The sequence below is a fragment of the Oratosquilla oratoria genome, chromosome 5, assembly GCF_046742065.1.
Source record: "Oratosquilla oratoria isolate Oo_2021 chromosome 5, ASM4674206v1, whole genome shotgun sequence".
Classification (NCBI taxonomy): domain Eukaryota; kingdom Metazoa; phylum Arthropoda; class Malacostraca; order Stomatopoda; family Squillidae; genus Oratosquilla; species Oratosquilla oratoria.
Genome location: NC_134781.1, coordinates 69919708 through 69991796, shown reverse-complemented (window position 1 = coordinate 69991796; position 72089 = coordinate 69919708). Strand labels below are relative to the sequence as shown.

At 37.4% G+C, this 72089-nt stretch overlaps 1 protein-coding gene across 3 annotated transcripts; it reads left to right on the top strand.

Moving 5' to 3' along the window:
* The first annotated feature begins 13687 nt into the window (after positions 1-13687).
* On the top strand, positions 13688-48790 carry LOC143025534 (putative phospholipid-transporting ATPase IIB). Of its 3 annotated transcripts, XM_076185365.1 has the most exons (22): positions 13940-14035; positions 14318-14452; positions 14689-14754; positions 19243-19404; positions 19700-19844; positions 20032-20145; positions 20303-20470; positions 26854-27081; positions 27229-27414; positions 27538-27659; positions 28001-28223; positions 28853-29089; positions 31159-31320; positions 32948-33124; positions 33361-33531; positions 33856-34029; positions 39259-39360; positions 39701-39823; positions 40358-40578; positions 40793-40959; positions 41338-41538; positions 45344-48790. In XM_076185365.1, the coding sequence occupies exons 3-22, from the start codon at positions 14699-14701 to the stop codon at positions 45514-45516; spliced, it is 3312 nt and encodes a 1103-aa protein (XP_076041480.1). In that variant the 5' UTR covers positions 13940-14035; positions 14318-14452; positions 14689-14698; the 3' UTR covers positions 45517-48790. The 3 variants fall into 3 exon arrangements, with proteins under 3 accessions (XP_076041479.1, XP_076041480.1, XP_076041481.1); XM_076185364.1 differs by lacking the exons at positions 14318-14452; positions 14689-14754 and having other exon boundaries at positions 13688-14035; XM_076185366.1 differs by lacking the exons at positions 13940-14035; positions 14689-14754 and having other exon boundaries at positions 14211-14452.
* The last annotated feature ends 23299 nt before the right edge of the window (positions 48791-72089 follow it).

Genomic DNA, 72089 nt, shown 5'->3' with positions numbered 1-72089 from the left:
GTTGGAGCAGCTATGCAGCCAGCAGCTTTCGAGATGGAATCTGATATGATGGAGGAAAACTAATTTCCTCCGGCATGCCAAATGACATTCTATATAAATTGTTGAGAAAACAAAATAGTTTGCCATTGTGATTTTACGGTAGTTGGAGGAAAATTAGCCCAGTGTGATACCAGTGATGTTTCGTGTCTCTCGGCACAAGACAACTTTATATTCTTATGACAAAGTTTAAAGGTTCGGACTTTTCGAAATAAAACAATTCACAATCCTATAGACTGTTTTGCAGCAGACTGTAAACACGACATAACAGAGGCACATACATAAAATTAGGACCATCCAACACGGCCGCGCAAAGGCATGTTAAGAAAATACACGCTGTCATTCTTTTGTTTTGTAGTCCTTTTTCGATGTTCAAATACCCCAAAACGTTATGAAATATGATAATTGGTCAATTTTTATCTTTTCCACAATCAAATATGTTTCTGTTCTTAACGGCTGAAATGTTGTATTCTTGTAACATCACAAGTTCATGCAAACGGAAATATTAAATGAAACTGAGACAGTATAGTAGAAAGAAAACGGAAACCGTTAGACGGCTAAATATGAATGCCAAAACAAATCATTAATTTTGAATAAAGATCTAGAATTTGCTTTCCAATATGTTTCCTTATTAAAAAAAAATAAACGTCCCAACTACGAAATCGACAATGTCCCAGTTTACATTTTAAGCATATATATATATAGATTATATATATATATATATATATATATACATACATATATATATAATATATATATATACATATATATATACATATATACATACATATATACATATATATATATATATATACATATATATACATATATACATATATATATATATATTATATATAATTCTGTTATAACAGTCCGTCGCACCTTTATAGAGTAAAATCAGTCTCAGGATTGCCAAGGTTGCCGTAAGATGTTACTAGAAAACACACACACACACACACACACATACACACACACACGACTCGATGACTCAATAGTAGTCCCCGGCCGCCACTACGGAGATCCGGGTTCGAATCCCGCCCAGGACTGAAATAATTTCAGTATCGCTGCACTGAGAATTGTTACTCCAACTCTCGTGGGTGGGGAGTTGTGTGTGTGTGTGTGTGTGTGTGTGTGTGTGTGTGTGTGTGTGTGTGTGTGTGTGTGTGTGTGTGTGTGTGTGTGTGTGTGTAAGGTCACAGCATTACCCATAGATCGGTCATATATGAGCTCTGAGCTCTTTTCCACGAGGGAAATAGCTATCGATCACGAGTCCAACACGTGATCCAAGACCATGGTGAATCACACCCGCACACACAATTTCGTGGCGCAGTGGTTAGTTCTCGACTGTCACTACAGCAGTCCGGGTTCAAACCCGCCCAGGGCTTTTTCAGTATCGCTGCGTTGTGGGTTTTTACTCCATCTCTCGTGGTCGGGAAGTTGGGTATGTGTGCGCGTGTAAGGTCACAGCATTACCCATAGACCGGTCATATACTGTATGAGCTCTGAGCTCTCTTCCGGGAGGAAAATAGCTGTCGATCACAAGTCCAACACGTGATCAAAGACCATGGTGAATCACACACACACACACACTCGTGGGCGGGGAGTTGGGTGTGTGTGTGCGTGTAAGATCAGCATTACCCATAGATCCATACGAGATTTGAGATCTCTTCCGGGAGGGAAATAGCTGTCGATCATGAGTTCCGCACGTGATCCAAAGACCAAGGTGAATACACAAATACAGAGTGAACATATACACATTGGTGACTGGACTCGTTGACCGAACTAGATTAAAAAACCGCACTGAGTACGACTTTAAAGACAGTTAAATGAAGAAAAGCATATTTACAGAAATCATCAAAAAATAATGAAATTGCACACAACGTAAATAGAATGAAATAAATCATCTAAAATCTGAAGGAACGGTATTACATGGAACACGCCAAATGTATCGAGCACTCAAATGCAGTTTGATTTTCATTTTTCCTGCACTACCTGCTCAGTGACGCGCGGGGTCATCACATTGGGCTATTTTCCCTCCTAATCGAGGCTTACCTTATCGAGAAACAGTGAGGAAATAAGAAGTAAACTTCCTGTCGTGATATCTACTTCTAGGACTTGTTAGCCAGTTATTGGGTCAATATTACGTGTCTGTCGTAACGAGTTTTAAAAGAGGCTATTGAGGAAGCGGTCACTACACTCTAGGTCCTTCTCCAGTGTGTTCGTTGAGACAACTCACACTAGTGGTGGGCAGCTACCGGTAAAGTTACCGGTTTTATCGGTAACAACCTTAACGGTAGCTTACCGGCAAAAATTCTGCTACCGTTAAGGCTCCGTTAACACTCGGGGAGCGGTAGGCACGTCTCGGCTTGGTGGTACTGAGTGACGGTACTGACGGTAGTGGTGGACAGCTACCGGTAGTTACGGGTTTTATCGGTAAAACCTTGACGGTAGCATACCGGCAAAAATTCTGCTACCGTTAAGGCTCGTCAACCGATAAGCTATATCATAACACTCAGATAGCTGTAAGCACGTCTCGGCTTGATGGTACTTCGTGACGGTACGGACGGGCCCAGTGTTCCGCTAATTTTACCGGTTAAACTTTTACCATTAAGCAAGTGTGTACCGCTAAGGTCTCGGTAATTTTTTTTACAATTAAAACAGTTTTTCGGCATTTTTATTAATTTCTCAAGAGAATTAATGTTATTTCTGTGATCAGCATACGAAATTATATTAATTGTGAAAGTTTCATCGAAAAATTCCGCGTGTCGCCAAACGAAGACTCGTATATGTATATATGTATATATATATGTATATATATATATATATATATATATATATATATACATATATATATATACATTGCTGATAACCACAGGGAAAAAACGGAAAAGAAAACTAGAATTCCCAAGCGCTTTCGTGATATTTCACATCTCCAGGGGATTATAACAAAGAAAATTGTCACATAGGTTTATAAGAGGTAATACAATAAACTGGGAAAGGAACGGACATAACACATGGAGAAAATGTCACAAACATTGAACACTTACAATTAAATCATTTTTGTAATGATTTAATTTGATTACAAATTTTGTCAATGATAAAATTATCTAATTTAAACAAACCATAGCTAATATTAATATTAGATCCTTCAGAATTTTTTATCATGCAACTTTCAATGATATTTCTTTTTGCAAATGAATCACAATTTATGATGGAAGAGGCATTGGTCCAATCGATACGATGATCAAAATCTCTCATATGGATAAACAGCGCACTAGACTCTTGTGCTGTTTTTACACTGTACTTGTGTTGCTTGACCCTAGTTGCGAGTTCTTTGCCTGTTTGTCCAAGATAATACCCTTCACAATCTCTGCAAGAGATCCTGTATATGCAACCAACTGAGTCATTAAGTGAATTTTTGATTATCTTCTTAAAAGTATTTGGATTATTAAACACAACTTTAATATTCCATGAATAAAGAAAAACGGGAACTTGAGCAAGATTGTAACTAAAAGGTAAAAACAAAAGATTATTATAGTCGAATGGGGGGGATGTTTGAACCAAGGTCTAGTATATTCTTAGATCTTGGTTTGAACACTATAAAAAGTTTTTTTCGCTAAAGCGAGAGCGCGGTCTAAAAATCTTTTGGGGTATTTTAATCCAAGACCAACATTAACAATGTACTCAAATTCCCCATCAATAAAGTCAGAATATTTTACTTTATCCTGGTGAGACGAGTAATAGTGAATATAAGACAAAACATTTGTCGGATTCCTATAAACACTGAACTTAAAAATATTACCATTCCTATGAACAAGGCAATCCAAAAAGGGCAACTTACCATTATTTTCTAGTTCAACAGTGAAATTAATAGGCGACTACTACCTCACGAGTATTTTACCGGTAAAATACCGGTAATTCCGGTAACGGCATTGTTCTTTACCGGTAATTCCGGTACTAATATTAGCGGTATTTGCCCAGCACTAACTCACACAAACTACCTCCAACCTCCATTTGAATAACTAGAATATGATTTCGCTTACAGAGCTCTAGACTCCTCTAAGGACATCCCAACAATATGTCTAACATTCATATAGGTTTACAATTTCTTAGGGTTATCATTGAGCTTTGTTATATATATGACGGAAAGATTTTTATATTTGTAGATTTGAAAAATAAAATATTGTAACCGAAGTCGTTTTTAACTCAAACGAACTCTGAACTGTCGGTGCAGTAATGTAATTTTTGTCACACTTTTGTTCTTAATTATCCTCTATGTGATTAATCTATACGTTTGCCTTTATTATTATTATTATTATTTACATTGCTGCCCATGGCAGTAATCCAACAAGTTCGTTTCATTACCCGTTGCTGCACCAACACCAAAGATATCCCTATGATATTGTACATGTCATAAAGCATGATATATAAATGGATATATTCGCAAACATCACTTTACCATCATACCTGTTCCTCGACTCTTTTGTAGTACATGTTGGGCACCGCATTGCTTTACATTGTATACTTTCCATACGCTGTTATTTGTGCAAGATGGTACAGTTAGGAAGTAATATATACCATAAACTCTATCTGTTTCCAAGAATCATAAAATCGTTTTCCAAGAATAATAAAATCGTGTCAATTAATTGAATAGTTTCACTAAGACCACGTTTTTTCCTCAAACACATTTAATATGGATAGCGTGGGCACGCACACACACACACATACATTATTTCAGTCTGAACAAAGATTTTATCTCGAGAATAGTAGGCCCACGCAATGTCCTGGGTCTTTTCATGTCAAGACCTGCTGACAAGGTGAGATACCGGCAGACAAACATATACATTGAACGATCTGTGTATGACAGACTAGTCGCTCGCCAGCAACCTACCAGTGACAAATTCCCACCTCCTCCCCTCACCGGCACACTCCAACCCCCTACCAATTCTCTCCCACCTCCATAGCCTAACTCCTAACTACCCTCCAAATCCTACAGAGCTCGCTCCAGAACAGAAAACAAAGCAACATATCAACGCAGAACATGAAAAACACTCAAACAAGCATATATGAGCACACACACACGTCAAAGGAAAATTAGTCCTCAGAGACCCATCCAATCAGAACTACTTCCCACGAAAACGCACAGCATGATGGATAGGGCTGTGCAGGTGGGTGTATACCTACACACCTACCCATTATGTCTAATGTGACTCCCACAGTCCGGTTATTAGAAGACCAATTGATCCTTCCTACGCGGTGTTAAAAAAATCCACTGCAAAAACACATCTCGTTGGTAGCTCAACACACTTCATGCCTCTCACTTCCTTCTTCACTTCAAACTTCCTCCTCCCCCCTCTCTCTCTCTGCCCAATGAGCATATCCTCCTTTCTTAACCCCAATTACAGGACTTTGTGTCTCAAATAATTATTCACAACAAACAATATTAACAGGGGCAACTGGTAGTAACAAGAAAAAGTGCAAGTTAAAATTTTGAAGAAAAAAAATCCTGGGCCGAGGGCAGTCCCCCCCCCCCCCCCGAGAGTATGGCTCTGGTTAAATTATTGCCTAAATTAATTCCCATGTTTTAGAACAAGTGGTTAAACACAGCAACTAACGAAGAAAGGCGTGGATCCATCAGCCACAAGCAAACCACAAATTTCTACCAACTCTTACCTTTCTCCAATTATTTATTTACTAATTGGTACTATTTATTTTCTTAATCTTGGCATTTCTCTCAAGTTTTTTTTTAAACACTAACACAATGAAAACACAAGCGTGTAACATAATTCAACGTTACTGTAGCAACAATTCATGAGGGCCCAGACATCACTGCACCTTTCACACAGCTGTCAACAGAACTACTGTGGGTGGACTTGTTTACTTTCCTAAATTTGATTTGGATAGAGCGTGTTTGATCTTCAGGTCAATCTGTCACCAACAAATTATCCCGAATCTATCAAATAGTTTATTCGTTAATTTCAGTTATTAAAGTACTAATAAAATAAATGAAACCTAAAATTGAGTGTGACAATTCACAATAACAATGACAATTTAGAACGCCGATTATACCATTCAAACGTATCGATAATAGCATATCCGGAGCAACACATACTTATACAGATTGTTAAAACTCCAACCAGGGTTTCTCATGTTTTGAAAATGTTAAACTCCTTTTCATCTTTTCTGAATAAAACATGTCTTTTCGCTACGGTTAGGTTGTCGCCTCGGATGAATAAATTGATTAGTGGCAGGCAGAACAATATATAAATCGATAATCACAGTGAAAAAAAATTGATGTTGACAAATTAAGCACTTTCGCTGCATAGGGATTTCCCCATATGAAAAAATCACCTGACTGCAGCCACAATAGATGTGTTTCATGAACACTCGGAAATTCCGGCTTATCAAAGCTATATAAATTGTTAGTTCGTCCACATTTGGAATATGCTGTTTCCGTATGGTCACCGAATCTCATTAAAGACATTGACAGAATGGAAAAAATACAACGGCGAGCCACAAAACTGATTCCAAATATCAAAAATAAATCATACGAAAATCGACTTAAGCACATGAATCTGTTTTCCCTAAAAAAAGCGTAGACTCAGAGGTGACTTGATACAGGTCTTTAAGATTTTAAAGGGAATTGACAACATCAAAAGTGACCAAATTTTCACATTGAATGAGAATCAGACAAGAAACAATGGTCTCAAACTGTCCGGAAATAGATTCAATTTGGAAGTAGGTAGAAACAACTTTGCCAACCGTGTAGTTAATGAATGGAATAAACTTTCTGCACAGGTAGTGCAATGTAGTTCAGTTCGAAGCTTTAAGAATCATTTAGATAAATATCTAAGTAAGATGCTGTAATGATTATAATTTATGTTATATTATTTGTTTTTGTTTTGTTATAATTTGTCTGTCTGATTTTCATTTATTATTAGTTATATGTCAATTTATTATCATTTACTATTTACCTGTTTGTTTGTTATTCAACTATACCTATGCATTTATTTATGTATTTTATTTGTTATTTACATTATTATAGTTTTTATTTATTATTAATATGATTTTTTTTTTTTTTTTTACATCCGACCTAGATATGGATCAAAAGGTCTTGTCGGCATGCTCCGCCTTTGTAATCCTTTGTAAAACCTTAAACCTTAGCCCAAATCTACCAAATGAAATCCGTCTATCGTATACCATAGAGAATCCCCCGAACATAGGGGACAACACGAACGCACAATGAGAATAATGTGACCAGACCAAACGTCACACATTCGAAGTCGCGTTGTTAGCCAGGCTGGATCGGGACATACAGTTAAGTTTTGCTCACCCTGTCAGCCCAAATTTGTGATCGTGTACATTATATTCACTAAATACGTCATTTTTCTTTATTCGTTTATAATAGGGGTTGCCTACAGGCGCGGATACAAGGGGGGGAGCCAGCCCCCCCACCCCAACGCCTCGAGTATGGTACACTCATCTCGAGTTTGATTCTCCTTGGATAAACACTTTATAGTGCGAATTTATTAATTGAATTATTTTTGTGAATTATATTTGATATTACATACAATTACGAGCAAAACAGACTTAGATAGATAGACTTTATTTGACAATGAATCAATGTACATGAAGTGCAAATAATGACAAGAACACATAGTTCGGAATAATAACTGCAAATTGCCGAGGATAACACAAAAAGCATGTACGCTTATTTCCAGTGTGGTCCTCATCAGATTGTTATTCTACACTAAGTCACACTGACAACATACGTAGGGGGTTAAGGGGACCAGAGACAATCATGAGTAATACCAGTCAGAACACACATGACACATAAACATTGTCATAGTTTAGCTGCAGGTTTCTGGACCAATCTCCAAGCCAACAGCATTATTCTTGGGGTTAAAATATCGGCTTGTTTCAAGTATCTCGGTTATCGCTTCTCGGTTCGGGCCCCCCCACCCCAAATAACATTCCTGGATCCGCGCCTGGTTGCCTATTCAATCTATGCACCCACAAGAGAAGAAAGTATTCATCCCTTGGTGTGAGCAGTATCCCTGTTTGGGTCAAAGTCAGTGTAGGGTGAATGTAGCCAAATGTATAACATCTATTAATTTTTGTACATATAAAAGGATTTCTTTTATAACACGAAGTGAAATTATATTGTTAAGAGAACATGAATTATCAGTGGCGTGCTCAAAATAAAGTACATGGATTCGGTTGAGAAAAAGAAGAAAAGAAACAAGCTATGGCCAGTCTTAACAATGGAATCGCGAAGCTAACGGTGTGGCTTCTTTTAAAACGTACTTTTTAATTTCTTCTCTCTGGGATCAACTTCTGTTGTGAGTAGGTGAAACAAGTGAAATAATAGGCTATAGTCACTTACAACTGATATTTTTTTCAATCTTCAAAGCTTATGCTTATGTTTTTTATATCTTCTGGTGAGTTTCAACTTAGCTTATAATAGCTTCCTAATTAATTGTGGCTTTCTCATCTTTATTGGTTGTTTTTTACTATTAGGGTGTTCATTTTTTTCGCACTGTTCGTCCCTTTTATTTTTCTGCGTGTCATTTAATTCATCATATGTTACGTGTCCAACTTGCATTTTACAATCATAAGCTTAACTTATAATTTAGATTTTGCTTCTATTCATTAATTCGTTGAAAATTATCATAACTGATTCATGTAAGATCCAGCTGTTGTCTGTTCAGTTAGTAATGTTTTCTTTTTGCCACATTTATTGCATTCATATACGACGTTTTCACTGTCTAGCATACCATTATGTTCATCTTGTAGTCCTGCACATTCTTCCCAGCAATGGTATCATTTATTACAAAAATTACAACTTACCAAATCCACCTCAACTGGTTATTCTTCCATATTTGTTGCCATTCCATTTTAACTCCAGATTTTTTCTTCTTCAAATTCTGATATTTCTTCTTTTGAGGGAAAAAAAAAAGTCCAAAAGACTATAAACTAACCGAGCAAGTGGGTCTAACCCACATCTATCATAACTCATACTTCCATTTCATTCTTTCCTTCCACTAAATCCCCAAATCCCCCTCCCTCGCTCTCCCCCATCTTATCTATCCTGCCCTCTAACTTGAAGGACTACCCTTCACTATTTCACCAAGAATTTCTCCAAACGTGGGATTGGGCCTTTGTTCCTCTTTGTTATTTTCTTTTCTCAGTTTACTCGTTTCTTTGTCTAAAGAAAGAAGAGTTTGCTATTTAAAAAAATAATAATAACGCTACTTGTAACCGACATCTTATCAAAATTATTTATTCATGCCAAAAAATTATTGTTAGTTTTTATTGATTATAGATAGTCTAGCAATATCTGAAAATGAATCGTAACAATTCAGTGTCGCTTTCTAGACATTAGATACCGTCTACATCGAGCGTTCCAAACACGTCTGCCACACATATTCATAAAATTATTTGTTCGTTTATTCATCCATCTATTTGTCTTAACTCCTGAGGTAATTATAAACGTTGTTCCAGCTAACACAGTACGATTTTAATTAGCTGGGTTCTGGATATATTGAGGTGGTTAAGGTAAAACAAAATCCTAACGCACAGTGTGCTGGGATGTACTTGAGAAGCATTCGAGTTTACGCGAACGAAGCCATACAACAACGCTTCACGTCGGTCATTTGGGACGCTACAAAATATTGTCTATATTGGAGGGGGATAATTGAAATTTTGAAATCTTCTATATTCAGAATAAGATGTTCAATATTCCGTAAAATGATGAACATCTGAACCATTTTCTCATTTGGAATATTTTCGAAAAGAGCTTTCTTTCCCAATGAAATATGATTGGGAGAGGGTAGCCATGTCAAAAGAATGGGCGAGAAAAGATTAGGCAAGGGAGTGTTGAGGGCAGAGGTGGGTGGAGTGAACTTGATGGGAAGACCGATTGCGAGATGGATGGATGGGGTAAAAGGAGCTTTGAACAAAAGGGGAATGTCTGTTGAGTAGAGAAGGAAGGAGGCAGGTGTAGGCGTGAGTGAAGAGTGACGCAGCTTGAAGGGATATCTCCTAGTCTTCACTATTTTCACATGAGGGGACGAGGAGGGAGGGAGACCGTGTAAGTGATGCGGCCCTGCTGTGGATGTGTTGCGTATTGCTCCGTTGCTTCTAACCATGAGGAGCTAATATGAGAGGGAAACAAATATGTGGTGGGTGAGAATAGAATGGAGGAAGACTCGGGGAGTTGACAAATTCCAATTTACACGGGTACAAGTAGGTTGTTGCCACAATTATACATTATTATGTTATATTTACTATTTACAATGCATGGACTGCGTCTAGACTCTCAATATCCATGCATGGAATATATCTACATAAGAATTACGAAAAATATGTGATGAAGAAATTAAATGTTGGCGCAAGTTAAATCTGGAAAGGTTAGCAATGGAGAAAGAATCATCTATTGTTTTCGCAGGTGTTGGGCGTAGTCCGAAACGCCTAGCTCTCTGGTCACTGTTCAGATCCGATGACAGTGGAACGTCCCTTGGGAGACAGGTCCCAGCACAATAGCGGGTCCTGTGAGAGTTGTCTGGAGACGTTGGAGTTCACTGTCATTCTATATGCGTGCGTGTGCGCGTGTGCACGCTAGACATCTAAAGGATTGATTCTTTCTTTCAATCATCTTGCAATAAGACCCACTGTCCTACCAGCAAGGGTGGATTGGTGAGACGCAACAGAAGACCCAACGAACCGTCTCACTTATAATCAGTGGTGGCTCGCGAATAGGCACTGTAACTGCAGCACCCCCAATTTCCACTTGATATTATCAATAACATTCAATATAATCAGTCCTTTTTTCTTTAATAGTTTATCTATACTTATGCAAGTACAATATATAATCCTTAATATTAAAAAAAGAATTCACTATGACGTCATAAAGCCCCAGTTTATGAAAAAAAATACAAAAATATTTGTATGGAACTGTGCGCTTCACAGTTCCATCGGTGAGGTGTTTGGGGCTGTTGTGCGTATGCGCGTATCGAAGCTTCACGCAAGGCTGCGAGGCAAGGTCTAAGTAAACAGGTCTAATCGCTGGAGTAGTTCTGCGCAGCTTCTGACGTCATTTAGATGCGTCCATTTTCTCTTTGTGATACATTGAAGAAAACTGTGAAACGCCAAGGATGACAGGAACTATAATATTCTATATATTATATATATATATATATTATATATCATATATATTATATATTCATATATATAGACAGGAACTATAATATTTTATATATATATATATCTTATATAATATTTGTCAGAATATAAATAATTGAGTGGAGCGGTGCGAGCGAAGGCGACGTCATTTTCGAACGACGGACCAACTTCAACTGACAGCTATAGGACCCGCTAACCCCACTTTGAACAGCCAAGTGACGTTCACGGGCTCGCTGCGCCAACTCCCTCGAAATTCGGTCGGAAGTGGTTAGACCTTATATTCTTAGATCTTGCTGCGAGGAAGAGAGCACTGTCGCTCCCGCAGTTCCGACCCGGGCGTGCTACTTGGAGGAAATGTCATCCAGAGATCAAGAAGGAAATTAATTATCTTCTCGCGCAAATTAAAACAAATGGAATGATTTTAATCCTTAAATGAACGGACAACATGAGCCTGTGGCAAGTGTTTCAGCACCTGTTCAAGGACAGAGATGCCGATGATGAACTGAGTAGCGTGCGTCATTCATCCACGGCAATAAGTCACCGTTTGAACACATCGAGAGACATAATTTAATTCGTGACACATAGCATGGTTTCTCTAAGGGTTAGTCATGTGTCACTAATCTTCTATCCCTTTACACTAAATTATAGAAGGCGTCAGATAACAATGGTAATTACGATGTTATTTACCTTGACTTTGGTAAAGCGTTCGACAAGGTGCCACACCAGAGACCAGTAAATAAAATCAAAGCCCATGGTATAGGAGGAAAAATGTTATAATGGATTAGAGCTTGGATCAGTAACAGAAAACAGCGGGTCACCATAAATTGAGTAAAATCCAGTTGGGGTAATGTTACTAGTGGGGTTCCCCAGGGCTCGGTTTTGGGTTCCTTGTTGTTCATTATGTACATAAACGACTTAGACGATGGGATAAATAATGATGTTAGTAAGTTTGCGGACGACACTAAAATAGGACGCCTAATTAGGTCAGGAGACGACGTCGAGATTCTGCAGGATGATCTTAACAAATTGTTCACATGGTCGGTGAAATGGCAAATGAACTTCAATATCTCTAAGCGTAACGCGTTAAACGTAGGGCTACACAACCCCGAAAATAGATACATCTTAGATAAAACGCTTTTAGAGAAAACTGAGTGCGAGAGACACTTGGGAGTTCTATGAGTCCGGACCTTAAAACCAGGAAACAGTGCATTAGCGCCAGGAATAAAGCTAACAGAGCATTAGGTTCCATTGCTAGGACAGTAATGAATAGAAGTGTAGAGCTAATTATCAAACTCTATCTAGCGATAGTTAGACCCATCCTTGACTATGCGGTACAGTTTTGGACTCCGTCCTATAGAATGGATACCAATTCACTAGAATCAGTACAGAGAAGAATGACCACAATGATCCATGGACTCAGAAATTTGCCTTACGAAGAGGGGCTTAGGCACCTTAACTTACACTCTGGAAAGACAGCAGAGTGCGGGGTGATCTAATAGAGGTGTTCAAGTGGATCAAAGGCTTTAACAAGGGTGATGCAAGAAAGGTCATTATATTAAAACAACAGGGCAGGACTCGCAGTAAAGGATTTAAACTGGACAAATTTAGATTTAAGAATGAAATAGGCAAGAATTTGTTAACTAATTGGGTGGTCAATGAATGGAATAGACTTAGTAGCCATGTAGTGAGCGCTGAAACTAGCAATTAAAAGTGAATTTTCTGAATAAATTCTTCTGTAATAGGTAAAAACTTTATTTGTATGCTTTTAAAAAGTACTTTTTCGAGCAATACGATGATTTTTAGCGAATGGTATATCTGTTTATATCTGACCTTTAAGAAACGGTTAGACATCTTTATGGATGGGGATGACAGGTGGTGATGGATATTGAGCTGCCTAGTGTAGGCACTATGGTCTCTTGCAGTCTCCTTCATTATTATGTTCTTAACATAGGGCGGGTGAAAATCGCGCTCTTTTCATTCCCGCGTCAAGCCACCCGGATTCAAAAGACGCGTACTGTGACGTGGCCTGTCCCTTCCTTATAATGGGGAAGAGACCCTTTGTATATAGATAGATAGTTTTCGTTCCAATAACCAACAGAGAGATATGTGCAACAAAGGAATTGTAATTTCTACATAATTGTTGAAAAATTGTGACAAGATGGTGGTGGAAAAATAAGACACGGGCCAAGATCCGCGTTTATTCCTGACCGGTTTTGCCCTAAGCTTCATGAGGTCATGCTAATTTCTTGATATATGTTAGTCTGTTTATGTATTTATCTAGTTATTGGTTTATTTATCAATCTATTTATCTATCCATCTACCTGTCATTATGTGCACAATTTACAATGATATTTTCGATTTTGGATGCTCTTGGGTTGCCTTGACGTGTGGGGAAAGGATATTGCCGAAGGAACGCCATGGGGAAAATTAAATTAACATGGTGGCAACTAAATGTAAAGAAATGTGCAACCTGATCCGGGCAAGTGTAGATTCCTGAAAAATAAACAAATTAAAACTTTATAAATGTAGGGCTGGATGTAAAAGCGCACATCTCTTTCGTTATCAAAGGTGTGGCAGTAAGATGAATGGCCCGACGACGTGTAAATACTAAGAAAAGTATCACCCGTAATGGAAGGAGTTAATCCGACTGTCGAGCCTGCGTTCACGCATTTGCCATGTTTTTGCTTTTTATGATTATAGTCAAGTCACGTGCCACCGACTTTAGTGAACGAAGTGACCAGTCAACCTTATGGAGCGAAATGGTCAGACACAACTATCAAACCATGTTACTACGGGAAAGAAACATCAATCGGAGGTATGAATAACCATTTATAAGTGAACATAGCTCTATGTCTATATATGTTCTCTGATATATGAAACCTGTGTAATCATTTCATCATTGACGGAAATGTCATCCTGCTAACTTGAAAATTACATATTCAGTGTTCGAATGCAATGCGCTGATAACTTTTATCATTAGGTTTTATCCTAGTCGTACCACAGATTACAGAATGTAACGTCGGGTGATACTAGGTACCCTCTGAAAATGTTACGAATGTGTGTGTATATATATATTTTTTCATTGGTGATATCTAAGAAATTATCACAACCGTACTCATCATGAACGAAGCCAGTGCGAATACTCCAAACAGTGTTGACATTACGTTCTGCAGTAGAAGTAGGAATAAACTGTGATGAAAATAATGGAGAAGGAGTGAAGCAACCACAAAAGGTAAGTTTTGCCACTTTAAAAACACAAGGATGAACAAAATTTTGCGATCTAACAGAAGGATGAATTGTTTGTATTGAAAATATTATATATTAGATGACAAGACCTCATCCACAAAACACAGCTTTAAATGTAATTTATTTAACCTCAAATTAATTCAGGGTTAATACAATGAAATGAACAGTATATGGTTAAGATATTGTGAAAATTAAATGTTCCTAACTTATGTTGCAATCCAGCATAGGCGGAATGAGTGTAATTCAAGTATCCAGTCTTCAGTCACAACCACAGACACAGGATAATAGGTGACTCAGATCAGCACTTTATCAATGTTATCATCCCTGCTAAATAGATTAAATGAAAGCCACACTTGCATGATATCTACATTGTATGATTATGATACAATTGCTTATAAGACTGTGTAGTTAAAGTCTAGAATTGCAGCACAACTATACATACACATTTATTCAGGGTCTCACTAATTACCGACCAAAACCGGCCAACTATCTGTTAATATTGTCGGAGGGATATTCAAAATGGGATACCTAAACCCCTGGTACAACTCATTACACAAACTTAAAGGGAATTTCAGGGGTATGCACCTGACTCCATGAATTTCTGGAGTTTCAACCTTTAGATATTGTGATTGTCTTATCAAATTTAAAAGAACATGTAGGTTTGAGTTTGTCATGTGCATGTATGATGTTGCATAGAGCAATGAATAGATTATTATTTATGCATGTTTTATTCTCTTCCTATTAATTTCAGTGCTACATAGTCACATTAATAGCATTACATGGTATATTTGCTAAGTAATGCTACATCTAAAATCTAGAGAATATAAAGACACACAGACAGGTGGTATTAAAATACATTGGTAGAACAAAACCGTAACTCTAAGATTGTTGCTAAGTATGCACTTCTTCATAGGGCTAGAACAATGTCAATAACCAAGAAATTGGGATGTGAAAGTTTTCCCACAAATCCTGAGTAATTATTCGCCTTGGACTACTATGAATCAAGCCTCCCACCAAATTAAAGTCCCACACCATAGTGGGATTGACACTTTCTGAAAGCAAACTAGAAATTGAATGTATTGGGAACAGTTGCTAGTTCAAAATTCAGACAAGGGAAAGAAAGTTATCACTGTATGAAGAGTTCAGAAGTATCCCCCCCTTTCCAACTACCCTTCTACAAAATGGTTTCCTTCAGTATAGGATGAAAATATCTACATATAGTAGGAAATAGACTTTGGATAAACATACATGTACCAAGGGCTTTTTCCCTCTTACCAGGGAGGTAGCCAAGTAAAAAAAGCATAATTCCACTCCCATCCATTTCATCCCCATTCACCACCCCTTCCTCCTGCCATCTCATCTTGGCTCCTCCTGGGTGATGGGTCATCCTTACATCTTGCTTATTGCTCTGGGTCAGAAACAGTGCAGCAAGACACAGCACATCCACAACAAGGGCACTTCATTTAATCAGCACCCCACCCCCCCTCCTTCCCCTCATGCAATGATATTGAAGATGGAACAGTATACATACATACATACACCAAGGGCTTTTTCCCCCTTACAAGGGACAAGGGAGGTAGCCAAAGTCAAAGGTATTAATTCACTCCCACCCATTTCATTCCCACATAATCCATTCCCTCTTTTCTTGGCTCTTCCTGAATGATGGGTCGCCCCTGCATCTCGCCCGCTGCCTTGGGTCAGAAGCAATGCAGTAAGCAATATGAACAGTATAAAACATTAGATAAACAGTATAAGAACAACCCCAGTAATATATCTACACTCAAAGATAAAGATATATTCCATGGAACAGTACATTAAATTGATTAGTATACATATTCACAAGAGCCTAAAAAATTCATACATCCATATTACATCATCATATAACCAGAGCCCACAGTGAGGAACAAAAAACTGAAGTCTACAACATACAGTTGAAATTGAGAAAATACCTTATTGCATGAATTTTTTTCCTCAACACCAACAACATCATATCATCATCATTGTCATTATTTATTTAGCAAAAGGCTTCTTCCATACAAGGGAGGTAGCCAGCCAAGGCATGCACAGATCCTCCACCCATCCCATGCCTATCCAACACCTATCCAACACCCACTTGCTTCTTTTAAAAACTGTGCAGCCTCCCACCCACTGCTCTTGCTAGAAGCAACATGTATCAGGACGTGTGTATTTACCTAATTATAGTATACATGAAAGGAGCAACGCTCATTGGGTCCTGTCTCTTATTCTCTAATTTTCTAACATACCTAGACTCAAATTCATGTACAGTTCCAATTTAATCTATATCTTTGATTTCCAATTATCATATTTAGATTTGAACTCATGTATTGTTTGAGATTGGGCTATATCACCTTCTAAGCTATTCCACGTATTTATATATCTATACGGAAAACCGTATTTCTTCACATCCTTTCGACATTTGGTCTTTCTTAATTTACTTCCATGACCTCGTAGAGCCCTCCCATCTTTAATCAGGAGATCTCTTCCTTCTATCAATCCAGTCTATCCCCTTTAGTGACCTGAGAACTGTAATCATGTCACCTTTTTCCCTTTGATCTTTCAAAGCTGGCATACCCAGTGCCTTTAGTTTTTTCTCATATGGTTTATCTGGCAGGTTGGAGACCAGTTTGGTTGCTGCCCTTTGTATTCTCTCAGTCTTGTTTATATCCTTCACTCTGTGTGGGACCATACTATTGACGTGTATTCCAATCTTGGATGTATCAGGGTTTTGATGAGTATATGTGTGGGTGTGTGTTTATGTATTTACCTAATTGTAATATACAGGAAAAGATCAATGCTTGTTCAGTTCTGTCTCCTGTTCTCTATTTTTCTAACATACCTAGGCTCAAATTCATGTATGGTTCCAACTTAATCTGTATGTGATTTCCAATTATCATATTTAGATTTGAACTCATGTATTGTTTGAGGTTGAGCTATATTACAATATAAGTTATTCTACATATTTATACATCTATATGGAAAATGTATTTCTTCACACTCTTTCAACATGTGGTCTTTATTTATTTCCATGACTTCATAAACTCCTCCCATCTTTAATCAGGAGATCTCTTCTGTCACTGCAGTCTGTCCCCTTTACTGACCTAAACACTGTAATCATGTCACTTCTTTCCCTTTGATCTTTCAAAGTTGGCAGACCCAGTGTATGTGTATATGTGTGCATATGTGTTTTTTTTTTGTGTGTGTATGTGTTGGGGGAGGGCAGAAAGAAATCCATGGCCAAGTTTCCACAGGGAAATAAATGACAAAAAGTAATGGTCAGCTAGACAGGTGTTAGTCAAGGCAAGAAGAATGAAAATTTGATTTTTGCTAATGCACTCTGTCTTTCCAGTTTTATGCTGGTTTACATGAAATATATATTGATATTTCATTCATGCATTTCCTTACCCTTAGTGCTTATGGTCTCATGTTTATTCTCTTAGAACTCATTCATTATTATTTTATTGTATGCTGCTATCTAATTTTCTGAATTATTCTTTTTCATCTTCTTCATCTTTTTCCTCATCTTCTTCTTCCTTCTCTTGCTCTTCTTCTTCCTCTTTTTCTTTTCTCTACAACAGGGTCTAACAGCCAAAGCTGGTTTACCCCAACTGCATTTATGTGGTGACCCTCCTCATCCCCTCACAAGTAAAGAAGAAAAGGAGAAATCCCTTAGGGCATGACAGTTAATTATCCAGTCATAACCATTCTTCACTCACACATATCATGCACCTTCTTTCTTCCCTGCTTAACAGACATTCCCCCTTCTACCCGAGAACCCCTTCATCCCATTATCATTCTTCCCCTGAAGTTCAATCCACCTGTGCCTTCCACACTCTTTTTGCAAGTCTCTCCTCACATATTCTTTTCATATGCCCAAATCATTCCAGTAATTCATCTGATCAGCACTATCTGTCAGCTCCCTTTCCATGCCTGATTACCACCTCACCTCCTCATTTCTCACTCCTTCAGCACACATCGAGAATATTTTATCCTATTGCTTTCCTCTTCTTTCTGTTTATTTTTAGGACCTTTATTCTTGTTGCCTGTACACTCTTTGAATCCGCTTCCTATACAGTGTACTTTCTCCCATGTCATCCTTTTTTTCATATTTATTAATGGGTGATTACTAAATAGAATTGATCATGTAGTACATCACAACATTTAATAAAATTTTCCATGTACTTAAATGTGATTGGTTCATTTAGTTTTGGCAAAGAAATTGTAAAGGGAAACAGCTACATTATAAAGATTGTTATTCAAATTTCAGGTGATTTTTGTAGCATCTTGTTCTTTTCTGGTAGTAATGCATAACATATAATATTGCATGAATTGTAATTATATGCCAGTCTAGATTATTTCATATTTTTTAAGTAAATATGGAATGCCGATTTTACCAAGCAAGTTCTGTGAATGTCATTTATTATTTGAAATTGTAAGAATGTGTATCATATGGAAATTTTTTATGTTGAACAGTTTTCTTCTGGCAGCATCTTCAGTTTAACTAAATGAAGAAATTTTATAATGATTTTTTTTCCCCATAGTTATGCCTTTTACTAAGTGATCAGAGACATATGAAAGTTAACCAGCAAAATTATTTGTTTTTAAACCAAGGTACCTGTAGCTTGATGATTATAGAACTCTCTTGGGCTTTTCATGTGGGTGTATGTTTGGATCATTTATTCTTTAACCTAATTCATATGCCACTAACCCTAACACCTGATATGTAGCTTTACTTGTGCATCTTTGTCTACATCACAGGCAGGATAGCAGGATGATGCAAGCGAGCACTGAGGGAGACTTTGAGGCTGATGAATCCCAGTATTTGCTCTCAGATACAGATAATGATCACCGCACTGTCAACCCTTCAAGTTCCAGTAGGCTGTGCTGTATCTCATATTGTTTACGAAATTGTATTGCAGGGTGAGAATTTTTAATATTTGAATTGTTACTGCTTAATCATGATGCATTAGAAATTATTGTATATTTGTTTGTGCTCCTGAAAAATAGTTGTAATGGCATAACTGATAACCTACATGTGGCATCCGGTTGAACCAGCCTTATCACTTCAAGTGCAGAGATTATCACATGTGAGCACAGCCTGCATCAGTGTCAGTAACAGCTGTGATGAATGAGGACATGTTGCTCATCAGTAACCTTCAGTATGCAGATAGATGAGAGATGGTGTGATTTTTTTTCTTTATTTCCTTTACCCAAGAGTGTGTAGAGGCATCATGGGTTGCTGTGTGAGAAGAAGACAGCTTTCTGCAAGGTCAATACATGTAGGACATGTTACAACAGAGAAATATCCACCAAATGTTATACGGAATCAGAAGTATAATTTCTTTACTTTCATACCTCTTGTAAGTAGTCATACATTCCTGTAAGATGTTTTGTTATGTATATTAATACATACCATATATATATATATATATATATATATATATATATATATATATATATATATATATATATATATATATATATATATATATATAAATTGATGTATTTTATTTATCAAAAACTAATTATATCTATATAATTTTTCAGGTATTGTTTGAACAGTTCAAGTTCTTTCTTAACTTGTATTTTCTTGTCATGGCAACTTCACAATTTATTCCTGAATTGCGTATTGGATACCTTTATACTTACTGGGGTCCATTGGTATGTATAAAAAGTGCTTCCATGGAATAGCATTCACTTTTTTTCTTCTTTTTTTTCCAATAAACCTGAGATATTTTTTATGATAATGTACAAACAGTTGTAAATTTTCATTCATAAATAGTTACATCTACATTTTTATATTGTAACATTATTTCAGGGCTTTGTCATTGTAGTTACCATGATCCGTGAGTTAGTTGATGACATTCGTAGAAAGCAGAGAGATAAAGAAGTGAATATCCAGAAATACAAGAAGCTTGGTCCTAATGGAATTCGGAACACAACAAGTGCTAATATTAAAGTTGGAGATTTGATTATTGTTGAAAAGGTTTGTAATATATACAGGTATTATTTTTTCACTGTGTTTGCATTCTGGGGATGAGTACAAAGAGAAAGGTTTGTAAGGGAGTGATTGTGCCCATGGCATTGTATGGAGTAGAGATGTGGAATTTGAAGGAGACAGAAAGAAAGAGCTTAAATGTGAAGGGTTGTTGAATGTGTTTTTTCAGGTATGCTATGGGTGGGTACATTTAGTTGGCCACCTCCATTGTGAGGGGGAAAAAGCCTGTGAGAGAGAGAGAGAGACACACACACACACGCGCACATATGTACATATAAGAATTTAAGATCAAACTGGATGCTGAAATATTCAAAAGCGGGTCACTACGAGCATAGCTCTCTTCCCATAAAATACAACTAGGTAAATACACATACACACATGACAGTCAAAGTGACAGCAAAGATTGGACTCCAGAAAAAACTACAATTTTCATGGATCTCAATGATGAGGGAGTACCTGTGTTGTATTAGTAGAGAAGGGGAAAGCTTGTGGTGTAGTGGGAAGGCGAAGAAAAAGGAGAAGGGGAGGGATTACTGAGGAAAATGTAAGGAAATGAGGAAGGGGACGAATGGGCCCCAGAAGTCAGAAGGAATGTCAACAAGAGATGCACAGACGACAGAGGTGAAGTCGAAGAGATTAGTAAAAATGTAAAAATTAGAAATATAGATAAGAGCAGTGCAATGGAAGGTGAAGATAATTATTTCCATGGATTTAATGAGGGAGGAGATGACAACCTCCCCCGATTAGCAAGTCTAGAGGAAAAACTAGCGAAAATGAACAAACAGTGGGAGGTTAGGTTCAGTCAACTTACATGGATTACACAAAGAGTTGATAAATTGGAAGAACTAGAGAAGGAGAACCAAAACCTAAGTAAAGAAACAGAAGAATTTAAAAGACAGTTAAAAGAAGTAAAGGATGAAAATTAGGAATTAAAGAATAGTAATAAAGAGGATAAAGAGTCCATAACAAAAGAGGTACAGGGAGAAAAGTCCAAGAGACCAACAAAATTGAATTTAAATTTAGAGATATAGTAAAATAACAGATGAAAGAACAAACTAAGGACACAGCTATTAAAGTGATGAGAGAGAAGGAGAATATAGTAAGAGACTTAGCGGATAAAAAGAAATGTATAATTATATTAGGGATGGAAGAGAAGCATAATCCAAACATGACTACAAGAGTAAAGCAGAAGGAAAAAGTAAACGAGATATTAGAAGTAGGTCAAGAAGATGAACAAGAAACAGGGATAGCTATTGAAGAAATATATAGACTAGGGAAATACAATATAGATAAGACCAGACCAATTAAAGTTAAATTCAGGTCACAAACGACAGCAGAGAATATCTTATCAAAAACAGGGAAACTAGCAGACAGTGATCTATATAAACAGGTATGAATAAAAAGAGAGATGAATAAAGAGGAAAGAGAGGAAGAGAAAACAAAAAGAACAGAAGTTGAGGAAAAAAACAAGAAAAGAACAGAGACAAAGAGAAATTCTATTGGAGAGTATTGGATATGAAAATGAAATGGTTCTTAACAGAAAAAACAGAAGGGAAACAGAAAACAGGATGGAGGTAGAAGAAAATGAAAAGTGTCTTACACAAATATAGATGGCTTAATAACAGGCTTGAATGAACTGAATGATTACCTGAAGGAAAAAGAACTGGACATAATGGCAATTGTAGAGACAAAATTGAAAGGACTACTACCACCCAACAGTGTAGGACATGGTGTATATAATTATTGGATTAGAAACAGAGAGGTAAAACAAGGGGATGGAGTGTATGTTCCTGACTAAGAAGGATATAAATGTGAGGAATGTCACATATGGAAAGAGTAGAGTAGAGATGATTATGATGGAAGTGGAGGAGAGGGATGGGAAGAGCAGGAAGTTTGGTCAATTATGTGCTTTCTAAAATGGCTTCGTGGGAAGAGAGAGAACACAAAAATATGTTAGAAGACACAAGGATAACACTAAGATAATGGAAGATGGAGGAAGAATAGTTATAATGGGTGACTATTGTAAAGAAATCTGCTGGGAAGAAATGACAGTGAAGGGTGGAGACGACCTATGGGGAAATGTACTACTTGATATGATTGTAGAACATACAATGACACAAGGGATACAAGAGAATACTAGGTACAGAAATGAGAAAGAACCTTCAAGACTGAACCCAATAATCACATTAGAACCTGAAATAGTGGACAAGATTGAATATAAGACACCAATAAGTAAAAGTGACTACATATTGGTTGAACTGGAACTTAATGAGGAAAAATACATGGAAAAAAATGAACAATTTAGAAAGGGAAGATTGATGTATGGAAAAACAAATTTTGATAAAATAAGAGAATTCTTTTAAAAAGCAAACTGGGAAAGAATACACAAGGAGGAAACAGTAGAAGAGAAATGGAATATTTTGACAAAAAATTATAAAGGAGTGGAAAAGTATGTTCCAAGACAAAAACAAGAAAAAGGATATGTAAAGTGTTGGTATATCAAAAGATGTAGAGAGTTTAAAGACAAAAAGGATAAAGGTTGGATAAAGTTGAAGAAATACAAAAGACCTGAAAAATGGAAAATATATACTAGTTATAAAAAATGAATATGTACAAGTGTGCAGAGAGGAAAAGAGAAAATATGAAAAAGATGTCATAGAAAAATGTAAAGATCAACCAAAACTATTTTATAGATTTGTAAACAACAAACTGAAAAACAAACAAGAACTAGTGAAACTACGACAAGGAGGAGTTGAATACACAGAGGAAATAGAAATGGCAGAAATTAAGAATAAGCATTTTAACTTGGTGTTTACAAGGGAGAACATACAACTTAAGAGATGTCAAGTGGGAGGAGAAAGTCCCCCCTATGAAAGAGATAGAAGTAACAAGAAAAGAAATAATGAATCACTTGAGTAATCTCAATGTCAGAAAATCGCATGGACCAGATGAAATTTCAAACTTGATTTTGAGAGAATGCAGGAACGAATTAACAGACAAAATACATAGTCTAATAAGCAGTTCATTGAAAGAAAGAAAAGTTCCAGAAGATTGGAAAAGAGCAAATATAGTACCAATGTATAAAGGGGTGAACAAGGAAGACCCTACTAACTATAGACTGGTCTCTCGTACAAGCATGATAGCTAAAATTTGTGAAAGAATGATCAAAATGAGATGGGTAAGAAATTTGGATTTAGACAAGGACGATCATGTGTTACAAACTTAATGTGTTTCTATTCAAGGCTAATAGATGTAATTTTTATGAAAGTAGCAGTTGCCGACAAGACTGACGAGTTAAACACCATATGAGGACGGAGCCTTTATTTGTACGACATTTTGCTTATTACAGCTTTTTCAAGTATTTGAAAAAGCTGTAATAAGCGAAACGTCATACAAATGAAGGCTCTGTCCTCATATGGTGTTTAACTTGTCAATAGATGTAATACAAGAAAGAGATGGATGGGCTGATTGTGCTTTTCTAGACCTGAAAAAAGCTTTTGATAAGGTGCCACATAAGAAATTGCGAAAGAAATTAGAAACTGCAGGAGGAATACAGGGCAAACTGCTGAAGTGGATGGAAGACTTATTGGATGAAAGAAAAAAGAGAGTGGTGATAAGAGACAAACATTCTAATTGGAATGAAGTGATTAGTGGCCCCAATGATATGGATAAAAGAATTGAAAGTTATATGAGCTTCTTTGCGGACGATGCAAAATTGTTGAAAAAAAGTGAACACTGTAGAAGATTGTGAGTTGCTGCAGAGTGATCTCAATAAAGTATGGGAATGGAGTAGGAAGTGGGAGATGGAATTCAATATTAAGAAGTGTAGTATAGTGGAATTTGGAAGACGCAAAAAAAAAAGAATAGTGGGATCATATAAATTGGGAGAGGAAGAAATTAAAAAAGTAGAAAATGAGAAAGAACTGGGAGTCATTATTATGAATAATATGTCCCCTGACAAACACATAAACAAATTTTTTGGAGAAACTTATAATTTAATAAGAACAATCAAAGTGGCATTTACATACCTGGATGAAGAAATGGTGAAGAAAATACAAGTCACTTTGGTAAGACCAAGATTGGAATATACAGTGACGACGTGGTCACTAAGTACAAAAAAATGTATAACAAAACTTAAAAGAAAACAAAGAGCAATTACGAAATCGGCACCAACACTCTCAGAACTATCATATGAGGAGAGACTAGCAAAGCTTGAGCTACAGACATTAGAGCAAAGAAAAGAGAGAGAGGAGACTTGATATCTATTTATAGAATCATGAAAGGCATAGAAACTATTGATAGAGAGGATTAATAAAATGGGATAGTAGAGATACAAGAGGACACGGAAAGAAAATCAAGAAAGACAGTTATAGAAGAGACCTGAAAAAGAACAGTTTTCCCCACAGGGTAATAGATGTTTGGAACAAGTTAGATGAAAATGTGGTGTGTGCAAAAACAATACACAAATTTAAAAACAGTCTGGATAAAACAAGATATGAAGACAGGACACCACAAGCATAGCTCCCCTTCCCGTAAAATACAACTAGGTAAATACATGCATACATACATAGATGCTCACTGGCTGAAGTGACGGCAGTTTGAACCTTGCCATGAGTGAGTTGGACCAAGGGGCATGGTTCATTAAATTCCACACTTGCTACAAAGTCCTCTGTAAGGGGACCCTAGCCTCCTATTGGGGAGTCGGTGACGTTAAACCTAATTATAATATGTATGTATTTATATATATATATGTATATGTGTATATATATATATATATATATATATATATATATATATATATATATATATAAATACAGTATATATATACATACACACACATACATATACCAACAACTTTTTCCCCCTTTACAAGGGAGGTAACCAAAATCAAAATCATAAATCCACTGCCACCCACTTCATTCCCATTCACCACCTCTCCCTCCCTCTTCTCTTGGCTCTTCCCAGATGATGGGTCATCCCTGCATCTCACCCACTGCCCTGGGTCAGAAGCAATGTAGCAAGACACAGTACATCCACAGCAAGGCCACTTCATTTAATCAGTGACCCTCCTCTCCTCTCCCTCATTCGAAAAAAGAGAAGAAGGAGAGAAATCCGTTTGAGCTGCATCAAAATATCATCCACACATACTCCCTCACCACCCCCAACCCCACCCACTCCCTTCCATGTATCACAGTATCATCCATACACAACCATTCTGTGCTCACCCCTATCTTCTATCTTCTCCCATCCTTCCTCAACAGACATTCCCCTTTTTCCCAATGCCCCTTTTACCCCATCCATCCATCTCATCCTTGGTTGCCCCCCCCCCCATGTTCACCCCCATCCACCTTTGCCTTCCACGCCTCTTTTACTAATTTTTCTTCACTCGTTCTTTCCATGTGTCCAAACCTTCCCAATACTCTTTCATGTACCTTATCTCCCAACTTCCTTTCTGCCCCTGCTTTCCTCCTCACCTCATTTCTCACTCTATCCAGCCTAGCAACCCCTACCATACTTCTCAGGCATTTCTTCTCAAACACATTTGAACTCTTCCTCTCTTATGTTCCATGTTTCTGCACCATACAGTGCTGTTGGCACAATCACTCCTTCTTACAGTCTCTAGCAACCCCTACCATACTTCTCAGGCATTTCTTCTCAAACACATTTGAACTCTTCCTCTCTTATGTTCCATGTTTCTGCACCATACAGTGCTGTCGACACAATCACTCCTTCTTACAGTCTCTTCTTAGCATCCATTCCCAAATGCCTATTTCTCATTACACTTTTTAACCTCTTCAATACGAGTCAAATATTTGCACACACATCAGGTTGCCTGATGTGCAATGATGCATCACAATACATGCATTACAAAATATAAAGTTACTGCTGTTGTACTCATTCTTTCACCCTGAATAAACATAACTGCACAGAAAATGTGATCAAGCCTGTTCACAGAATACAGTGGTCACTCAGCTACACCTACAAAATAAACATCATCATGAAGCCAACACTAGCATCCTCCTATACCCCACTCATGGTTCATGATGCGTACATAGACATCATTGTATTGAAGAGATTAGTCTTCCAAGGGATGTGTGTGTATGATTATTTTCACGCTGTTGTGATTATCAGTTTTTATAATGTAGTTTTGTAATAATTTTTAGATTTTTTATTCATGTAATTTGTTTGCTGTAATGTAACAAGCAGTTCTTAACTTTCAGGAGCAAAAACTTACAATTGTTTTCTCACATAAATCATACTGGGTCTGATTGTCAATTTCTTTGTGCACAACAAACAGAAGTAATGAAATGTGAAAAATTAAACCAACGCATCAGTGTTGTGATTTAAAGTTTTGGGTTTGAATAACATAGGACCAGAGAGTGCCAGCTGATATGGTGTTTTTACGGACAACCGAAGCATCTGGCTCCTGTTTTGTGCGCACAGATCAACTAGATGGCGAAACTGATTGGAAGCTGAGACTTGCTGTACCAGTTACTCAGAAGCTTGAAAGTGATGATGAGCTTTTTACTATAGATGCCACTATATTTGCTGAAAAACCACAAAAGGATATTTATAATTTCTTAGGAACATTTACTAGGGTAAGACATAATACTCCTTACTTAGATTTTCGGATGATTGTTGTATTTACTCTCATGAATAAGCTTCTTGTAATTGTATGATGTGGGGAAATTTTAAGAGTTTAAATGAAATTTATGGTATTGCACTTTTTTTTTCTCCCTATTCAGCATGACAATGAAACTGAAGAATCTCTAGGGGTGGAGAATACTGTATGGGCAGGAACAGTTGTGGCATCTGGCAGGTTGGTGGGTGTTGTAGTATATACTGGGGATGAGACCAGGGCTGTTATGAACAATTCCACTCCCCGCTCCAAGGTTGGACTCCTTGATATGGAGATTAATAACCTAACAAAGGTGAATATGATTTTTTTTTTTATCTTGGAACAAGCTAATTTTCTTTTCTTTGTGGACTTACTTTTTTCTATTTAATTAGTATAATTTATTTTTCGTAACTAATTGTATCAAATGTTTGAACAGTTGTTGTTTGTTGCTGTGCTGGGCCTCACTTTGGTCATGATGTGCCTTAAGGGATTTGGTGGACCCTGGTATCGCTATTTCTTCAGATTCCTGCTTCTCTTCTCATATATTATACCTATTAGGTAAGTCACAAGTATCATAAATCCCTTAAACTCAATAGTGCACCATGTAGGATTTGTTCTGATAAATGCTAGATGATTTGTTCAATTGGGAGCTCCTATAAATGCCTTGAATGCATCAGGCCAGTTAGTCACATGTGTACACACATCAATACCATGCAACAGTATTAAATCCAGTACATTCAAATCATGTGTCTATATCTCATGGCCCACACTCACAAACATAAACTAGTACACAAGGAATTGGACCTGCAGCCACCACACATGCTAAAACATTTTCAATAATGTCAGTTCAACAATTGCGAACTGGTTTATAATATTTTCTCTTCTATTTTGTTTCCAAGTTTGCGTGTAAACCTGGATGTTGGGAAAGCATTTTACTCTTGGTTAATACAAAGGGATAAGGAAATGGAAGGAACAGTAGTGAGATCAACAACCATTCCTGAAGAACTAGGGAGACTGACCTACCTGATGACAGACAAAACAGGGACCCTTACCCAGAATGAAATGATCTTCAAGATTCTTCACCTTGGAACTGTTGCATATGGAATGGACACTTTTGATGAAGTATGCCAGCTTTTGGTTTAGTGTTGTTATGAGGGGGCATCCTAGGATGAGATGGATGGATGGGGTGAAAGGGGCATTACAAAAGAGAGGAATGTCTGTAGAGGAAGGACAGGAGAGGACAGAAGATAGGGGTGAATGGAGAAGGGTTGTGTATAGATGAGGCTGTGATGCATGAGGGGGAGTGGGTGGGGGATGGGGGATGGGGGATGAGGAAGTATGTATGAGAAAAAATTTGACGCAGCCCGAAGGGATTTCTCCCCGTCTTCTCCTTTCCTGCATGAGGGGACGGAGAGGGGGGGGGGTCGCCGAATTTATAAAGTGGCCTTGCTGTGGATGTGCTGTATCTTGTGACACTGCTTCTGACCCAGGGCAGTGGACAGGATGCAGGGATGACCCGTCATCCAGGAGGTGCCAAGATACGAGGGTGGAGGGGAGTGGAATATATGGGAAATGAAATGGGTGGGAGTGATTTCTATGCCTTTTTCTTTTTGGCTACCCCCCCGTGTAAGTGGGAAAAAGCCTTTGGTATATGTATGTATCTTTCCCTATAGTACCTGTAATCTCATCAGTGATTAATTTCTTTGTGGTATTGAAGACATGATATCAAGTTGAAATAATTTGTTTTGCAGATCATGGCACACATACGAACATTTTACACAAGTAGTAACAATACCTCTGCCAAGGTCACCCCAACCCGTATGAGGAAGACTGTGGTGACAAAGGTTGGGGAGGCAGTGCGTGCACTTGCTCTTTGTCACAATGTCACACCTGTGTATGAAGATGGAGAAGAACCTACTATGGAGAATACTGAAGCAGAGATTCAAGCAGAGCAAAGTGTGACATACCAAGCATCAAGTCCTGATGAAGTAATTTTATATATTTATTTCATTCCTGTACTGGAGGTATTGACTGCCTGGTGACCTGTAGTACTTCAGGGACTGTTTTAGGGTGCCCCTATGGACCAGGGATATACATCATTTGTCTATGTCTTACAATGGAATGATAAGATGCTTTTGTACTACTGATGTTCCTTTGAACCTATTCTTTACCACTTCTATGACCCTCTTCCTTCTCTGATCCACTTGTGGTGGTGGATAAGAATGCCACCACCATGTTGCTATGTGTGTCATAGAAGGCAACTATGTGAGTTAGAGTGAGGGGACTGGGGATCTCCAATTGTATTTTCCTCCAAAAAAGTCGAGGCATAAGACAGTTTGGGAAGAAAACTCCAACCAGAACCCTAGTAATTGGGTCATTAAATGTGGTATGGATGAGAACAAAAGGAATGGGATCGGGAAAATGTTTTTGAAAAGAATTGTGGATGTGTTAGTGATGAGTGAAACAAAACTAAAAGGGAAGGGTGAGTTAGAGTTTGAGTGTGGTAGGTAGGGTGTCAGCTGTGATAAGAGGGAGATAATGGGAAGGAGTGGCACACTCTTTATTAATGTGTCTATCTATATACCAAGGGTGTCATTCCCCTCATTAGGGAAGTAGCCAAGTCAGAGGCATGCACCCATTCCACTCCCATATTAACAAGATCTGTACAGTAATCCTTCCCACAACCAAACTAATTGTGCCATAGGGATATTCAGGTTTAGGGAGTATTTTAATATGTGAGGTCAGATTATTTCCCCACCCCCTACCCCAGTCTCTATTCTGCCACTGTAGTGCTTAATTTTCAATTATGAATGAATAAAAGTGGTACACAATGCACATAGATCATGTAATAATGTCAAGGTCCAGATAATGGGAGCTTGTATGTAGGAGGGATTGCTATATATGCACATGTGTAAGTGTGTGTGTGTATTTGTATTTACCTAGTTGTATTTTGCGGGTAGGGGAGCTATGCTTGTGGTGTCCCGCCTTTGTATCTCGCAGTGTCTAGTTTGTCCTTAAGCTCATGAATGGTTTTTGCGCACACTATTTCATTGTCCAGTTTGTTTCAAATGTCCACCACTCTGTGTGGAAAACTGTTTTTCTTCAGATCTCTTCTATAGCTATGTTTTTTTATTTTCTTTCCATGTCCTCTTGTGCTTCTCTTGTACCAGTTTAACAAGTCCTCTCTATCAAGTATTTCTGTGCCCTTCATGATTCTGTAGATGGTCAGTAGGTCACCTCTCCCTCTTCTTTGCTCCAGAGTCGGTAACTCCAGTTTCTCCAATCTCTCCTCATATGACAAGTTTGCAAATGCAGGTGCCATTTTTGTGGCTGCTCTCTGGATTCTTTATATTCTTTTTGGTACTGGGTGACCACAATGTTGCCACATATTTTAGAGGCCTTATCAGTGTGACCAATATTTTTTTTCAATCATTTCTTCATCCAAATATGTAAGTGCCACTTTTATTGATCTTAGCAAGTTGTAGTCATCACTGGTTTATACATTCTCATGGAAAGAAAAGTGATATAAACAATTGTATGCATAGCTGAAGTAAGAATATTTTTTAGTACTTTTTCATAAATTACTGACACATGGTTATCTGTTGAACCTTAATATTGACAGGGACATGGGTTTCAGCCCAAAACAATTATCTCTTCTTATTTAATTTCACTAAAGTCAGAAATGGTTAAGTTTCATTGATTGAAGGGTTGTGGCCAAAAAATGTTGCATGTGTAAGTTGTTTGATTAATTTTGAAGTCAAAAGCAGTAATTGTCATGAATTCTTGAATAGATGTGATATCATTATGGATGATTTCATATTTCAGAAAAAAAAAATAGTGCATTTCAAATTGATAGGTTGAAGGGATAAATAAACTACCTTTAACTCCTTTATTTTGAAGATGATCAAGCACCTGATTTAAAATTTCTTGCAATGACCAAAAAAGAAAGAAAATATATAGATATATGTGATATAATGTACCAAAGTTTACATTTCAAGAAAGAGCCATAGATCAGCTAGACATGTACTGATACTGACCACATGAATAAACTTTCCAGGTTGCTCTTGTTAAATGGACTGAGAGTGTTGGACTTGCTCTTGTACACAGGGATCTCACAACGTTAACTTTGAGAACACCTACAGGAAACATGATCAAATATACTGTTCTGCAGATATTTCCTTTCACATCAGAATCAAAACGTATGGGTATCATTGTTAGGGTAAGTATTGTACATGACCAATAATGATTTTGTATGTTAGACTTATAATGTGATGGGTTGAGGTGAAGAGTTAAGTATTTGGGGTTGAATGCGAACGGAGAGTTGTTTTATATGGTGTAGAAATGATGCAACTCAAAGGGCCCTGCTGTGGAAGGGCTGTCTTGCTGTATTGCCTTTGACTTGAGCAATGTGTTAGGAGCCAGGAATGATCTTTAATTCACAAGGTGCCAAGATTGTTGGGCAATGAATTTTTTTTTAACCTCTTCACTCCAGGGCACATCTCACGTCTGGCAGCATTAGCTGCCCGACGTGCGGTGTTGCATCATAATAATCGCATTATAAAAAATAAAGTCAGTGCTCAATTGTTCATTCTCTTTCACCCGTGTATTTTGATAACCATAGAAAATATGATGAAGCCAGTTTAGAGAGAATGAAAGTTACGTAGGGACGACTACAATAAATATAATCAAGATGGCGACGTCGGCATCATCGAGTACCCACTTGCTCCTCATGCCGCCTACGTAGGCGTCGCCGTATGGAAGTGGTTAATGGGTTTCGGGGGTCACATGTGGCAGGAAAGGGAGGAGTGGTGAAAGTAAATTATAGACTGATAGGAGCAAGTAAGTTCCTTGGGGGGATTAAAGTGTCATGAGAAATAGGCATTTGGGAGTGGATGCAAAGAGGAGACTGTATGAAGGTGTGATTGTGCTGATGGCACTGTATGGGGCAGAGACCTGGAATTTAAGAGGCACAGAGAAGAAAAATTTAAATGTGTTTGAGATGAAATATCTGAGAAGTATGGTAGGGGTTACAAAGCTGAGAAACAAGGAGGTGAGGAGGAGAGCTGGGTTGGAAAAGGAGATGGTAGATAGGGCTGATGAATGAATATTGGAATGGTTTGGACACATGGAAAGAATGAGTGAAGAAGGATTAGTAAAAGAGGTGTGGAAGGAAGAGGTGGAGGGGATGACCAAGGATGAGATGGATGGGGTGAAAGGGGTGCTGAGGAAGAGGGGAATGTCTGTTGAGCAAGGAAGAGAGAAGGCAGGAGATAGGGATGAGTGGAGAATGGCTGTGTATAGATGATACTGTAATGAAAGGAAGAGAAGGGGGGAATAGTTATGTATGAATTATATTTTGATGCAGCCCAAAGGGATATCTTTCTGCTCTTTTTTCTGTATGAGGAGACAAAGAAGGGGGATTGCCGATTAAGTGAAACAGCCATGCTATGGATGTGCCATGCCTTGCTGCATTACTTCTGACCCAGGGCAGTGGGTAGGATACAGGGACGATTCGTCATTCATGAGGAGCTAAGATGAGAGGGAGAAAACAGTGGCAAATGGGAGTGGGTACTTGCCTTTTTGACTTGGCTACCTCCCTTGTAAGGGGGAAAAAAAGCCCTTGGTATATAGTTAAAATGACCTTGTGATGCCCCCCTGCCCTAATTAAACTTTGTCCACCCCCTTCAGTGACCTGAATACCACAAACAATTCCCTTCTCTCTTCAATCTTTTAACAATGGGAGGGGGTAGTGCTTAATCTCTCCCCATATGAGTTATCTGCAAGGCTGGGAATCATTCAATTCAGTTTAAATAAATACTTTTTGTTTTCCTTAATATGAATTTCAGGAAGAGGACAGTGGAGAAATTATATTGTACATGAAAGGAGCCGATACAGTTATGGCTGGAATAGTGGAATATAATGACTGGTTGGAAGAAGAATGTGCCAACTTAGCTCAGAAGGGCTTGAGAACTCTGGTTGTTGCCAGAAAGGTGCTCACACTGGAGCAGTATTTGCACTTTGAGGTGAGTCTAAAGAAAAATGATAAAACCATACCAATACAAGAGTAGGCCTGGCCACCGAATCAAACTGCCTCAGATGTCTCAGAAAAGAATAATGAGCTTTTACTGTAATATAGTAGTTTTTAAGGATATATTTATAAGGGAAGTGAATGTTTATTATTTGCTGTTTGATATACATATTGTATGCTTCTGTAATCATCATTATCTCACTTATTTATGGATGTATACGTACTTCTCAGCAACGATATACTGCTGCTAAATTGAGTGTTAATGAACGTGGGAGCCGAGTTGCAGCTGTAGTAGAAAGTCTTGAGCGTGACTTGGAACTACTGTGCCTCACTGGTGTGGAGGATAAGTTACAGACCAATGTCAAACAAACACTTGAGCTACTCAGGAATGCAGGGATGAAGGTAAGGTTTTCCTTCTTCACATTAGGTATCAAGATAAGTAATATTTTAATGGGTGAAATTTAGCAAAAAACAGTACTGTGATGTCTTAGGACTGATGTTAGGGAAATTTAAGAACAGCATAAATAAGAATTAGTAAAAATTAGAAAAATTACTTGGTATTCTTCAGTTAGTGGAGATTTGTCTCCAAACATAGAAGAATGCTTTATGACCCTTGTCTACACAGGTATCAGTAAGGGTTTTAGAGTATTGACTGCATATATCTATGAAGCCAATAACTCAGTACAGGTTTAAGCAAAGTATTCTGATGTATTTGTTTATCAACAGATATGGATGTTGACTGGAGACAAGTTAGAGACAGCCACCTGTATTGCAAAGAGTTCTCGACTGGTTTCTCCAAATCAGGGTCTACATGTGATGGGAAATGTCTCCTCTCGAAGGGAAGCACATTTGGAACTTAACACACTAAGACGCAAGAGTGATTCTGCACTTATTATTAAGGTAAATACTGGGGAAATATTTTGCATAAATCCAAAGCAGGAAATTTTGAACTGGTATGTTTGAGAGGCCCCATCAGAGGTATTGGCTGCAAGTTATTGTGGGGTTAACAGATGCTCAATAGCATGCAGCTGATACTTTAGGGTCTGTATAGGGTGCCCCTATGAACCAGAGCCACACATCATTTTGTCTGTGATGAGGAAATCTCTATACGTACAGAAATTATGCTACTTTTATTATACTGTGACTGGCCTGCTGTTATGCTGTACCTCCACCCTTAATACTATCCTGTACCACTTCTCAGAATACTCATTTCCTTTTTTGCCAAACCCTGTGATAGGGTAGAAAGAATACTGCCACCAAGTGTTCCCATTTGAGTCTTAACAGGCAACAAAATGGGACGGGGATTAGGACTAGGCATCCTACTCTCTAGTCCAAAGGGGACATTCCTAAAAAAAAGCAAGGACACAAGAGGGTCTGGGGGAGTTTTCCAACCAGAACCCTAAGGAATGGGTCTTTTAATGTGCATGAATGTGGTACAGGTGAGAGTAAAAGGGAAGAAATAGGCAGTATGTTTGTGAGAAGAAAGATAGATGTGTTGACATTGAGTGAATTTAAGTTGAAAGGGAGGGGCAAGTTTGAGTTTGGGAGTGTGATTGGGAGGGTGTCAGGAGTGAAGAGAGGATGAGGGATAGAAGGGGTGGCTATACTAGTAAATGAAGAGATAGGTAAGATTATAGTAGAGTGGAAGGAGGTTTGTTCAAGGTTACTGTGGATGGTGAAACATAGAAGAGATATGTGGGTCTTTGTAAGTTCATATGGGACTGGTAGTGAGAAGAGTGTAAAGGAAAGGGAGGCTTTTTGGATGGATTTAAATGAGTGCAAAGAGGGTTCAGGGAGAAATGTCAATGTAGTGATATTGGGAGATCTCACTGCTAGGGTAAGAGACAAACCAATAGATGGAGTGGTTGGGAAGTGTGGAGTTCCAGGAAAAAATCATAGTTGAGAGATGATCACAATGTTTAGGAAGAAAGTCAAGCATAAGTACACATGGGAAAGGGTGGTTGATGAGAAAAAGAAAACGACAATACGAAATGAACATCGCTGATAAATCCAAAGAGAATCCCAAAGAATTCTATAGTTACATTAGAGATAAAAAGGTTGTTAGGAATCACATTGGTCCACTATTATCTGCTGACGGTCAACTTGAATATTCAAATGAAGGAATGTGTAATATCTTAAACAATTATTTTAGCTCAGTATTCGTAAACGAAACACCTCAAAGTGAATTCCAAACTGAAACCTGTGAAAAGTCTGGGGTAAACTTACTCACTACGGTAAATATAACAAAAGAAAAAATTAAAAGGTGAATAGACAAACTCAAAGTTAATAAAACACCAGGGCCTGACGGTTGGCATCCAAGAATCTTAAAGGAAATAAAAAATGAGATTGTTGTTCCATTAGAAATTATTTTCAAGAAATCCATCATATCCGGAGATGTCCCAAGAGAATGGAAGCTAGCTAACGTTACTCCCATATTCAAAAAAGGTGACAAAAAGAAACCAAATAACTATAGGCCTATAAGTTTGACTTCGATCGTAGGAAAAATAATGGAAACTATCATCAGAGATGCTATCGAATATCATTTAGAAAGTAACCGTTTGATAAATGATAGCCAGCATGGTTTCAGACGGAAACGTTCTTGCATGACTAACTTACTCGAATTCTACAACACAGTTATCTCGAATTATGACAAAAGAAACAATATAGATTTAATATATCTAGATTTTGCAAAAGCTTTTGATACCGTCCCACACGAAAGACTACTTACTAAATTAGCTTTGCATGGAATAAGTGGTAGCCCATTAGGTTGGACTAGTAATTGGTTGAAAGGTCGAAAACAGAGAGTTGTTTTAAATGGAAAAACTTCTGGATGGAAAAGTGTTGCAAGTGGAGTTCCTCAGGGTTCTGTTCTTGGGCCACTTCTATTCATAGTATATATAAATGATATAGACCATGGACTAAAATCTACTGTTTCCAAATTTGCTGATGATACAAAACTGTGTGGAGTGGCAAATGATCACTCAAACCAATTAGATATTCAAGAAGATTTAGATCAATTACAGCAATGGTCTGAAAAGTGGCTAATGAAATTTAACACAAGTAAATGCAAGGTAATGCACATAGGTAAAAATAACAGTAAGTACGATTACAAGTTATTTGGAAATTTGTTAACAAAAGTGGATAGTGAAAAAGATCTCGGCGTAATCATCAGTAACGACCTCAAATCATCCAAGCAGTGTATTTCAGCCTCTGAGAAAGCAAATAAGATTCTAGGATTGATTGCGCGATCTTTTGATTTCAAAAGTCCATCACTCATTAACAAGCTATATAAATCGTTAGTTCGTCCACATTTGGAATATGCTGTTTCCGTATGGTCACCGAATCTCATTAACGACATTGACAGACTGGAAAAAGTACAACGGCGAGCCACAAAACTGATTCCAAATATCAAAAATAAATCATACGAAAATCGACTTAAGCACATGAATCTGTTTTCCCTAAAAAAGCGTAGACTCAGAGGTGACTTGATACAGGTCTTTAAGATTTTAAAGGGAATTGACAACATCAAAAGTGACCAAATTTTCACATTGAATGAGAATCAGACAAGAAACAATGGTCTCAAACTGTCCGGAAATAGATTCAATTTGGAAGTAGGTAGAAACAACTTTGCCAACCGTGTAGTTAATGAATGGAATAAACTTCCTGCACAAGTAGTGCAATGTAGTTCAGTTCAAAGCGTTAAGAATCATTTAGATAAATATCTAAGATGCTGTAATGATTATAATTTATGTTATATTATTTGTTTTTGTTTTGTTATAATTTGTCTGTCTGATTTTCATTTATTATTAGTTATATGTCAATTTATAATCATTTACTATTTACCTGTTTGTTTATTATTTAACTATACCTATGCATTTATTTATGTATTTTATGTTATTTTTACATTATTATAGTTTTAATTTATTATTAATATATGTATATGTATGTATGTGTATATATGTGTATATGTATGTGTGTGTATGTGTATATATATTATATATATATATATATATATATATTTTTTTTTTTTTTTGCATCCAACCTAGATATGGATCAAAAGGTCTCCTGTCGGCATGCTCCGCCTTTGTAATCCTTTGATAGGGCTTTAACCCCTTCCATACGGTGCCGCACACGTAGGCGTCATGGACTTAGATCTCGGTGGCAGCAGCCAATGCCAGCCGTACGACGTGTCGTAATAATGCTCGCATCATAAAATATAGTCACCGCTTATATCGATCGTTCTCTCTTCACCCGTGAATTTTGATAACCATAGAAAATGCGATTACAAAAGAATTAGAAAGAATGTCATTATGGAGGGGCGACTACAATAAATATAATCAAGACGCCGATATGGCAGCCTCGCGAATACACTCGCTCCCCATGACGCCTACGTGTGCGGCACCGTATGGAAGGGGTTAATGGACTATATAGTGGTAACCAGGAGAAGAGCAGGTAGAGTTTTGGATGTACATGTTCTAAGGGGAGAGAGTGGGAGAATATCAGGTAATTTTTTGGTGGAAGGTAATTTTAGAGTGGAGGATAGATGGAGAAAGAGGAAAAGGACAGAAGGTAGGGAGGTGCAGGAAAAGGACAGAAGGTAGGGAGGTGCTTAGAGTAAACTGCTTAAATGAGAAAGAAAAGGAGGAGTATAGGAAGAAGCTGAGAGAAGAGTGGGAGGGAGTGAAGGATAGAGTAGAGCTAGGAGTGGAGGATGAATGGGGATGTTTCAAGGAGGGACTCACAAGGTGTGCAAAGATGGTGTGTGGAACAAGGAAGACAGGAGGAAATAGAAGGAAGGGTAGTGAGTGGTGGGGTGAAGAAGCAAAGAAGGTTGTAGAAGAGAAAAAAACAAGCATTCACAAATTGGTTACATTATAGAATGAGAGAATCATATGAGAGGTACAAAGAAAAGAGAAGTAAAGCATAAGATAAAGGAGGCAAAGAGGAGAGCAGATGTGGAATGGGGTAAGATTATGACAGAAAATTTTGAAAGTGATAAAAACATTTTTGGAAGGAAATCAAGAGATGAAGGGGAGGGAAATCAAGTATAAAATAAAAGGTAAAAGGTGCAGATGGAGAGAAGATAATGGAAGAGACAGCAGTAAAAGGAAAATGGCCCGAGTATTTTAGGGAGTTACTAAATGTGAAGGAGGATAGGGAGGGAAAGTTAGTTGCAGTGGGAATCGCTAAGAAAATGACAGCGATGAATGAGGAAAGATGAGGTTAAAACAGTTGTTAAAATGATGAGAACATGTAAGGCACCTGGGTTTGATAGGTGTCATGCAGAGTGCCTAAAAAAGGGAAGTACAGTAATGGTGGGCTGGCTGGTGAGGTTGTTTATGTTTGTCTAAAAGAGATTAGTGCCAGAGGAATGGAGGAGTGCATGTATAGTTCTGCTTTACAAAGGAAAAGGGGACAAGTGTAATTGTAGTAGTTTCAGAGAGATCAGTTTGTTGAGTGTAGTTGAAAAGGCTTATGGGAAGGTTTTGATTGAGAGGATTAGGAGAGGAACGGTGTGGGTTTACGACAGGTAGGCATTGCGGGCATCAGATTTTTGTGGTAAGACAGATATGTGAGAAAGCTTTAGGAAAAGGGAAGGATGTTTTTTTAGGCCTTTATGGATTTGGAAAAGACTTATGACAGGGTAGACAGGATATACATATATATATATATATATATATATATGGATATATATATACATACATATACCAAAGGCTTTTTCCCCCTTACACGGGGGGGGTAGCCCAAAAAGAAAAAGGCATAGAAACCACTCCCACCTATTCCATTTCCTATATGTTCCTGTATATATATAGATACAGATATATATATATGTATATATACATTAATGTATGGTATAATTGGTGCTAGTGTATGGGGGTTACATATTATGCAAAGCACCCTTTCTGTGGATGTGCTGTGCCTTGCTGGATTGCTTCTGACCCAAGGCATTGGACAGGATACAGGGATGACCCGTCATCCATGAGGAGCTAAGATGAGAGGGAGGAAATGGTTGTGGATGGATGGGAGTGGGTGCATGCATAAGGGGAAAAAGCCCATGGTATATAGATAGATTGATAAGTAGTATGGTATAAATTATTAATCAATTTTTACTGATGTTTTATAATGCAGGGGGATGCACTTGAAACCTGCCTTCAGTACTACGAACATGAATTAATGGACTTGGCTGTTCAGTGTCCTGCAGTCGTCGTTTGTCGATGTTCACCAACACAGGTACATAATATATTATCCATGTGTATGAACTAGGATTGTGAAAGGGACCAGTGATTGAGGAAATTAAAGATGCCAAAAGAGAAAATAAAAGTGGTAGAAGAGGGCTGATGAAAAGAAAAGTGTAAATGAAATCAACATAAAGGGAAGGAGGGAGAGAAAAAAGATTTGTATGAATTAGATATGTAATTAGTTTAATCCATGCAGGGATTTAAAATTCTGATGATGTACAATTAGGTAAAGACAGTACTAAACTACATATCCTCTTCTCACTAGAATAGTATATGCATTATATGTTCTTCAGCTGCATCAATTATGTAAATGATTTTTCATTGATATACAGAAAGCTTCAGTTGTGCGCTTGATTAAGCGACACACAGGCAAACGCACTGCTGCAGTTGGTGACGGTGGCAATGATGTGTCCATGATTCAGGCAGCAGATGCTGGTATTGGCATTGTTGGCAAGGTGAGTTCCATGTTACTGTTGGCTGGCCTTTTATCATATCCATTTCTTTTATTTATTTGTTTGTCAAGCAAAGAAGATAGAGTGCAAAAGGTAGGAGTGAATATTGGTTATAAATGGATGAAGGAATGATATAGCTTGAAGGAATATTCTTCTTGTGTGCTCTGTATATTTTTTTGATTTGATGAACTAGTAGGGCGAAACCAGAATCTTTTTCTATGGGTACATGAAATATTTTTCAGACCAATCAGATTGTAATGAATCGTATACCATTTGATAACAAAATGGCCTGTTTACATATCAATGCCAGATTTTTAAGATCATTCAGCATCTGCTCAGCAGAACAGAAAAACTAATGTAGTGTATGCTCCCTGACAGACCTTGTACTTTTCTGTAAACTAAGGCTTCCAGGTTTATTATGGCCTAGTGCATAACATAGTTCACTGTACAATTTGTTGGCCCAGAAGCTAGCAGCTCTACAATATGTTCATAGTTGGGGTTGAAGGAGTCACATTTGATATTAATTCTCTCCTGCAGGAAGGCAAACAAGCTTCATTAGCAGCTGACTTCAGTATTCTGCAATTTCAACACATTGCCCGACTTTGTTTGGTCCACGGAAGGGATTCGTACAAAAGATCAGCTGCTCTTTCACAGTTTGTGATGCACCGTGGACTTATCATATCCACCATACAAGCTATATTTTCATCTATTTTTTACTATTCAAGTGTAGCATTATACCAAGGCTTTCTTATGGTTGGGTAAGAGAAATTAGTAAACTGGATGAGATAGATTTGAATAAATATTTAGATATTGTTGTTATATACTTCATATTATTACATTCTCAATGAGTTTTCACAATGATGTTATTGATTCTAAATTCATTTACTCATGTATCTATATATAATTTATTGTATGATTGCTTTAGTATTTTTTCATGTGTTATTGAAATTGTAATGTTATTGCTTCACACAGGTATGCAACTTTCTACACCAATTTTCCAGTATTTTCTCTTGTATTGGATCGTGATGTGTCTCCAAACATGGCACTATCCTATCCAGAACTTTACAAGGATCTGAGGAAAGGACGGTCACTCTCATATAAAACCTTCTTCATTTGGGTTTTCATAAGCATTTATCAAGGTAGTATAATACTCTCTCTCTCTTTCTCTTTCTCTCTCTATCTCTCTCTCTCTATCTCTCTCTCTCTCTCTCTCTCTCTCTCTCTCTCTCTCTCTCTCTCTCTCTCTCTCTCTCTCTCTCTCTCTCTCTCTCTCTCTCTCTCTCTCTCAATCTCTCCCTCTTTCTCTTCTTATTGTTTATTGCTTGAGTTATGTGTAATTTTTGACACAGGACCAGAATTAAAATAAGAGTCAATGCTCATGATGAAATTTTATATATTTATTTATTATTTTTGTTTGTTTATATTAGTTATTTTTATTTTATTTTATTTTATTTATTTTATTATTATTTCTTTTATATATAGATTTTGAAGCATGGTTCTCTATTCATTTCTTATAGGTGCTGTGCTAATGTATGGCGCCATGCTCCTCTTTGAGGATGAGCTTATACATGTAGTCAGCATTAGCTTCACATCACTGATTCTTACTGAGCTGCTGATGGTTGGCTTAACAGTAAGGACCTGGCATTACCTAATGGTAGTGGCACACTTCTTGTCTCTTGCCTTCTATGCACTGTCAGTCATCTTTATGCATTACTTTGGTGAGTATATTGTTTTACAGTACAATTAACAATTTGAAACAATACTGTCATGCATCTTGTAGTAAATGTAGGAAATAGAAATATGACAGCATTCTCAGTTTAACCTCAGACTCAGCCAGAGATCAGTAACAGATTAAGTATCTGATGCTTGTCTGTGCATGTGGTTATGAATTGTAAATCACCAGACATATATAGTAATTACAACATTAATCCTGGATCCAGGAGTTAAAACTGACTTCAATAGTAAATCATCATCACTTGTCATCAGAGCTGGGCACATTCCTAGGTACATTCCTCCTTGCGTACCGCATTAGTTTGGCTGCAGTTAGTACTCCCAAACCATTAAAACAATATAGTATGTGGCCTATGAAAGTTGTCTTTGGTGTAGTATGTGGCCTACTGGACTTTTATTTCGGTATGAACCTGTCTCTCCCAAAGACAGGTTCAGAAGTGGATAGTTTTAGATACTTGGGTGCGAATGTGGCAGGAAAGGGAGGAGTAGGGGTGGAGGTAGAATGTAGATTGAGAGAAGCAAGTAAATGCCTTGGTGGATTAAAAAGTGTAATGAGAAATAGACATCTGGGAATGGATCCTAAGAGGAGGTTATATGAAGGAGTGATTGTGCCAACAGCACTGTACAGGGCAGAAACATGGAACAAAAGAGAGGAAGAGAGAAGGAGTTTGAATGTGTTTGAGATGAAATGTCTGAGAAGTATTATTGGGGTTACTAGGCTGGATAAAGTGAGAAATGAGGTGAGGAGGAGAACGGGGGTGGAAGGGGAGCTGGAAGATAGGGTTGATGAAAGAGTATTAGGATGGTTTGGACACATGGAAAGAATGAGGGAAGAAAGATTAGTGAAAGAAGTGTGGAAGGCAGAGGTGGAAGGAGTGAATATGAGGTGGCGTCCTAGGATGAGATGGATGGAATGGGGTGAAAGGGTCATTACAAAAGAGAGGAATGTCTGTGGAGGAAGGACAGGAGAGGACAGAAGATAGGGGTGAATGGAGAAGGGTTGTGTATGGATGAGGCTATGATGCATGAGGGGGAGTGGGTGGGGGATGGGGGGTGAGGAAGTATGTATGAGAAAAATTTGACGCAGCCCGAAGGGATTTCTCCCCGTCTTCTCCTTTTCTGCATGAGGGGACGGAGAGGGGGGGTCGCCAAATTTATGAAGCGGCCTTGCTGTGGATGTGCTGTGTCTTGCGACACTGCTTCTGACCCAGGGCAGTGGACAGGATGCAGGGATGATCCGTCATCCAGGAGGTGCCAAGATGAGAGGGAGGGTGGAGGGGAGTGGAATATATAGGAAATGGAATGGGTGGGAGTGGTTTCTATGCCTTTCTCTTTTTGGCTACCCCTTGTGTAAGGGGGAAAAAGCCTTTGGTATATGTATGTATGAACCTGTCTCTTAAGTTTTAATAGTTTGGGAGCACTAACCACAGCCAAACTATAGCGGAACACACTGACGAATGCACCCAACTCTGCCTATCATTATAATTACTGTGACTATTTTAAAGAAGCTGAAAGAATTTTCCAATATATATATATATATATATATATATATATATATATATATATATATATATATATATATATATATATATATATATATATATATATATATATATATATACCAAGAGCTTTTTCACCCTTGTAAGGGAAGTGGCCAAGTCAAAGGCCATTAAGATATGTAAAATATACTACATAAAAAATTAAGAGGATTAGGAGAGGAACAGAGGGGGCAACTGGTGAGGAACAGTGTGGATTTAGGAAAGGTAAGTGTTGTGTGGATCTGATTTTTGTGGTTAAGCAGGTTGTGAGAAAACTTTAGCAAGAGGAAAGGATGTATTTTGGGCCTTTATGAATTTGGAAAATGCTTATGACAATAGACAAGAAGGAATTGTGGGATTTTTTTTGCTGATATATGGGATTGGGGGGAAGCTGTTAAAGGGAGTCAAGGTTTTACAAGAGTAGTAGAGCCTGTGTTAGAATTGAAAATGGAGAGAGCGAGTGGTTTAAGGTAAAGGTGGGGCTACAAATGTGTCATGTTGTCATGACTGTTCAATGTGTACATGAATGGGGTGGTGTAGGAGGTTAATGTGAGGGTAATGGGTAGGAGACTGGAGATAGTTAAAGATAATGGAGAAAACTGGGAGGTGAGCCAGTTGTTGTTTGCTGATGGCACCGCTTGTGGCAGGGCCAGAGTAGGAATTAAGGTAATTAGTGATGGAGTTTGGGAAGGTATGCAGTGGGAGAAAATTGAAGGTAAATGTGGGTTAAAGTAAGGTGATGAGATGTAAAAGGGTTGAGGAAGACAGGAAGTTGAAAGTAAGTCTTAACCACTTCCATACGGTGACGCCTACGTAGGCGTCATGAGGAGCAAGTGGGTACGCAATGATGCCGACGTCAGCGTCTTGATTATATTTATTGTAGTCGTACCTGCGTGACCCTCATTCTCTCTAAACTGGCTTCATCATATTTTCTATGGTTATCAAAATTCACGGGTGAAAGAGAACGAGCGATTGAGGAGTGACTTTATTTTTTATAATGCGATTATTATGACGCAACATCGCACGCCTGGCAGCTAATGCTGCCAGATGTGCGATGTGCCCCGGAGTGAAGAGGTTAAAGGAGAGAGACTAGAGGAAGTGGATAGTTTTAGGTATTTGTGGCTACATGTGGCAGGAAAGGGAGCAGTGGAGGTAGAGGTAAATTGTAGATTGAGAGAAGCAAGTTATTGCCTATGAGGATTAAAAAGTGTCATGAGAAATAGACATTTGGGGATGGATACAAAGAGAAGCTTACATGAAGGGGTGATTGTGCCGACTGCACTGTATGGGAGATTTGAAATTTAAAAAAGGCAGAGAGAAAAAGTTTGAATGTGTTTAAGATGAAATGTCTGATAAATATGGTAGGGGGTACAAGGTTGGATAGGATGAGAAACAATAAGGTGAGGAGGAGAGCTGGGGTGGAAAGGATGGTAGTAGGGTTGATGATAGAGTATTGGGATGGTGTGGATACATGGAAAGAATAAGTGAAGAAAAATTAGTAAAAGCTTTGGAAGGCAGAGGTGGATGGAATGGACTTGAGGAGATGACTGAGGATGTGATGGATAGATAGGGTGAAAGGGGCACTGAGCATGAGGGGAATGTCTGTTGAGGAAGGAAGGGAGAAGGCAGGAGATGAGATAGGGGTAAGTGGAGAATGGCTGTGTATAGATGATACTGTGATGCAAGGATGGGAGGGGCCATGGGATGGGGGGAGTGAGGAGTGGTCATATGTGAATGATATTTGATTCAGCCCAAAGGGATTTTCCCCCCATCTCTTTTTCTGCATGAGGAGATGAAGGGTGGGGGGGTTGCCAATTAAGTGAAGCAGCCTTACTGTGGATTTACTGTGTCTTGCTACATTGCTTCAAACCCAAGGCAATGGCCAGGATACAGGAATGACCCATCATCTATGAGGAGTTAAGATGAGAGGGTGGGGAGTGGAATGGGTGGGAGTGGGCATGTGACTTTTGACTTGGCTACCTTTGTAAAAAGGGAAAAAGCCCATGATATATAGATGGATAATACAAATTTTTATAAAAAAAAAAAAATCATGCTCTTATTTTCATGAATATGCTTTACACTGAATTCTTTACATACTCTTAAGGTACCTCACATCACTGGAAAATCAGTTATTGCATTGAAAATATTACAATTGAATATAGGGTTCAAAAGTTAGTCAATTTATCTTATTATCAATACAGTAGGATATCTTTGCATCAATTTATCTTTATATGATTTTTTTTATTTGTTGCAGATTGGAACTTCATTAAATCCAAAGACTTCTTCTGGAAAGTAGTGGTTATTACGCTTGTTTCTTGTCTTCCCCTCTATATCCTCAAGTTTCTGCGTAGAAGGTTTACACCTCCCACATACTCCAAGTTAGAAGAACTTAATACTTTTGGATCTTCCAGTCTGACACAACCTTAATTGTATTATTATCATATTAATGAAAGAAATATATGGGGGATCTGTCTTAGTTGCACTTTATGTTAAGATTTACCATTATTCTGGCATTTTTTAATCACATTCTAAAATTGTATAGTGAAAAAATATCCCAGGAAAGGATAAAGCATTATATGAACTAGTCTATGTAACAAAGATAATTTATATTGATTTGATAAGTGAATACAAAACTATTTCAGTATTTTTTTTTTTTATCGAAAATTGTATGTTTAGGATAGATAAAGCTGAATAATTGTTTGCTGATTTGTGAGCCAGGGACCAAAATCAAATACCTAAAAATGGTGATCTTGTGAGAAGCATGTCAAAGAGAATCATCTCCATGCTATCCATCCTCAGAACTCAACTCCCTTGCCTCCACCTAAAATTGCATCCCTGAGCCTGAGAGGTTTACTCACTGGATTGGGCCCAAGATCTCACTCTGTCAACTTCAATTTTTCCTTCACTACGAGTAATTCACACAAGGAGAGCTGGCAATGGATAACTGCTCCCATCTTACTACTATAAACTTAGAACAGGGACAGATCCATATTAATACAACACAAACATTAGTCCAGCTTTTTTTTTTCCAGAGAGAGATCTATCAAAGAACCCACAGACTTTTGTCAGCCACTGTGGGGTCCATGGGTTTCCAGTCCATGAAACTCAAGATTACAGTTGTAATTTCTTAGACATGCTTTACCCAGGATATTCTCTGCACACCTTATTTGCTTTCTTTTGTAGAACTTTGGTCATTTTTCTTTTTCTCACTTAATAGTATTGTACTCTTAACTTTTATTTTCTCAATTTATTTCATGTCAGGAATACCATAATTAAAAGGTTATGCAGCAACATTGTGTGTGAAACTATTTGAGAAATGATTTTCTGATAGTTATAAAAACATGTTTAATGATCTTTATTGTCCTGTGATTAATTTTGGTACAAGTGTCAACTGTCGATATCATTTATGCTGTAGAATTTATGAACAACTTTCAGTGAAAAGTAATTTAAATATTTTTAGCTGCAGTTGTGTTGAGGAATAGGTGACATAATGAGGATGAATTCTATATATATTTGTTCCAGTTTAAGTTATGGGATATTTATTTATTTATTTATGCTTAAGGAGGTACTAGTGATAAGCACCTGCAGGTTGGTCCATCAAGGTTGTCAGAGAGGAACCTTTCCCTACCACCCGTCTTCAGAACTCATCAACTCCCTCGCCTTCTTCTGGAATTGCAGCCCCAAGGAGCTATCACTCAATCTCCAGCTTGGGCCCAAGATCTCTCTATCAACCTTGTGATCTCTACCTTTTTACAAAAAAAGAGCTGATAGCTGGTAATTACTCTTCTCCTTCTCCTCCTCCTCCTCCTCCACCTCCTCCTCCTCCTCCGCCTCCTCTTCCTCCTGCTACTACTATTACAGGTCCTTTATCCAAAGGTTCCAGAAATGTAAATTTTTTTTAATAGAGAGAAGTGCCACAAATGGGAAAAAATATAGAAAAGTGCTTCAAAACTCCAGCATAGGTTATGCTACTGCACATGACCAAGAAAAAATTGTGTTAACTTTGAAATAATGAATAGATATACACATCTACAGTAGTGTCCAAAATGTTCTGGACACTTGTAATTTCACATGAAAATTACTAATATTGTCCTTGAGAGTTAAGACCAGATTTAGAAAATAGGATTGGTTACCTCTAGACAAAACATGAAGGAATAGGAATGTACCAAACATTATTAGTATATTTGCAATTCAATCTTAAAGATAATGTGCTCAAAATAATCTGGACACTAAGAAAATAGGAACCATACATACAATGAGATAATGACAAAATAAACATTTCTTAACCCATTTGAAAGTAACATTATTAGTATCTAGTGTGAAAACCTTTGTTATCAATAACAGCTTGACATCTCTTGCCACTGGAATGAACCAACGTATGGCACTCTTCAACAGATACCTGGTGCCATTCATCTTGAAGAATATCCCATTCCTGTACTGTTTTAGGGTTTCTCAATTATGTTCATCTTCCAGGCATTTTCAATAGGATTCAGGTCCGGGCTTTGCACAGGCCAGTCTAGAACCTCAGTTTCTTGGATAGCTAAAAATTACTTCATCAGCTTTGCTGTGTGCCAGGGAGTGTTAATCCGCATAAATGTTGCAGGTTGAGAAGCAGCAGCACATAGATAAGGCACTACAAGTTGGCACAGTAATTCCTTGTACACCTGCACATTCACTTAGCCCTGCAAGCAAATAAGTGGCCCAGTACCCTCTACTGAAATTATGCCCTAAACCATAACACTCCTGCCACCAAATTTTACACTGCTCTTGATGCAATTCTTAGATCATTTTTCACCTGTCATGTGATGAACAAATCTTTAGCCATCTGAGTCATACAAATTAAACTTTGATTTGTCACTAAATTGGACTAAGGTCCACTGGACCTTTGACCATCTAATGTGCTCCAATGCAAATCTTAGACAGTTTTCTGTTCTTTGCACTAATTAATGATTTGACTGAAGGTGTGCAAGTGTTTTAATTTTCTTCCTTAAGACGACGTAACACAGTTTGCCTAGACACATTGACTGCCATAGTTTCACTGATCTTGCGGAAAAATGCTGTAGCTGTCACAAAGTAATCCTTCCTCACAATATGACAATTGGCTCGATCTTGCTTTATCTTAGTTTTTCTAGGCCTACCAGTGGGTTTTCCTGCCTTACATGTACCAGTCTTGTCATACTTCTTCAAAATATTATTCATTACACTTTTGGGACATTTGACAGTCTCAGTAATGACTCTAATTGAAAGTTTCTCTTGGTGATGCAATTTCACAATTAGTTCTCACACAGAGAAGGTATTAGTATTTTGAGGCATGTTCACTGTAGAAGGGCTGGATCTGTACTGAAGTTACATTCCAATAACATAAATAAAAGAAATTGTTATGTAGATGATATGCAATTGAGTGAATTAATACAGGTAAATTAAAGCATCAGGATCATTTTGGACACATAATTTTTAAGATTAAACTGCAAATATACTAATAACTTTAGGCACATCTTTCCCTATTCCTTCAAATTTTGTCTAGAGGTAATTGATCCTTGTAGGTTGCCATGTTCCAATTTGTTAAATCTGGTCAACTCTCAATGATATTAGTAACTTTAATACAAAATTACAAATGTCCAAAATATTTTGGATGCTAATGTACATACCAAAGGTCCTTAAGGGGGGGGACAGGAACCCTGTTATTCTAAGTAAATATATATACAGACGCTGTACATTCCAGTAATGTATGACCGTTCATACTGTACTCTACATCCATAAATTCTATTACCGTATCTTATAAAACACCCCTAAATCATTAATTATAAACATAACATTGTAAAATAATAACATTAATTTCAAGCAACATAAAGTGAGATGGTGGAGGAGGAGGAGGAGGAGGCAAGGTACGTTCAGTCTGTCGTTTGTGCCATTTAAACAATGGACGCAGCGTCATGCATAAGTATTATTTGAACGTCTCGTACTACGGAGAGCGCGCTAAACTAAAAAATTCACAAAATTATTTACCATTTTTTTTAGTCAGTTCAAACGTAAAATCGAAAAAATGTAAAATGAATGAACGTAAGTAGAGGAGCGTCTGTATATATATATATATATATATATGCACAAATTTCACAAGTCACACGCGAATCACAAATATGCAGAGTCCACTAGGAAAAGGAAAAACACACGGAGTCCGAGCGCTTTCGTGATATATTCACATTATCAAGGAGTACTCCTTGATAATGTGACTATATCACGAAAGCGCTCGGACTCCGTGTGTTTTTCCTTTTCCTAGTGGACTCTGCATATATATATTTATATATATATATATATATATACATGTATATAATGTGTTTGAGATGAGGTGGCTGAGAAGTATGATAGGGGTTATTAGGCTGGATAGAATGAGGAACGAGGAGGTGTGGAGGAGAACAGGGGTGGAAAGGGAGTTGGGAGATATGGTTGATGAAAGAGTATTGGGATGGTTTGGACACATGAAAAAAATGAGTGAAGAACATTTGGTAAAAGAGGTGTGGAAGGCAGAGGTGGAAGAAGTGAACATGAAGGGGTGACCAAGGATGAGATGGATGGGTGGGGTAAAAGGGGCTTTGGGAAAGAAGAATGTCTGTTGGGGAAGGACAGAAAATAGGGGGGAATGGAGAATGGCTGTGTATGGATAATGCTGTGATGCATGAAAGGGAGTGGGTGGGGGTGAGGGAATATGTGTTAAAAAACAATTTGATGCAGCCTAAAGATATTACTCCCTGTGTTCTCTTTTTCTGCATGAGGGGACAGAGAGGGTGGGATCACCGATTTAATGAAATGGCCTTGCTGTGGATGTGCTGTGTCTTGGCACATTGCTTCTGACCCAGGGCAGTGGGTGAGATGCAGGGATGATCCATAACCTGGAGGAGCCAAGATAAGAGGGAGGGAGGGGAGTGAATGGGAGAGTATGTGGGGATGGTATTGGTGGGAGGGGTTTTATGCCTTTATTTTTTGGCTGCCTCATTTGTAAGGGGGAAATATCCATTGGTATATGAATATAATCTAGTGACATGGAAACTACCACACACAAATATAACAGGCAACAGCCCTTTTATTTTTCAGAGAGATCTATAGGATAGCCCAGGAACTAATGCCAGCCACTGGAGCTGTGCATTTCTGGTAAATGAAACTTGAGGCAACAGTTATTATTATTATTTATTGTTAAGGATTAATGTCAATCTCAGTATGAAATGTAAATGATTTTGTTCTATGGATAAGGTTATTAGCAGTGCATATCGTTAAATGAAATGCAAGCAGTAAAGAATCTGAAGTGCATAATGATAGGTAATGACAAAAGAATATAAAAACCTTTCAGATTGAATTATGTGTATTTTTGTATGTATACATTATGTCAATCCCTGTTGTATTACATTTATAATTGACGAGATTTGATACATCAATAATAAAGTTAAAATGTGTATGGATTGCCATGATTTTAGCCTTTTAAAAGAGAAAAGTAAGTGTTTGCATACTGAGGGCATTGTTGAGTTACTTCAATTTCTACTGTTTCTCCTTTCTGCCACTCTATAACTCTATCTCATCTCTTTCCCAAAGCACCCTCATGGCAGGAGACAAGAATATTGTCATTGTGTACTCCTGTGTGTTGTAAAAAGTGTATAAATGAGGCAGAACAAGGAGTCAAGGGATCACCTTTTTCATATTTTTCTCTGATGAAGAGTCTAGACGAAAGTATGCTTTGGCTTGGCCAACCTCCTCTAAAGGGAGATTAAAGCCTTTATACATGTATGTATATGCTAAGCCCACAGCCACATTTTCTATTCAGGGTGTGAGCTTTGAGTCACCTGCTCCCATTATAAGGGGAAAAATATATAGTGTATGTATGTCGTGCTCCCCTGATTACGTATATAAAATCAAGTGGTAGCTGGCAACATGGTTGTATCAGGGAAGTACGAACAAGCATAAGAATAGTTTTAGTATCACATTTTATCTCAAAATGTTGGTGTTGAATGAGACTAAATTCTCCTATCTATGACTTTTATCTTATGTTATTATTTGCAATTTAATGAACAAGTGTAAATTGAATGTCCAGGGTGTGAGTAAGGCTGGACTTAAACATGTACCGACCTTCTATATGATACTCCGGGCCAGTCTTGACCTCCAATAGGCAAATACTGTTGTAGACTGATCTACTGGAGAACTTTGACATTTTAAACCTTATATTGAAACTGACTTGGCCCTGTGCTCTGGCAAAGATGAAAACTCTGGAAGGAAAGAGGCTCCTCCCTCTAGGGCCGTACTATCATCGTCAGATTTACATGATTGGCTAAGTTGTTTCTGTTTACTTTAGACTGACCAATGGGACATATGCCTCTTCGTAAACACCCTTGCCTTCATCGAACAGAGCCCCATTCACTGGTTCAGCACTGGGTCATGTGATCCATTAAGAAAGCCTGACCTCAGCAAGAATGAAATGGTGTTTATAGTTCTCTCCTCTTGAGAATGGGCGACGCCGAGGTGCGATGATAAAAATTAGCATCAACCAGTGGTGATGTTGCTGTTGTCAAGCCAATCACCACACACACACACACATATATATATATGTGTATATATATGTATATATATATACATATACATACATATGTGATAGAAGAAAGCTAAAGATAAATGTGGGTAAAAGTAAGGTGATGAGATGTACAAGGGGTGAAAGTGGCAGTGGACTGGAAGTGAGCATTAAGGGAGAGCGACTGGAGGAAGTGGATAGTTTTAGATACTTGGGTGCAAATGTGGCAGGAAAAGGTGGAGTGAAGGTGGAGGTAGAATGTAGATTGAGAGAAGCGAGTAAATGCCTTGGTGGATTAATGAGTGTAATGAGGAATAGACATTTGGGAATGGATGCTAAGAGGAGACTATATGAAGGAGTGATTGTGCCAACAGCACTGTATGGGGCAGAAACATGGAACATAAGAGAAGAAGAGAGAAGGAGTTTGAATGTGTTTGAGATGAGGTGTCTGAGAAGTATGATGGGGGTTACTAGGCTAGATAGAGTGAGAAATGAGGAGGTGAGGAGGAGAACAGGGGTGGAAAAGGAGCTGGGAGATAGGGTTGATGAAAGAATATTAGGATGGTTTGGACACATGGAAAGAATGAGTGAAGAAAGACTAGTAAAAGAGGTATGGAAGGCAGATGTGGAGGGAGTGAACATGAGGGGACGTCCTAGGATGAGGTGGATGGATGGGGTGAAGGGGGCTTTGGGGAAGAGGGGAATGTCTGTTGAGGAAGGACGGGAGAGGACAGAAGACGGGTGAATGGAGAATGGTTGTATATGGATGATGTTGTGATTGCATGAGATGTAATGAACAGGGGGATGGGGGGGTGAGGTAGTATGTGTGAGCAAAATTTGACGCAGCCCGAAGGGATTTCTCCCCGTCCTCTCCTTTTATGCAATGGGGGGACAGAGAGGGAGGGTCGCCAATTTAATGAAGCTGCCTTGCTGTGGATGTGCTGTGTCTTGCAACACTGCTTCTGACCCAGGGCAGTGGACAAGGTGCAGGGATGACCCATCATCCAGGAGGTGCTCAGATAAGAGGGAGGGTGGAGGGGTGTGGAGTGTATTCAGGGATGGAATGGGTGGAAATGATTTTATGCCTTTTCCTTTTTGGCTACCTCCCTTGTAAGGGGGAAAAAGCCTTGGTATATGTATGTATGTACATACATATACCAAAGGTTCTTTTCCCCCTTATATATAGATAGATACTCCAGGAGCCAAGAAAAGAGGGAGGGAGTGGTTGTGAATGGGAGTGGATTTATGCCTTTGACTTTGGCTACCTACCTTGTAAAGGGTAAAAAGCACTTTGTGTATGTGTATATACATACTCGTATATATATATGTATGTGTGTATATATATATATATGTATACATATATATGTATATGTATATATATACATTGCTTATAACCTGGGATATGACCCTTCATCCATGAGGAGTTGAGAAAGAAACAATTGTTGGTGGGTGGGATTGGATGCATGCCTTGGCTAGCTACCTCCCTTATAATAGGGAAGAGGCCCTTGGTATATAGATAGATAAATATATATAAAATAAATACTATGTTTATATACAGATATGTTTGATTTAATACTTCCAGCTTACCTACAGAAACACAAGTTACATTTGCATATTATTTGTTAAAGGCAGGTGCATATGTTGAACTCATGCTTGGTGCATAATGAAGTGCTCTCTCATTATTGTTTTGTTTTTATTGCCAGTATTTTCAATGCATTATGGGTGACCATACCAGGGGTATATTGCCAGCCTGGTTAGGTTTGGGGGGGGCCATGCTTAAGGCACCTTTTCTAGTCCCTTCCCTATGTGGAGTGAGCAGGGCAGACCCCAAATAGGGCTACTCTGTCATGTAGGTTGCTGCCTAGTTGTGCTACTTCTCATCCATACACAGGGCAACCTTTGTGCAGATACCGCCTACCATGTGAGTTGTGATGAAGGGCTTCCAAAAATCACCATTTCCTGCCCCCATCATCACACTTTATAAAATCTATTATCAAAATAAGGGAAGGGTAGTGAATGCTGGTGGGATTGGAATTATGCTTTTTGACTTTGGCTACCTCCCTTGTAAGGAGAATAAAGCCCTTGGTATATATATATATATATGTACCATCATGCACCATCGTTGGAGGACTCAATGGTTATTAGTTGAAAAAAGAATATATATATATATATATTGTTAGTGGAAGTGAAGGTAACTGAATATAAAGGTAGTCTTAAACACTACCTTCATTCTTGGCAACTCCCTGGTGGTAGCACCACATGTAGGGTGTGGGGCAACAGTTTGTTTTCCATTTCCAGGTTTCCAGTGCCTGAGTGTTGTATCAAGATCCTCCTTTCCTCTTAACGGGGAGAGATGAAGAGTAGCAGGATCTGTTGAATTAATTTATTGACGTGTACTGGATACCTGGGAGAGTTAACCATCACTCCTCCAAAATTTGCATACAGTATATGTATGTGTATAATATATATATATATGTATTAGAGAACTTCTAGAAAACACAGTCTCATATCTACCAAGAATCTACCTACACCTACCAGCTCACATCCACAAGACAAGTACGGGATACGCATGCAGCATGCATGCAGCACAACTTGGTGTAGAACAGTGGTCAAGACCTGACGCAGGTCAGAAGGGTAAGCATGGCGGTGAAGTCTATTGTCCTGAGACTACAATTATCTGGGTCATGACCTCAGAGGGGCCCAGCTGTCACCAAAACCCTTGGATTCTTGCTAACGGCTAAGAAGATATTGCCACTCTGACAATAAATTTCCACGAGGTTATTAATTTCTCGCCAGTCCACATTCGGACATATATATATATATATATATAATATATATATATATACATATATATAGATATAGATGATACGAAGTGATGTATCATCACTTCTAGTTACCCTATGTATGTGAATTAAATATTTCAATGTCTAGTCTTGCTGGAAACAGCAACCATGTAAATATTTTTCCCTTGTCAGCAACCTTGCCGGATTGATGTACATAATGAACCGTTCTTCTTCAGCGAGGGGGAATATTCACTCGAATAAAGAAAAGAAACCTCAGCTATTCATCTCCACGCCTCCAGAGAAGCCGCTCTACTCGCACGCTATTCACTCTTAAGTTGGAACACTCCATCCAACTTATTTTATATCATATACAACCACTCCTCGTTTAACGACGACAATTGGGACCAGCGCCCCGTCGTTAACCGAATTGGTCGTTAAGCGAAAGTGTATACATATACGTACATGTACTGTATGTACAATGTCCAGCAATACATGTATCTTTATTTTCGTGTATTTTCCCTCTATTATACAGTACATTAAAGCTTTATTTGTTTATTTACGGTGGTTAGGTTCCTGAAATTACCGTATATGACCAAATCCGCGTATGCTGACATTCCATATTGAATACCGGGGTATTTTTTTTAGTTTCGACCATGGGCGCAATATAGCAATAGAAAATTAGTTATTAATTTTGTAAATTAAAATGTATCAACGTATATGCAATGTTGTGGGCGGAAATGAAAGTAAATAATACCTTGCTACAAGAAAATATGCTAATGAACGAAGTCGGTAGCATAGGCTCGGGACGCCATCTTGTCTACCAACGTCTCTCACGACGACGACAACGAGGACGAGCCGGATGACATTTAATTTGCAGGTAATGATTTATTAAACATAGGTTAGTTTAGTTTAGGTTAGACGAATTTATCATCCTTTCATTTCTTCGACATCGGCATCTATCATAACAAACATGGTGTACCATTCGTTCGACATGACTTCGTTACTTACGAGATCTGTTTTAGCATTTTTTTTTTATCACAAAATTGCATATTACGCTGATACATTATGATTTACAAAATTAATAATTAATTTCCTATTGCTATATTGCGCCCATGGTCGAAACTAAAAATTTACCACTACCGGTATATACTGTACCCCAGGTAGTTTTTGCAGCTTGCAGGATGGTAATGAAGACCTAAGCTTCAGAACACTACCTCACAGGTAATATCCACTGTACAAGTTCATTTATAACATCATACAAATTTGCCTCAGCCAACTTGATTATCGTACACGACGTCGTAACTTCGGGAGATTTACGTTAAACGAATATTGGTCTGTCATAAAGCCCGTCGTTACTCCGAGTTGTCGTTAACCGAGTAGGTCGTTAAACGAGTGGTGGGTGTATATATATATATATATATGTATATATATAATATATATATATATATCTGTGTGTATTTACCTAGTTGTATTTTACGGGAAGGGGAGCTATGCTCGTGGTGTTCCGTCTTCATATCTCATTTTATCTAAACTGTTTTTAAATTCATGTATTGTTTTTGCACACACCACTTTCTCATCTAACTTGTTCCAAATATCTATTACTCTGTGAGGAAAGCTGTTCTTTTTCAGATCTCTTCTATAGCTGTCTTTCTTGATTTTCTTTCTGTGTCCTCTTGTATTTGTATCATCCCATTTTATTAGATCCTCTCTATCAATAGTTTCTATGCCTTTCATGATTCTGTAAATAGCTATCAAATCTCCTCTCTTTGCTCTAATGTCTGTAGCTCAAGTTTTGCTAGTCTCTTCATATGATAGTTTTGAGTGTTGGTGCCAATTTTGTAATTGCTCTTTGTATTCTTTCAAGTTTTTTTTATACATTTTTTTGTACTTGGTGACCACATCGTTGCTGCATATTCCAATCTTGGTCTTATCAAAGTGATTAGTATTTTCTTCACCATTTCCTCATCCAGGTATGTAAATACCACTTTGAATGTTCTTGTTAAATTATAAGTTACTCCAAAAATTTTGTTTATATGTTTTTCAGGTGACATATTATTCATAATAATGACTCCCAGGTCCTTCTCATTTTCTACTTTTTTTATTCCTTCTCCCAATTTATATGATCTTATTATTCTTTTTTGCTTTTTCCAAAGTCCATTATATTACACTTCTTAGTATTGAACTCCATCTCCCACTTCCTACTTTATTCCCATACTTTATTGAGATCACTCTGTAGTGACTCGCACTCTTCTTCATTGTTCACTTTTTTAACAGTTTTGCATCATCTGCAAAGAAGCTCATATAACTTTCAATTTCTTCATCCATATCATTAATATATATACATACATATACCAAAGGCTTTTTCCCCCTTACACGGGGGGTAGCCAAAAAGAAAAAGGCATAGAAATCACTCCCACCCATTTCATTTCCCATATATTCCACTCCCCTCCACCCCCTCCCTCCCTCCTATCTTGGCACTTCCTGGATGACGGGTCATCCCTGCATCCTGTCCACTGCCCTGGGTCAGAAGCAGTGTCGCAAGACACAGCACATCCACAGCAAGGCCGCATCATAAAATTCAGCGACCCCCCCTCTCCGTCCCCTCATGCAGAAAAGGAGAGGACGGGGAGAAATCCCTTCGGGCCGCATCAAATTTTTTCATACATACTTCCTCACCCCCCATCCCCCACCCACTCCCCCTCATGCATCACAGCCTCATCCATACACAACCCTTCTCCATTCACCCCTGTTTTCTGTCCTCTCCCGTCCTTCCTCCACAGACATTCCTCACTTTTGTCAAGCCCCTTTCACCCCATCTATCCATCTCATCCTAGGACGCCCCCTCATATTCACTCCTTCCACACTTACTTTACTTGTCTTTCTTCACTCATTCTTTCCATGTGTCCAAACCATCCTAATACTCTTTCAACCCTATCTTCCAGCTCCCTTTCCACCCCTGTTCTCCTCCTCGCCTCCTCATTTCTCACTCTATCTAGCCTATTAACCCCTATCATACTTCTCAGACATTTCATCTCAAACACATTCAAACTCCTCTCTTCCTTTCTCATGTTCCATGTTTCTGCCCCGTACATTGCTGTTGGCACAATCACTCCTTCATATAACCTCCTCTTAGGATCCATTCCCAGATGTCTATTTCTCATTACACTTTTTAATCCACCAAAGCATTTACTCGCTTCTCTCAATCTACATTCTACCTCCACCCCACTCCTCCCTTTCCTGCCACATTAATATATATAGCAAACATTATTGGGGCAAGAACTGTTCCTTGTGGAACACCACTTATTACTTCATCCCAATTAGAGTGTTTGTCTCTTATCACTACTGTCATTTTTCTTTCTTGCAAAAAGTCTTCCATCCATTTAAGCAGTTTGCCCTGTATTCCTCCTTCAGTTTCTAATTTCTTAAGCAACTTCTTATGTGGTACTTTGTCAAAATATTTTTTTATGTCTAGAAATGCACAATCAGCCCATCCATCTCTTTATTGTATTATATCTATTAGCCTTGAATAGAAACATATTAAATTGGTGACGCATGATCGTCCTTGTCTGAATCAAATTGCCTTGGATTTAACACGTTTTTTCTAAATACTTTACCCATCTACTTTTGATCATTCTTTTACAAATTTTTGCTTTTGTACTTGTTAGAGAGGCTGGTCTATAGTTGGTAGGGTCTTCTTTATTTCCCCCTTTACATATAGGTACTATATATATATATATTTTTTTTTCAATCTTTTGGAACTTTTCCTTCTTTCAAGGAACTGTTTATTATGCTATGTATTTTGTCTGCCAGTTCATTCCTGCATTCTTTCTTTGTACATATTCATTTCTATAACAAGTATATATTTTCCATTTTCAGGTCTTTTGTCTTTCTTCTATTTGGTCCAAGCTTTATCTCTCTTATCTTTTAACTCCCTACAACTTTTGTTGTACCAGCACTTTACATATTCTTTTTCTTGCTTTTGTCTTGAAACATACTTTTCCACTTTTTTTTTTTTTTTTTTATACATTTTTGTCAAAATATTCTATTTCTCTTCCACTGTTGTTTCCTCTGTATATTCTTTCCCAGTTTTCTTTTTGAAAGAATTCTCTTATTTTATCAAAATTTGTTTTTTCATACACCATTCTTCCTTTTCTATATTGTTAATTTCTTTTCATGAATTTTTCCTCAGTTCCAGTTCAATCAATTTGTGGTCACTTTTACTTATTGGTGTCTTATATTCGATCTTTTCCACTATTTCAGGTTCAGATGTGATTATTAGGTCTAGTCTCGCTGGTTCTTTTTCATTTCTATACCTAGTGTTCTCTTGAATCCACTGTGTCATTGTATGGTCAATAATCATCTCAAGTAGAACATTTCCCCATGAGTCATCTCCACCCTGTACTGTCATCTCTTCCCAGCAGACTTCTTTCCAATTAAAGTCGCCCATCATAACTATTCTTCCTCCATCTTCCATTATCTTATTTAATGTTATCCTTGTGTCTTCTAACATACTTTTATGTTCACTCTCTTCTCACGAGGCTGTTTTTGGAGGCACATAATTTATCACAAACTTTCTGCTCTTCTTATCTCTGTCTTCCACTTCAATCATAATCATCTCTACTGTATTCTTTCCATATGTGACACTCCTCATGTTTATATCCTTCTTAGGAACATAACTCCATCCCTTTGTTTTGTCTCTCTGTTTCTAATCCAATAATTATATGCATCATGTCCTACACTGTTGGGTGGTAGTGGACCCTTTAATTTTGTCTCTACAATTCCCATTATGTCCGGTTCTTTTTTTCTTCAGATAATCATTCAGTTCATTCAATCCTGTTATTAATCCATATATTTGTGTAAGGCACTCTTAATTTTCTGCTACTTCCATTGTATTTTCTGTTTTCCTTATGTTTTTCTCTGGTATGTCCCATTTCCTCACTTTCATATTCACTACTCTCCAATAGAATTTCTCTTTTTCTGACTCTGTTCTGTTCTCTTTTTTTTTTTTTTTTTCCTTAGCTTCATGTCTTTTCATTTTTTCCCTCTCTTTCCTCTTTATTCATTTCTCTTTTTATTCATACCTTTTTATATTGTTCACTTGCTGCTAGTTTCCCTGTTTTTGCTAAGATTTTCTCTGCTGTCGTTTGTGACCTGAATTTAATCTTAATTGGTCTGGTCTTATCTGTACTATATTTCCCGAGCCTATACATCTCTTCAATTTGTTTCCCGAGTTCAGGTTCATCTTCCTAAACTAATTCTAGTAAACTGCTTACTTTTTCATTTTCCTCTTTGATTCTTGTGGTTCTATTTAGATTATACTTCTCTTCCATTCCTAATATGATTATACATTTCTTTTTATCTGCTAAGTCTCTTACTATATTCTCATTCTGTCTCATCACTTTAATGACTGTCTTTATTTTGTTCTTTCAACTGTTGTTTCACTATATCATCAAATGCAACTCTGCTGTTCTCTTGGATTTTCTTTCAACCCTGTGCTTCTTTTGCTATGGACTCTTTATTCTCTTTATTATTCTTTAATTCCTCATTCTCCTCTTTAACTTCTTTTAACTGTCTTTTTAATACTTCTGTTTCTTTAGTTAGTTTTTGGTTCACCTTCTCTAATTCTTCCAATTTTTCAATTCTCTGCGTGATCTTCGTGAGTTCACCGAACCTATCCTCCCAATGTTTGACAATTTTCTCAAGTTTTTATGCTAGGCTTGCTAATCGGGGAGTGTTGGCCTCCCCCCCCCCCATTATATCCTTGGAAATTGTTACCTTCACTTTCCATTGCGTTGCTCTTATCTATATTTCTAATCCTTACATTTTTGTTAGTCCCTTCATCGTCCCTAAATTGATCTGACCCGCGTTTGTTTATATGGCGCCTGCCTGCCTGGATCAAGTCCTTCCTCATTTTCTTCCATTTCCCTCAGTAATCCCTCCCCTTCTCCTTTTTCATCACCTTCCCACTACACCGCGAGGTTTCCCCTTCCCTGTAAATACAAAAAGCTACTTCCTTGACGTTGAGATCCACGAAATTTTCACATTTTCTTCGGAGCTCCAATCTTCGCCGTCAATCCGACGAATGTGTGTGTGTATTTACCTAGTTGTATTTTACAGGGAATTGATGCTAAGAGGAGACTGCATGAAGGAGTGATTGTGCCAACAGCACTGTATGGGGCAGAAACATGGAACATAAGAGAAGAAGAGAGAAGGAGTTTGAATGTGTTTGAGATGAAATGTCTGAGAAGTATGATAGGGGTTATTAGGCTAGATAGAGTGAGAAATGAGGAGGAGAACAGGGGTGGAAAAGGAGCTGGGAGATAGGGTTGATGAAAGAATATTAGGATGGTTTGGACACATGGAAAGAATGAGTGAAGAAAGACTAGTAAAAGAGGTATGGAAGGCAGATGTGGAGGGAGTGAACATGAGGGGACGTTCTAGGATGAGGTGGATGGATGGGTGAAGGGGGCTTTGGGGAAGAGGGGAATGTCTGTTGAGGAAGGAAGGGAGAGGACAGAAGACAGGGGTGAATGGAGAATGGCTGTATATGGAGGATGTTGTGATTGCATGAGGTGGAATGGGGGGTGAGGTAGTATGCGTGAGCAAAATTTGACGCAGCCCGAAAGGATTTCTCCCCGTCCTCTCCTTTTATGTAATGGGGGGGGGACGGAGAGGGGGGGTCGCCGATTTAATGAAGCGGCCTTGCTGTGGATGTGCTGTGTCTTGTGACACTGCTTCTGACCCAGGGCAGTGGACAAGGTGCAGGGATGACCCGTCATCCAGGAGGTGCTCAGATAAGAGGGAGGGTGGAGGGGTGTGGAGTGTATTCAGGGATGGAATGGGTGGAAATTATTTTATGCCTTTCCCTTTTTGGCTACCTCCCTTGTAAGGGGAAAAAAGCCTTGGCATATGTATGCATTATACTACACTTCTTAATATTAAATTCCATCTCCTACTTTCTACTCCATTCCCATACTTTATTGAGATCACTGTAGTGACTCACAATCTTCTTCAGTGTTCACTTTTTTTTCAACAATTTTGCATCATCCGCAAAGAAGCCCATATAACTTTCAATCCCTATATCCACATCATTAATATATATATAGCAAACATTATTGGGGCAAGAACTGTTCCTTGTGGAACACCACTTATCACTTCATCCCAATTAGAGTGTTTGTCTCTTGTCACCACTCTCATTTTTCTTTCATGCAAGTCTTCCATCCACTTCAGTAGTTTGTCCTGTATTCCTCCTGCAGTTTCTAATTTCTTAAGCAACTTCTTATGTGGCACCTTATCAAAAGCTTTTTTCAGGTCTAGAAATGCACAATCAGCCCATCCATCTCTTTCATGTATTACATATATTAGCCTTGAATAGAAACACATTAAGTTTGTGACGCATGATCGTCCTTGTCTAAATCCAGATTGCCTTGGATTTAGTATGTTGTTGTTTTTTCCAAATGCTTTACCCATCTAATTTTGATCATTTCACAATTTTTAGCTATCGTACTTGTAAGAGAGACCGGTCTATAGTTAGTAGGGTTTTCTTTGTTTCCTCCTTTATATATAGGTACTATATTTGCTCTTTTCCAATCTTCTGGAACTTTTCTTTCAATGAACTGTTTATTAGACCTTGTATTTTGTCTGTTAGTTCATTCCTGCATTCTCTCAAAATCCAGTTTGCCATTTCATCTAGTCCATGCGATTTTCTGACATCGAGATTACTCAAGTGTTTCATTATTTCATTCCTTGATACTTCTATCTCTTTCATAGGGGGACTTTCTCCTCCCATTCGATATTTCTAGGTTGTATGTTTTCCCTTGTAAACATCGATTTAAAATGTTTGTTCATATTTTCTGTCATTTCTATTTCCTCTGTGTATTCAACTCCTCCTTGTCGTAGTTTCTCTAATTCTTGTTTGTTTTTCAGTTTGTTTACAAATCTGTAAGATAGTTTTGGATGATCTTTACATTTTTCTATGACTTTTTTGTATTTTCTCTTTTCTTCTCTGCACACTTGTAGATATTCATTTCTATAACTAATATATATTTTCCATTTTTCAGGTCTTCTGTCTTTTTTCCATTTTATCCAAGCTTTTAACTCCCAACATCTATTGTTGTACCAGCACTTTACACAATCTTTTTCTTGTTTTTGTCTTGGAACATACTTTTCCACTCCTTTATAATTTTTTGTCAAAATATTACATTTCTCTTCTACTGTTGTTTCCTCCTTATGTATTCTTTCTCAGTCTTTTTTTGAAAGAATTCTCTTATAAAAAAAAAACATACATCAATCTTCTCTTTCTATGTTGTTCATATTTTTCATGTATTTTTCCTCATTTAGTTCCAGTTCAACCAATATATGGTCACTTTTACTTATTGGTGTCTTATATTCAATCTTGTCCACTATTTCAGGTTCTGATGTGATTATTAGGTCCAGTCTCGATGGTTCTTCTTCATTTCTATACTTAGTATTCTCTTGTATCCTTTGTGTCATTGTTCGTTCAATAATCATTTCAAGTAATACATTTCCCCATAGGTCATCTCCGCCCTTCACTGCCATCTCTTCCCAGCAGATTTCTTTACAATTACAGTCACCCATTATAATTATTCGTCCTCCATCTTCCATTATCTTACTGATATCCTGGTGTCTTCTAACATATTTTTGTGTTCTCTCTCTTCCCACGAAGCCGTTTTAGGAGGCACATCATTTACTACAAGATTTCTGCTCTTCCCATCCTTGTCCTCCACTTCCATCGTAATCATCTCTACTCTGTTCTTTCCATATGTGACATTCCTCATACTTACATCCTTCTTAGTCAGCAACATAACTTCACCCCCTTGTTTTACCTCTCTGTTTCTAATCCAACAATTATACGCTCCATGTCCTACACTGTTGGGTGATAGTGGACCTTTCAATTCTGTCTACAATTCCCATTACGTCCGGTTCTTTTTCCTTCAGGTAATCATTCAGTTCGTTCAATCCTGTTATTAATCCATCTATATTTGTGTAAGACGCCTTTAATTTTCTGCTACTTCCATCGTGTTTTCTGTTTCTCTTTCGTTTTTCTCTGCTATGAACTATTTCCTCACTTTCATATTCACTACTCTCCAATAGAATTTTTATTTTTCTACCTCTGTTCTTTTCTCTCTCTTTTTTTTTTTTTTAGTTTCTAGTCTTTTTGTTTTCTCATCCTCTCTTTCCTCTTTATTCATTTCTCTTTTTATCCATACCTTTTTATGTCGCTCACTGTTTGCTAGTTTACCTGTTTTTGCTAAGATATTCTCTGCTGTCGCTTGTGACCTGAATTTGATCTTAATTGGTCTGATCTTATCTGTATTATATTTCCCGAGCCTATATATTTCTTTAATTTGTTTCCCGATTTCAGGTTCATCTTCTTGAACTACTTCTAATATATTATCTACTTTTTCCTCCTTCATTCTTGTAGTCCTATTTTGATTATACTTCTCTTCCATCCCTAATATAATTATACAATTCTTTTTATCTGCTAAGTCTCTCACTATATTCTCCTTCTCCCTAATCATTTTGATAACTGTGTCTTCAGTTTGTTCTTTCATCTGATGTGTCACTATATCATTAAATATAATTTTGTTGTTCTCTTGGATTTTTTTTTCAACACTGTGCTTCTTTTGCTATGGACTATTTATTTTCTTTGTCATTCCTCTTTAATTCTTCATTCTCATATTTTACTTCTTTTAGCTGTCTTTTTAATTCTTCTATTTCTTTAGTTAGGTTTTTGTTCACCTGCTCTAATTCTTCCAATTTTTCAACTTTGCGCAATCCGTGTAAGTTGACCAAACCTACTCTCCCAGTGTTCGATCATTTTCTCAAGTTTGTATGCTAGGCTTGCTAATCGGGGGAGGTTGGTATCCCCCCTCATTAAATCCATGGAAATTATTATCTTCACCTTTCATTGTGCTGCTCTTATCTATATTTCTGATTTTTACATTTTTGCTAATCCCTTCTTTTTCCTGGACGCAGTCTTCTCCTTCCTCATTTCCTTCTATTCTCCTCAGTAATCCCTACCCTTCTCCTTTTTCATCGCCTTTCCACTACACCACAAGATTTCCCCTTTCCTATGAATACAAAAAGGTACTCGCTCGTCATTGATATCCACGAAACTTTATGTTTTTTCTGGAGTTCCAATCTTCGCTGTCACTTCGACTGCCGTGTGTGTGTGTGTGTGTGTGTGTGTGTATTTACCTAGTTGTATTTTACGGGAAGGGGAGCCATGCTCGTGGTGTCCCGTCTTCATATCTCATTTTATCTAAACTATTTTTAAATCCATGTATTGTTTTTGAACACACCACTTTCTCATCTAACTTGTTCCAAATGTTTATTACTCTGTGAGGAAAACTATTCTTTTTCAGATCTCTTCTATAGCTGTCCTTCTTGACATTCTTTCCGTGTCCTCTTGTATTTCTTTCATTCCATTTTATTAGACCCTCTCTATCAATAATCTATATGCCTTTCATGATTCTGTAAATAGTTATCGAATCTCCTCTCACTCTTCTCTGCTCTAGTGTCTGTAGCTCAAGTTTTGCTAGTCTCTCTTCATATGATAGTTTTGAGAGTGTTGGTGCCAATTTTGTAATTGCTCTTTGTATTCTTTCAAGTTCTGTTATACATTTTTTTTGTGACCACATCGTTGCTGCATATTCCAATCTTAGTCTTATCAAAGTGATTAGTATTTTCTTCACCATTTCTTCATCCAGGTATGTAAATGCCACTTTGATTGTTCTTATTAAATTATAAGTTTCTCCAAAAATCTTATTTATATGTTTCTCAGATGACATATTATTCATAACAATGACTCCCAGGTCCTTCTCATTTTCTACTTTTTTTATTCTTTCTTCTTCCAATTTATATGATCCTGTTATTCTGTTTTTGCTTTTTCCAAATTCCATTATATTACACTTTTTAGTGTTGAACTCCGTCTCCCACTTCCTACTCCATTCCCATACTTTATTGAAATCACTCTGTAGTGACTCACAATCTTCTTCCGTGTTCACTTTTTTTTTAATATTTTTGCATCATCTGCAAAGAAGCTCATATAACTTTCAATTTCTTCATCCATATCATTAATATATATAGCAAACATTATTGGGGCCAGAACTGTTCCTTGTGAAACACCACTTATTACTTCATCCCATTTTGAGTGGTTGTCTCTTATCACTACTCTCATTTTTCTTTCTTGCAAAAAGTCTTCCATCCATTTAAGCAGTTTGCCCTGTATTCCTCCTTCAGTTTCTAATTTCTTAAGCAACTTCTTATGTGGTACTTTGTCAAAATCTTTATTTGTGTCTAGAAATGCACAATCAGCCCATCCATCTCTTTCTTGTATTATATCTATTAGCCTTGAAACATATTAAATTAGTGACGCATGATCGTCCTTGTCTGAATCCAAATTGCCTTGGATTTAGCACGTTTTTATTTTTTTTATTTTTTAATATTTTACCCATCTAATTTTGACAATTCTTTCACAAATTTTTGCTATTTTACTTGTTAGAGAGACTGGTCTATAGTTGGTAGAGTCTTCTTTATTTCTCCCTTTATATATAGGTACTATATTTGTTTTGTTTTTTCCAATCTTCTGGAACTTTTCCTTCTTTCAAGGAACTGTTTACTATGCTATGTATTTTGTCTGCCAGTTCATTCCTGCATTCTTTCAAAATGCAGTCTGCTATTTCATCTGGTCCATGCGATTTTCTGACATCAAGATTACTCAAGTGTTTCATTATTTCATTCTTTGTTACTTCTATTTCTTTCATAGGGGGGACTTTTTATTTCCATTCGATCTCTTCAGATTGTATGTTCTCCCTTGTAAACACTGATTTAAAATGCTTGTTCATAATTTCCGCCATTTCTGTTTCCTCTGTGTATTCAACTCCTCCTTGTCTTATTTTATCCAAATCTTGTTTGTTTTTCAGTTTGTTGTTTTCAAATCTGTAAAATAATTTTGGTTGATCTTTACATTTTTCTATGACATCTTTTTCATATTTTCTCTTTTCCTCTCTGCACGCTTGTACATATTCATTTCTATAACAAGTATATATTTTCCATTTTTCAGGTCTTTTGTCTTTCTTCTATTTGGTCCAAGCTTTATCTCTTTTGTCTTTTAACTCCCTACAACTTTTGTTGTACCAGCATTTTACATATTCTTTTTCTTGTTTTTGTCTTGGGACATACTTTTCCACTCCTTTTTTTTTTTTTTTTTTATAAATTTTTGTCAAAATATTCCATTTCTCTTCCACTGTTGTTTCTTCTTTGTATATTCCTTCCCAGTTTTCTTTTTGAAAGAATTCTCTTATTTTATAAAAAAAAAAAAAAAATTCATACATCATTCTTCCTTTTCTATATTGTTCATTTCATTTCATGTTTTTTTTTTTTTCATTTAGTTCTAGTTCAATCAATATGTGGTCACTTTTACTTATTGGTGTCTTATATTCAATCTTTTCCACTATTCTAAGTTCAGATGTGATTATTAGGTCTAGTCTCGCTGGTTCTTCTTTATTTCTATACCTAGTGTTCTCCTGTATCCACTGTGTCATTGTATGGTCAATAATCATCTCGAGTAGAACATTTCCCCATGAGCCGTCTCCACCCTTTACTGTCATATCTTCCTAGCAGACTTCTTTGCAATTAAAGTCGCCCATCATAACTATTCTTCCTCCATCTTCCATTATCGTATTTAATGTTATCTTTGTGTCTTCTAACATACTTTTATGTTCACTCTCTTCTCACGAGGCTGTTTTTGAAGGCAAATAATTTATCACAAACTTTCTGCTCTTCTTATCATCTGTCTTCCACTTCGATCATAATCATTTCTATTGTATTCTTTCCATATGTGACACACCTCACGTTAATATCCTTCTTAGTCAGGAACATAACTCCACCCCCTTGTTTTGTCTCTCTGTTTTTAATCCAATAATTAATTATATGCATCATGTCCTACACTGTTGGGTGGTAGTGGACCTTTTAATTTCGTTTCTACAATTCATTCAGTTCATTCAATCCTGTTATTAATCCATCTATATTTGTGTAAGATACTCTTAGTTTTCTGCCACTTCCATTGTATTCTCTGTTTCCCTTTTGTTTTTCTCTAGTATGTCGTATTTCCTTACTTTCATATTCAATAGAATTTATCTTTTTCTGACTGTTCTGTTCTCGTTTATTCCTTAGCTTCATGTCTTTTCTTTTTTCCTCCTCTCTTTCCTCTTTATTCATTTCTCTTTTTATCCATACCTTTTTATATTGTTCACTTGCTGCTAGTTTCCCTGTTTTTGCTAAGATTTTCTCTGCCGTCGTTTGTGACCTGAATTTAATCTTAATTGGTCTGGTCTTATCTGTACTATACTTTCCGAACCTATACATCTCTTCAATTTGTTTCATTATTTCAGGTTCATCTTCCTAAACTAATTCTAATAAACTGCTTACTTTTTCTTTTTCCTCATTGATTCTTGTGGTTCTATTTAGGTTATGTTTCTCTTCCATTCCTAATATAATTATATATTTCTTTTTATCTGCTAAGTCTCTTACTATATTCTCCTTCTGTCTCATCACTTTAATAACTGAGTCTTCAGTTTGTTCTTTCATTTGCTGTTTAATTATGTCAGTAATTGCAACTCTACTGTTTTCTTGGATTTTCTTTCAACCCTGTGCTTCTTTTGTTATGGCCTCTTTATTGTCTTTATTATTCCTCTTTAATTCCTTATTCTCCACTTTTACTTCTTTTAACTGTGTTTTTAAATCTATTTCTTTAGTTAAGTTTTTGTTTACCTTCTCTAATTCTTCCAATTTTTCAACTCTCTGCGCAATCTTTGCTATGTTACCGAACCTCTTCTCTCAATGTTCGGTCATTTTTTTCAAGTTTTTCCTCTAGTCTTGCTAATCGGGAGGGGTTGGTATTCTCCCCCCCCCCATCATTAAATCCCTGGAAATTATTATCTTCACCTCCCATTGTGCTGCTCTTATCTATATTTCAAACCCTAATGCTTTTACTGATATTTTCGATTTCCCCAGTGTCGTCAGCTGACCTTTTGTTTACATGTTTTCTGCTGTCAGGGGGAGCCCGTTCGTCTCCCTCCTCATTTTCTTCCATTTGCCTCAGTAATCCCTCCCCTTCTCCCCTTTCATTACCTTTTTACTACACCACGAGTTTTCCCCTTCCCTACAAATACAATGAGGTACTTCCTCGTAGTTGAGATCCACGAGAAATGCGTTTTTTCCGGAGTTCCAATACACGCCGTGAATCCGACGAAAGTGTGTATTTACCTAGTTGTATTTTACGGGAAGGGGAGCTATGCTCGTGGGGTCCCGTCTTCATATCTCATTTTATCTAAACTATTTTTAAATTCATGTATTGTTTTTGCACACACCACTTTCTCATCTAATTTGTTCCAACTGTTTATTACTCTGTGAGGAAAGCTGTTCTTTTTCAAGTCTCTTCTATAGCTATCTTTTTTTATTTTCTTTCCGTGTCCTCTTGTATTTCTGTTATCCCATTTTATCAGATTCTCTCTATCAGTAATTTATATGCCTTTCATGATTCTGTAAATAGCTATCAAATCTCCTCTCTCTCTTCTTTGCTCTAGTGTCTGTAGTTCAAGTTTTTCTAGTCTCTCTTCATATGATAGTTTTGAGAGCGTTGGTGCCAGTTTTGTAATTGCTCTTTGTATTCTTTCAAGTTTTTTTTATACATTTTTTTGTACTTGGTGACCATATCGTTGCTGCATATTCCAATCTTGGTCTTATCAGGGTGATTAGGATTTTCTTCACCATTTCTTCATCCAGGTATGTAAATGCAACTTTGATTGTTCTTATTAAATTATAAGTTTCTCCAAAAATCTTATTTATATGTTTCTCAGGTGACATATTATTCATAACAATGACTCCCAGGTCCTTCTCATTTTCTACTTTTTTTATTCCTTCTTCTCCCAATTTATATGCTCCTGTTATTCTGTTTTTGCTTTTTCCAAATTCCATTATACTACACTTTTTTGTATTGAACTCCATCTCCCACTTCCTACTCCATTCCTGTACTATATTTAGATCTCTCTGTAGTGATTCACAATCTTCTTCAGTTTCCACTCTTTTCAGTAGTTTTGCATCATCTGCAAAGAAGCTCATATAGCTTTCTATTCCTTCATCCATATCATTAATATATATAGCAAACATTATTGGGGCCAGAACTGTCCCTTGCGGAACACCGCTTATTACTTCATCCCATTTTGAGTGCTGGTTTCTTATCACTACTCTCATTTTTCTTTCTTGCAAAAAGTCTTCCATCCAATTTAGTAGTTTGCCCTGTATTCCTCCTTCAGTTTCTAATTTCTTAAGCAACTTCTTATGTGGTACTTTGTCAAAAGCTTTCTTTAGGTCTAGAAATGCACAGTCCGCCCATCCATCTCTTTCTTGTATTATATCTATTAGCCTTGAATAGAAACATATTAAATTGGTGACGCATGATCGTCCTTGTCTGAATCCAAATTGCCTTGGATTTAACACTTTGTTTTTTTTCTAAATATTTTACCCATCTACTTTTGATAATTCTTTCACAAATTTTTGCTATTGTACTTGTTAGGGAGACTGGTCTATAGTTTGTAGGTTCTTCTTTATTTCCTCCTTTATATATAGGTACTATATTTGCTTTTTTCCAATCTTCTGGAACTTTTCCTTCTTTCAAGGAACTGTTTAGTATGCTATGTATTTTGTCTGCCAGTTCATTCCTGCATTCTTTCAGAATTCAGTTTGCTATATCATCTGGTCCATGCGATTTTCTGACATCAAGATTACTCTCAATATTTCATTCTTTGTTACTTCTATTTCTTCCATAGGGGGGACTTTCTCTTTCCATTCAATCTCTTCAGGTTGTATGTTCTCCCTTGTAAACACTGATTTAAAATGTTTGTTCATAATTTCCGCCATTTCCATTTCCTCAGTGTATTCAACTCCCTCTTGTCTTAATTTCTCCAAGTCTTGTTTGTTTTTCAGTTTATTGTTTACAAATCTGTAGAATAGTTTTGATTGATCTTTACACTTTTCTATGACATCTTTTTCATATTTTCTCTTTTCCTCTCTGCACGTTTGTACATATTCATTTCTATAACCGGTATATATTTTCCATTTTTCAGGTCTTCTGTCTTTTTTCCATCTTGTCCAGGCTTTGTCTCTTTTGTCTTTTAGCTCCCTACAACTTTTGTTGTACCAGCATTTTACATATTCTTTTTCTTGTTTTTGTCTTGGGACATACTTTTCCACTCCTTTTTTGTAAATTTTTGTCAAAATATTCCATTTCTCTTCCACTGTTGTTTCTTCTTTGTATATTTCTTCCCAGTTTTCTTGTTGAGAGAATTCTCTTATTTTATCAAAGTTTGTTTTTTCATACATCATTCTTCCTTTTCTATATTGCTCATTTCTTTTCTTATATTTTTCTTCATTAAGTTCCAGTTCAATCAATATGTGGTCACTTTTGCTTATTGGTGTTTTATATTCAATCTTGTCCACTATTCTAGGTTCAGATGTAATTATTAAGTCTAGTCTCGATGGTTCTTCTTCATTTCTATACCTAGTGTTCTCCTGTATCCATTGTGTCATTGTATGGTCAGTAATCATCTCAAGTAGAGCGTTTCCCCATGAGCCATCTCCACCCTTTACTGTCATATCTTCCCAGCAGATTTCTTTGCAATTGAAGTCGCCCATTATAACTATTCTTCCTCCATCTTCCATTATTTTATTTAATGTTATCTTTGTGTCCTCTAACATACTTTTATGTTCACTCTCCTCCCATGAGGCTGTTTTCGGTGGCACATAATTAATCACAAATTTTCTGCTCTTCTTATCTCTGTCTTCCACTTCTATCATAATCATCTCTACTATATTCTTTCCATATATGACACCCTTCACGTTTATATCCTTAGTCAGGAACATAACTCCACCCCCTTGCTTTTTCTCTCTGTTTTTAATCCAATAATTATGCATCATGTCCTACACTGTTGGGTGGTAGTGGGCCTTTTAATTTTGTTTCTACAATTCCCATTATGTCCGGTTCTTTTTCTTTCAAATAATCATTCAGCTCATTCAATCCTGTTATTAATCCATCTATATTTGTGTAAGACACTCTTAGTTTTCTGTCACTTCCATTGTGTTCTCTGTTTCCCTTTTGTTTTTCTCTTGTATGTCGAACTGCCTTAGTTTCATATTCACTACTCTCCAATAGAATCTCTTTCTCTGACTCCGTTCTGTTCTCGTTTTTTGTCTTAGCTTCAAGTCTTTTCTGCTTTTCTTCCTCTCTTTCCTCTTTATTCATTTCCCTTTTTATCCATACCTTTTTATATTGTTCACTTGTTGCTAGTTTCCCTGTTTTGGATAAGATATTCTCTGCCGTCGTTTGTGATCTGAATTTAATCTTAATTGGTCTGGTCTTATCTTTACTATACTTTCCGAGTCTGAATTTTTCCTCAATTTCCTTCATAATTTCTGGTTCATCTTCCTGAACTAATTTTAGTAAACTGCTTACTTTTTCATTTTCCTCATTGGTTCTTGAGGTTCTATCTGGGTTATGTTTCTCTTCCATTCCTAATATAATTATACATTTCTTTTTGTCAGCTAAGTCTCTTACTATATTCTCCTTCTGTCTCATTACTTTAATA

Coding starts and splice junctions, on each gene's coding strand:
- LOC143025534 (XM_076185364.1), top strand. CDS start 13,896: ATGTTTTTGCTTTTTATGATTATAGTCAAGTCACGTGCCACCGACTTT. Junction 14,036..19,242: donor GAAAGAAACATCAATCGGAG/GTATGAATAACC, acceptor TCTACATCACAG/GCAGGATAGCAGGATGATGC. Junction 33,125..33,360: donor AGCAGTATTTGCACTTTGAG/GTGAGTCTAAAG, acceptor CGTACTTCTCAG/CAACGATATACTGCTGCTAA.